Raw genomic sequence first — 72,089 nt, 5'->3', positions numbered from 1 at the left:
AACCAAATTCATGAAGTCTGAAGCTGCCAAAAGCAGTTTAGTGAAACATACATACATTTTTGTTTCTGCAGGCTGCACTCTGTCTGAGACTAAAGACACAGAGATCATCCAATACACAGGAGAATCTATAAATCTGTCCTGTTCCTGTACTGACCCAAAGACCAAACCTGATGGTATAAAATGGGAACGCTTTGGTTCAGACTGGACTGAAGTATTTACTGTGACTGATGAATACAGAGGCAGAGTTCAACAAGTTAAGGAAAACTCTCAAGCAAAATCCTCCATACGCATATCAAATCTGACTGAAACAGACCAGGGAGACTACAGGTGTAAACTCAGTAATCAATCCAGAACATTTATACTTACAGTGAAAGGTAAATCCTCCTTCTCTGTGGCCGTGTCACGTGCACAAGATAATAATAATGATAATAATAATAATAATAATAATAATAATAATAATAATAATAATAATAATAACAATATGGTATATCATACTGATATGTCTCGTTAAGAAGGTTTTATTTAACAGAACAATAATGATGAAGATGATCACACAGATATGATAAGTATGGTGATATGAGTGGTAAAATTGCAGTTCAGTGAAAGTTTATCTTTGAAAAGAAGAGCGTGTAACTTGACTGTGTAAACATTTTAAAACAGGAAACTCCTCTCCCATCCTGAACATTTATACCCTCATCCTCATTCCCATTCATCTGTTACTGGTAGTTGGAGGAGGAATTACTGTCGCCTACTTTGAATATACAGGTACAGACTTATGTTACTAGTCATCAGACTACTCATTATACACACAAACACACATACACACACATACACAGACACACACAAACACATAATTAATTAACCAAGTAATAACTTATTAGACCATGTAACTCAGTGACTAACAGCTGTTGCCTGTTCTCTTATCTCTCAGAATGGGCAAGCAGAAGGAAGAAGAACACTGAGAGACACACAGATCCTGACTGACAAAATGGAGTGTAAATGTTTAACGGTCATAATATTAGTGTGTGTGGGTCTTTTCATGTACAGCCATGTGTGAACTAATGTACTGTTCACTCTCTTTTGGTCAGTGCCTCTCTGTGTACTGTTATTACTGTAGTGGTACATAGAAACAGCACCAGAGACAAACACAAGCCATTTTGTAATTTTACAGTCTAAATACAGCTGTGATGCTTTACTATTCAAAACATAACATTTAATTCTTTTTGTTGTCATTAATGCAAAACTCTTGACTTAGTCCACACCAGCCCCTGCTCATTTCTGAGCACCTGTCCTTTATTTTAATCAAAATTTGATAGTATAATGTATCTTTTTAATTTTTTTTCATTTGTTTTGTAAGCGAAGATGTGCTGAAATAAAAGCTCAATTGTTTTATTGCATCAGAAACCTCTCAAAAGTGTATTTTTAAATAAATTGTTTTAGGATAATTGTACCTAAAATACTGTTTTATGATTGTGTCATTTTGTATTTTGCAGTCGATGTTGCTTTAGAATAATAAAACGTTTCCAAGTCCTGCTCCTGTTCGCCCATAGTTAAAGAAATTTCAGACCTATCCCTGCTCTGACACGCATTATTCTGGCTTATCAAGCGGTGTAGACGAACTTGTGAGTCGAATCAGGTGAGTTAGAGGAGGGATAGATAGTGGGTTCCCCAAGAGCAGATTTGGAAACAGCGGACTAATATCTCATTCAACGTCGTTAAATTAGCGGGTGTTCAGATACAGAGGAATAGTGCCACCTCGTGGAACATTGGTTACTGGATACTGTCTACGACTCTACGTATTCAGATTGTTTACTTTGCAGCTTGGCTTGATTACTTTCAATTTATTTAACACTGGGGCAGTACAAAAAAACATTTAAAGAGCATTGAGAGATTACGGCGATTCAGCACACCATTTCAACCTCTTTTGTTGTGTTTAAAAATAAATAAATAAATACATCTGTAAAATGGAAAATATTACTCAGTGCAATTTCTTAAAATTGATGCGGGTTCAAACACAGTAAGTTGTTACGAAAATTGTTCGAAATTGTGCACAAACCGCCTTGGCCGACTGTGTTTTGTAGCAGAGGTCAGTGGGGCAGATGGTGACCTGACCATGAGTGTAACACATACGGCTACCAGTTACCATGCCCTAATCTAACCCCAGAATGTTTGGGGTTAGGTCAGTTTCACCTAAACCCAGACATTAACAAAAACGTGTTGCGGCAACGCCTACGCTTAGGGTGACTGCGTTATGTCCCTTGTCCAGTCTAAAGTAATCTTACCAACTGATGGTCTCTGCAATTAATGTCCTCCACTGTTACCTGCCTGAGTCATCTTTCGAGATTGGGCCACCAAAAAATGGGTACCTGTTGAAAAACAGGCTCTTTATCTGGTTCTCAGGGGAAAGACAGAGGAAATCATCATCACTAATTGCCTGAAGGGACCAAACATCATCCTGTGTTTCCAAATTGTTCTTAAAATGTGTTTTGGTTTGTTTTGTTTGATAAGATTAATTGGTAAATAATTCTAAATAATTCTATGTAAATCTCAGTTCTTATATTTATTTGACCTTAGTCTTATATTTATACATTAGTTGTGTTCTATTGTTTGCTAGCCCCTCTGTCTGTTGTTTGGTTCTGGCCACCAAACTATATGTATGTGTGTGGGAGCTCCCTGTCTTTGTCGTTCTGTCTGTGTCTCTGTCTGATTGTCCAAGTGCCAGTGAACTATATGTATGTGTGCTGGAGCGTCTATTTTGCCAAGAAGGGCAAAGTTGTTTCTGCTGTTTTTAGACCTCTGTGCTGACAGAGGTCAGAGCGGAGTTTGCTTATCTTTATTTGAATAGAATTATTTTGTTTCATTTCTTTGGTTTCACTTTCAGTTTGCCATGGTTTACTGGAATTCTTCTTTCAGTTACGTGATAATTCCTTTAAATAAACACCACAATTCTGCACTTCCACTTCTGTCTCTGTGCCTTTCCCTTTTCCCCTCCTTTACAGTGTATGTATGTTTGTGTGTGTGTGTGTGTATTTAATGCGGCTCAGGTTCAACTCATCACAGTTGAGTAGATGTAAAGGGCGGGCCAAGAGAAGGGCACAGAAACAGGAGTGGCAGTGCAGAATTTTCCAGTTTATTGGCTGACGCCTCCGTTCATTGTGGGGAAAAAAAAATTAAACTTTGCAAATCGAAAGTGAAACAAAATAAAGTCAAAACAAAATGATTCTTATACAACTAAAAAAAGTCTGCTCTGGCCTCCCGTGATGGAGGTCTACACCTCAAGGCCTAAAGAGGGTTCAGGACTTGGCTCCTCCTCAGAGCTCACAACAGTATGATGAAATTTCTCTTGCCTTTTCAGCCTCTTAGACTTACGTGTCTTTCCTGCACCATACTCCACCTCTGCCTCAAAGAAAGGCAAAGCACTAAGAAGCTGCACATCATCCTCACCTTTCTTTTCCATGGCACATGTAACAGCCATATTACAAACATTACTGGGTGGCAAAAGATCAACCAACACAGGCAAATCTTGACCTAAAATCATGGGGTAGGGCAACTCTTTAGATAAGCCAACCTTTAACAAGTATAACTGTCCATGCACCTTCACATACACATCTGCAGTAGAGTAGTGCTTCTCATCACCATGAACACATCTAATTGCCATTGGGGAAGCATAATTCCAAAGGTGGACTGGAACACGCTCTGCTTGAACCAAAGACTGCATGCTCCCAGTGTCTACAAGTGCTTTAACCTCATGGCCATTTAGAATGACTAAAGCGTAATGAAGGGGAACTTTATCATTACTTCCAGAAGGAACAGGTCTCGGTGCACTATACATGTTTGAATGGGTAGAGGGGTTGTTAGGACACTTCAACTTAGTATGGCCCTCCTGTCCACACTGATAACAAATAAAAGTCTTGGCACTATTAGGTTTGAAACTGCGGCTTATACTGGCAGGACCATCCTGTGCACCCACAGACTTGCCCCCAGGTGTGGTGGTCTTCAAAAGAGGGGTCGCTGTCTTGCTTGGCCTCCTAGGCTCTTTGGCCCCTTTCCACCCAATGTATGTCCACGGCTGAGTCCTACGTCGAGTGGCCACAAAGGTTTCAGCGAGAGTAGCAGCCTCTGCAGCAGAGTGCGGGTTATGCTCTCTGACCCAGATTTGAAGCTCTAGAGAAAGCATACGGAGGTACTGTTCCAGGATGATAACCTCTCCAACCTCATCTTTGGTCCTGTTCTGAGGTTGCACCCACTTGTGGTACAGCTCCTTTAGACGGACATACACCTCCTTTGGGGTTTCCTCTGGTCCCACATCAATGGACCGGAACCGCTGACGATATGTTTCAGGACTAATCATACTTTCTTAAAATTGCAACCTTTACCTTATCATAGATTAGTGATTCATTTAAGTCCATATGCACGTAAGCACTTCTTGCTTTTCCTGTTAACAGGGGAACTAATCTGACTGCCCAGTTGGTTGTAGGCCACCGACACGCCATAGCGATTCTCTCAAATGTAGTGAGAAAGTGTTCTATATCATCAGCATCAGTTAGTTGCTGCAGGCATGGCTCCAGAATAGCCCTTAGCTGTGTACCACCCTGCCCATCTTGGTTAAAAGAAGGAACTTGTTGACCAGCTAAATGGGAAGAAACATCTTCAGTTGTACTGTCACCATGCCTGTGGTCTACCACTGGGGTGGTCCTGATGTGGACTTCATGTTGGAGAAGACTGAATTGGTGCTGAAGAGCCTTCCACCGTGTCTCCTGTCGGGCTGCTTCCTGTTCCAGATGGCTGTCCCGGGCTTGCTGCATTGTCAGATGTGCTCTGAACATCTCCTTCAGCTCCTGGAGAGATACCTCCTCTGGAATACTTCTCTCTTCTATTTCCTCTCCTCCAATGGCTCCAACTCCTGCTCCCTCTTCTGGTCTCTCAGACCTCACCCTCTTGGGTCCCATCGTGACTGGCGATAACAGAAAGGGGAAAACCCAAAACTCCAGGAGCGAACAAAACAAAAAAAAGAAAAATCTGCTACTGCTCACTGATGCCCCCTACTGGCCATCCCACCGCTGCCACCAATTGTACAATTTACAATTTAGTTATTTGGCAGACGCTTTTTACCAAAGCGACTTACAGTCAGTGCATCAGTCGGATTTCTAATACCTTGTGAGCAGAGATCACAATAAGACTTGAGCGTCAAATTGCCCCTTCGCATTGCGCCTCTGGAATACTTAGACAAACACAGATACAAGACTTTTTCCCCTAGGAAAGGGAGGTTAGGCATTGGGGGACAGGTGGGTTTTCAGTTTCCTGCGGAAGATGGTTCCGCAGTCTTGACTGCATGGGGGAGGTCGTTCCACCACCTCGGGGCAATGGCGGAGAAGAGGCGTGGTCGGGAGGAGCGGCTGCCGGGTTCCCGGAGTGAGGGGACCGTCAGTTGTCCAGAGGTCGTAGAGCGGAGGGTCCTAGTTGGGGTGTATGGAGTTATAAGAGACTGAAGGTATGATGGGGCGGAGCTTCTTGTGGCCTGGTAGGCCAGCACCAGTGTCTTGAACTGGATGCGGGCTGCTACCGGAAGTCAGTGGAGCGCAGTAAGCAGTGGAGTGACATGAGAGTGCTTAGGGAGATTGAATACCAGGCGTGCAGCGGTGTTCTGCATGAGCTGGAGCAGCCTGATGGCGCAGGCAGGCAAGCCAGCCAGTAGAATGTTGCAGTAGTCCAGGCGGGAGATGACAAGTGCTTGGACCAGGAGCTGGGTCGCCTGTTGTGTGAGGAATGGGCGGATTCTCCTGATGTTCTATAGGGAGAATCTGCAGGATAGAGTGACTGCCGCGATGTGACTGGAGTAGGTCAGCTGGTTGTCGAGGGTTACACCAAGGTTTTTGGCTGCTGTGGTGGGGAACACCACAGATCTCTCGATGGTGACTGCAGTGTCGATCGCTGGGGAGTTCTTAGCAGGAAAAAACAGGAGCTCTGTTTTCTCCGGGTTGAGTTTGAGATGGTTAGCAGACATCCAGGAGGCAATGTCAGCTAGGCAGGCTGCGATGCGAGGTTGAACCTGGGAGTCAGAGAGGGGGAAGGAGAAGAACAGCAGTGTGTCATCAGCGTAGCAGTGCTAAGAGAGGCCGTGGGTGGAGATAACTTGACCGAGTGATCTGGTGTAGAGAGAAAAGAGGAGCGGACCAAGTACAGAACCTTGTGGGACTCCCGTGTGTAAAGGGCGGGTGGAGGAGACCGATTCCCTCCAGGAGACCTGGTAGGAACGGTCAGACAGATAGGACTTGAACCATGCGAGTGCAGAACCCACGAAGCCCAGCCCAGCAAGGGATGAGAGGAGGATCTGGTGGTTGACTGTGTCGAATGCTGCTGAGAGGTCAAGGAGTATGAGGACAGAGCTGAGAGACATCGCTCTGGCCAAGTGGAGCTCCTCCATGACAGCAAGGAGGGCCGTCTCGGTGGAGTGGCCGGCTTTGAATCCAGATTGATTCTGATCCAGGAGATTGTACTGCAGAAGATATGATAAGAGTTGGTTATATACTGCACGTTCCAGGGTTTTAGAGAGAAACGGTATGAGAGAGACTGGACGGTAGCTACTGACATCGGCAGGGTCTAGAGTGGGCTTCTTGAGCAGTGGCTTGACCCGTGCTCTCTTCAGGGCAGAAGGAACCGTGCCAGTAGATAGGGAGCTGTTGATCAAGGACGAGATGAAGGGCAGAATGTCGTCCGAGATGGCCTGAAAGAGAGGGGAGGGGATGGGATCTAGAGGACAAGTAGTGGGACGATGGGATTCTATAAGTAGGAGAGCTTCAGCGTCAGATAGAGGGGAAAAGGAGGATAACATAGTAGGGGGGGGGAGGGGGGATGGTCCGAGGTAGGAGGGGAAGGGGCGAAGGAGTTGCAGATGTCACTGATCTTCTTCTCGAAGAAGGAGACAAAGTCATCAGCAGATAGGGATGAGGGAGGAGGAGGAGGAGGAGAGAGGAGGGAGGAGAAGGTGGAGAAGAGTTTGCGGGTGTTGGAGGAGGCAGAGTTGATCCTAGAGCGGAAGAAGGCAGATTTGGCAGCGGACAGGGTAGAGGAGAAAGAAGAAAGAAGAGAGTGGTAGTGGGATAGGTCGTTGGAGGATCTCGATTTCCGCCATCTCCGTTCAGCCGCGCGAAGTTTGGTTCTGTCAGCCCGAATACTATCAGTCAACCAGGGACTGGGAGCGGAGAGGCAAGCCGGTTTGGTGAATGGGGGGCAGAGGGTGTCCAGGGAGGAGGCCAGAGCAGAGAGGACCGTAGAGGATTTCTCTTCCACGGGGAGAAGTGAGAAGGCTCCTACAATTGGGAGAGAGGAGCAGACCATGGAAGAGAAGGCACTAGAGGAGAGAGTGCGAAGGTTACGTCTAGCTGCGACTGACAGCTTGGGAGATGAGGATTTCTGGGAGGGAGAGATCGAGAGAGAGAAAGATATGAAGAAGTGATCTAAGGTGTGGAGCAGTGTCACCGTGAGGTCAGGAACTTGGCAGCCTCTCGTGAAGACCAGGTCCAGTTGATTGCCTCCCTTGTGTGTTGCAGGGGACTCCACGAGGTTAAAGTCAAAGGACTGAAGGAGGGAGAGTAGGCTGTCAGACTGAGTAGAATTCAGAAGGTTGAAGTCTCCTAGCAGCAGGATGGGAGTGCCGTCTTCAGGGAAGGAGCTGAGGAGGATGTCCAGTTCATCTAGGAATGACTGCAGAGGGCCTGGGGGGCGGTAGAGAACAGTCATATGTAGTTTATAAGGGGAATAAACAGAAACAGCATGAAATTCAAAAGATGTTGGGGAGAAAGAAGGGAGAGAGGTTGCTTGGAAGCTCCATGAGGGGGAGATCAGGAAGCCAGTTCCCCCACCCCTTGTAAAGGGCGGGCCAAGAGAAGGGCACAGAGACAGGAGTGGCAGTGCAGAATTTTCCAGTTTATTGGATGACGCCTCTGTTCATTGTGGAAAAAAACAAAATTAAACTTTGCAAATCGAAAGTGAAACAAAATAAAGTCAAAACAAAATGATTCTTATACAACTAAAAAAAGTCTGCTCTGGCCTCCTGTGATGGAGGTCTACAACCAGCAGAAATCAGTTTAGACTCAAAGGAAAAAAAATGAATAAGTCATGCTCGGGTACACTGGGACAAAAGACAGGACCAAGAGACTGGGACAAAAGACAGCTAAACACAGGGAGCTCCCACACATATATATAGTTTGGTGACCCGCACCAAAGAACAGACAGAGGGGGTGACAAACAGACCATGGCTAATATATAAATATCTAAGGTTATAATTAAACTAATGCATTCAAATGAAATTTACATAACCGTACATCGGTTATTTTACCAATAATCTTATTAAAGAAAACAAAACAAACACATTAAGAACATTCAGGAAACACTGGTTGATGTCTGGTCCCCTCAGATAATTAATGATGGTATGACCCTCCAACTTGCCTCTGGGAACCCAATAAATAGCTCGTGTTTCCACACGTACCCCTTTCCATGACGGACCAATCTGGAGAGATGACTAGGCAGGTAACAATGAATAATGGTGAATAACAGAATCTTTCAGCAGCCACTGTATAAAAGGGCCATCAGTTGGGAACCTCTGCCTCAGAAGACAGTGCTTAAATGGTTGTCCAAGGAAAGTATAACACAGATTTACATACACTTACATAATTTCATAAAGTAATCATTTAACATCACCATCTATATGCAGTCAGTTAACCCTCTCAGTATTTTTCATATTTAAACACAAGTCCTTTCAGTCAGTTAAATATTTCACACTACCAATTTCAACATGTTAGATAACCAATGCACTGTGCAAGTTCTGTGTTTTTCCATCAGGCTGGCAGAGCTCCCCCTCCCCCCGATGCACCCCAAAGTCAACAAGTTGCACGTACACCAAAGACCGCACCCATAAACTTCTCGTCCAGGTCAGGATTAGCCAGCTGACCTGTCCATCCAGGCTGCCCTCTGACCTTACGACCAATAGGGTTAAGGATACAGGTCAGCATATATAAGACTCGCATCCCCCCCGATCGTCAGATCAACCCCCACTCCGGAGAGAAGAAGCCAAAACCTGGACAGTTAACGTTTATGCGGTGTGCGTCAGTGACGATTGTAAGTGCTAAACATTGTTGGGCTAAGGGTGCATCTTTCGTAATAAGGGGAAGATTTGTAATTAACTGTATATAGTTTGTTATATATGTATATATGTCTTTATTGTATACATTTTCATTAGTAACGGTTGCATGTACAATCACTGTAATTTCCCTGCCGTCTGCCGTCACTAAGACACGTATTTGTATATGTATGCTAGTCCTTACCAATAATAGCCACATAGCCGTATCGAACATAGCATAAACGATACAATGCTTGTATACCTGTACAGTGACGTGCATGACCTTAGTGTAACCCCTCCTCTGTTGCCATAGTGCCGGTCCACGATCAGAGTTCCACTAGCACACATGCGCAGTGTAGCGCCCCAATATTGCGGCGCCCTGTGAATTATTTTCTTAGCATAGCCACTTAGCATGCTGACGTTAGCTATGTAGCATGCTGTAGCTAAGAGACCAATGTGGTTATTGTACACTAGCGCTACTAGTGGGCTCATGAACGCGGACCGGCAACAAGTTATTACAGTTTATCTAGTCATGCAATCAAATATGCCCTGTAAATAGTGTTGTTTATGTGTATGTATATGTATTTATGTTTGTGTACATCCATCTTTAACTGCTTATTCATTATGTTTTATATGTTTATTTCCAGCAACCACACACATCCACATACCTATACCCAAACCAGACCATATCAACCAAACCCCCTTTTTGTAATTCAAGTGTGCTCATGTCGTGCTGTGCGTTTTAATAAATATAAAAAACCTAAATTGGATACTTGGATTGTGTTCTGACTGACACCCCACGGTGACAGCAAGGTCCCTGAAACAGCGCAAAGGCACAGTGACACAGGGAGCAGCACACCTAACACTGCACTCTCAGTCACCCTCCTTTTCAACCACGTTTGTGCACTTAACCCAGAAACTGAAAGCAAATAAAAGGTTGTGGAGGACAAATTATAGTTTGTGTTGTTATCTACTGCAGATTTCATGTGTATGTGATAAGTGAGGTGGAAACGAAACTGATGCAGTGGCCTATATGTGCGGCCATCACACACAGCCGTCACAGTAGATCACACTAGAACAATGTCTGAAGTATGGATGATGTCTCTCTCTGTACTTTGGTTAAACTGGTCGTTTGAAGAAATACCACCAAAGACAAACACAAGCCACTCGGTGCCTTCTGCCTGAGCAGCAAAAACTACAGGCTGCTGACAAAGTCATACATTTAAACTAAACATAGTTTATGCTGTCCATTACTCAGTGCATCATGTATTTTAAGCAATATGAAAATGTAACATGTGTGATATTTGCATACATACTTACTGCAGAGCTAAAGCAGTACAACTGTGAAAAGGAGATGAGAAAAATGACAACAACGACAACTTTTCACATCTTCAGTTGTCGGTGGTTAACGTCCACTGAACAGCGACAATTCTGCTGGATTAAAATAAAGTCAGATTAGATGGATGTAAACTGTTTGTGCGTGTGTTTATAAGATATAGGCATATCTTATAATAAGCTATAGGCATATCTAATAAGAAGAGAACTAATAAGTAACAGTATATAGCAACACTTCCTGGCTGTCAAATCAAGCTTAGTTTTCCCTGCATCTCTGAACTGCAGACAGCAACATATGCTTCTCCCTCAATGAACAATCACGTGTTCTTTGGTAGCATTATCCATGTGCGCACTTCTCCTCAAGGCCATTAACAACATAAACATTAATTGGTTGAGGAGAAGGTTTGTGTTTGTTGTTTTTATGGCAGGGTGACGGTCTTCAGCTCCAGCAACTGTAATTTATCTTTGTTACAGATACACACACAAGCATGTGAATGTGCCATGGTTTCAGTCTGCATGTGTGTGTGTGTGTGTGTGTGTGCTTGTTCTTGTACGTGTGTGTATGCACTTGATGGACATTTTGTTCAGTTCATTACAGCTGAAATGGGTTTTTTCAAAATATTTCTCAAAATAGCTTTATCTTCATGACAAAAGCATGAAGAAACTTCAAATTTAAATCAACACTTATTTACTTCATCCTTCTCATCCTGAATGACATATATACACATGTATACACAACACAACATAACAGCTTGTCTGTCACCACTGCAGACGAACATAAGTCACTCAAACAAATGCTACATAATGACATGACTGTTTCAGTTGCTGTTGTTTTGTGTTGAAATTACAGTTCAGATTAAAATGATTCATAGAGTGTCTGGAGCAAGTCTGGTAAATTGTCACATTTGGCTTTATTCTCCACTATGTCCGGATGCCTGGGAGTCTCTGTTTGCAGGACAACAAAACAAGCTCAGGAGAGTTTTCATTAGTGTACACATACTCTGTTAGAGGTTCAACAGCAACATCACACCCTCTGTCTCACTGACAGTTTCATTTGACACTGTCGACACAGGGAGAGTATTCACCATGATTTAAAAAAAAAAAAAAAAGTCGCACCCGTCTATTTTAAAAAGGAGAACATGCATACAGAAAAGAGCAGAAAACACACCAGTAAAGCTATGTGTCTGAGGAATGTTGGAAAGACCAGAGAAGATGTAAATGTCTATGTGTCTGTTCTGTGCTCCACCTTACAACAGGTGAGTCCATAGTTTAAGTGGACTGAGTTGAGAAATGGGAGCATTTATGTTTTTGTGTCTGATGGCTGCTCTTGTGTAAGTGTGATTAGAGGTGCACAATAGCTGTATGTTTTTGCAGCTTTGCGTGTAATAACCTTATCACTGACCAGGGCAGACACACAGACAAAGACACTCACACACAAAGTCATACCTAGGGTCAATTTAGTGCCTCCAGGTTTCCTAACCTGCATGTCTTTGGGAGGAAACCCACACAGACAGGGGGAGAACATGCAAACTCCACATAGAAAGGAACCTTGCCACCCAGCCAGGAAGCGAACCCGAGACTTTCTGTCTGTGAGGCAACATCACTACCCACTGCACCAGCGTGCCACCCACAGCTCCGATGTGATCAGGAAAAATATTATTATTATTCATTATATTGTCCAAACTTTGACAGTAGAAATTTGATGTGAAACATACTCATAGTTTTATTTGAATTTACTGACACAGCTATTTATGATTTTACATAGATTGAGGATGTATCAAATTAATCACCTATTTGAATATGTTAGAATGTATTCATGGTTTTACTTTTGGCATGGTCAAATGTGTTGATCTCACAGACAAGAGTGTATTCAGAAAACTATAATGGATTTTATCTTTGCCATGTTCTGCTTAGCCACAGTCTTCAAATCTGTTGCATGTTTTGTGGTTTGAGTGAAGATATAAGGGTATTAGTGGAGAATTAAAATTGGTTCATGTATCAAAGGAGAGAAGATGGATAAAGTATGCTTAGAAATCTCCTGAACCTTTTGTGCTTCTGTGATGAAACAATGACAAACACACAACAAAACAAAAACCACAGACCATACCGGTCCAGCACCACAGACCATATCGGTCCAGAACCACAAACCATACCAGTCCAGAACTACTAACCATGCCAGTCCAGAACTACAAACCATACCAGTCCAGAACTACAAACCAGAACCACAAACAAATAGGATCCTACTTCTGACCCTCAGCTTGTTATAAATTCACTCTTTTGTGTCCATAAATGCATAGGATCAGTCTAGAAATCAATGAAAACATTTTGTTTCTGTAAGCATTCTGGGGAAAGAGAAAAAAGGAAAACACCCAAAATAACTGCATGTCAACATTTCTAGAATGTTAAAAGCAAACATTAAGACAGAAGGCAGAACTAGTTTTTAAGATGTGTTATTTAACCACAGTGAGAACATTCATCACACCCACCCTTTTCTCAGGGAGGACGTCTTACAAACAGAGAAGAGAGCAAAACACACCAGTAAAGCGAGTCTTGATGTTAGACTGACCAGTGTTGTTCTGTGTGTGTTAGAAATATCAGTGAAGATGTGGATCTCTGTTTATTTGTTCTGTTCTGCGCTTCACCTCACAACAGGTGAGTTCATAGTTTATCTGGACTGAGTGGACACATGTGTTTGTGTTTATTCTTTCATATGTAATGGTTATTCTTGTATAAGTGTGATTAGGAATGCGCAATAAGTGTATATTTGACTGTCTATCCTTATGTGTCATACCCTGAATATGAAAAGACAGTCTTCCTGTTTCTTCTGATGAACGAACACACATCTGTAGCAATAATACCACTTCTGTCTCAGTCCTCATATGCTGTCTATTCATTGCTATGGCCCTAAGTGTAAATCTTACACTGACTTCTCCAACATGGTTTATGTTTCCATGATGAATATTGCAGATGAACTAGTGAATTGTTTTACAGAATTACTTGGGTGTTTTCTCTACTTATCTTTTCAAATAAGCGTATAAGAGAGAAGGAGCATTTAGAGTCCTGTCTGTACCATGAGTACTCTAATAGTGAAATAGTCTGGTTTACTGGTTTATTCATGACTGGACACAGGTTTTGACAGTTTTTGTCTCTCAGATTTCAGGTGATGGTTTGCAGTAACTATCTTTTCAATCATTTATGACTTGTGTCATCCAAAGATGCCAGGAAACTACAATTCCTGTTGTCTGCTCATAGTGGTTTCTTGAGTGGTTGATGGAGTATAATAATAACATCAGAAATCGCAGAATGACCATAACACACCCAAATAAGGACACAGAACAATACACATTTTTAAAATTAGACTTGCATACCATGGCAGCATAATTCTGTTTAACTATACAACTTGGAACAGTAATACAACAAATATGCAATATTCGCTTTTTTTCTTTTTTACAGATAAAAACATACATATTGTTTATCTCTGTCTATGTGTGTGTGCATGTGTGTGTGTGTGTGTATTCAATGAGGTCCTGTGTTAGTCCAAAATAGTGATTGGCTAAAACACTATCTGTTTTATTTCCATCCATTTTATTTTTCTAAAAGTATTTCTAAAGTATTTCTCAAAACAAAACTTGAGGATGTTTGAGGATGTGCTGGGTGACCAGAGTGAGAAAATTCGTCACATTCATTCAGTTCTCAGAGAGGAAGCAAAGGAAAGAGAAGAGCATTCTGCGTGTATATCTGTTTTGTTAGACAGACCAGTGTTCCCCTTGTGTGTTAAACACATCAGTGAAGATGTGGGCCTCTCTCTATCAACTCTTTTCTGTGTTTCACCTCGAACCATTTAGGCTCCCATGTGTTTTATGGTGTAAAGACAGCACCATAATCTGTGATGTAGTCTTCAGAAAAGCAGAACTGAGAAAATTCAACCCACTAGACACATTAGTGTACGGCTGTTTACTCTCAAGTAAAGTCTGTTATTTGGGTTAAGCGTAACAGTGGCCCTAGTTTGCAAGATTTTGAAATGACTCTGCAGGAAAAGTAATTTTCGGATGGAATGCAGACTGTGTGAGGTGAAATGTATAATTAGAGGGGCAAGCATACGAATGATGGAGAGATGAGTGACTGTGTGTGTGTGTGTTCTTGCAGGCTGTGAACTGAAAACAGGAAAGCAGAACAGAGAAAATTCAATCCACTAGACACATTAGTGTAAGGCTGTTTACTGTCAAGCAAAGTCTGTTATTTGGATTAAGCGTAACAGTGGCCCTAGTTTGCAAGATTTTGAAATGACTCTGCAGGAAAAGTAATTTTCGAACAGAGTGCAGACTGTGTGAGGTGAAATGTATAATTAGAGGGGCAAGTAAATGAATGATGGAGAGATGAGTGACTGTGTGAGTGTGTTCTTGCAGGATGTGAACTGAAAACAGGGGCACATGTTGAAAAGTCTCCAGGAGAGTCAGTGCTGCTGTCCTGCTCCTGTATAAACCCACAGGACAGACCTGGGACAGTCACATGGGGCTACTCTGAGACAGATTCACTCAGCCCTACATACACAGTGTTTCCACTGGGATCCAGAGAGAGTGAGCGCTACAAAGGCAGAGTTCAGATGTTTAATGAGAATTCTCCAGGAAATCTCTCTCTACTCATATCAGACCTGACTGAAGAGGATGAGGGGCGATACTGGTGTGGAATCAGTGGGCAAGATCCAAAATATGTTGACCTCATGGTTAGAGGTAAACCTTTCAGCCTCTAATTCTTCACTTGTAGATTATTCACGCAATATTCCTAAAAAACCATCACAGCACATTATCTCCTCATCAAAACACTGTAGTTTACATCTCATCACAACAGTGTCATTAGATTCATATTATACTCTATGGAAGTTGCAATTATTATTATTATTATTATTATTATTATTATTATTATTATTATTAGCTTTTTATTGTTGTTGTTGCTGCTGTTGTTGTTGTTTGTAATTAAGAAACATAAGAGAAACGCAAGAATCTTAACAAAAGACTTATCAGTATAATGTTTCAAAAAGTCAGAGATACAAACAGTGGTAAACATGAAGAGTACATCATTAGTTGTTATTGTTGTGTGTGTGTGTGTGTGTGTGTGTGTGTGTGTGTGTGTGTGTGTGTGTGTGCAGGCTGCTCTCTGAATGAGAATAAACAGACAGAGGAGATCAGTAGATACTCAGGAGAGTCTGTACTCCTGTCCTGCTCCTGTAAATACACACCAGATAAACCTGTGACAGTCCAGTGGAGAACACCACACAACAAAGTCATGTCCCCCTCTGAACTGAAGGAACACCACAGAGGAAGAGTTCAGACCTTCGATCAGCATTTAAACACAAATCTCTCTCTGCTCATATCAAACCTGACTGAAGACGACCAGGGACTGTATTCATGTTGGATCAACCAGAATCAACACAGAAACTTCAGTCTCACAGTTAAAGGTACAGCTCTCTGCTCCTACTGTATGATTTCCATCTCTCTCACACAGCAACAAGACAAACAAACACAACAGAGCAAAACCTTAAAGAACATCATGTTGTAGAAAAGAAGTCATGATGAGAAATGAAGGGTTAAGTAGATCACTGATTGTCACATTAAATAACCAATGCCAGTGTTTGGACAGACTTGTCTGCAGGCTCTATTTCCCTACTTCACGTTTAAATAGTGTATAATACATCACAGGCAGTCATAAATCTGACTTCTGTTTCTATGGTATTGGGACTATATTATAAAAAATTACTGAGACTGTTTTATAAGAGAAATGTTATAAGAGCTACAGCAGGCTTGGTTCTGAAGTGGTTAACAGAATGAATTAGACCATAAATCTGCCAAACAGTTTCGATAATAGCATGACTTTAAAAGGCTAATATTTAATATCTCATATTTGTTGTCTTCTGAAGAGGAGAAACCCATTTTGTGATGTGTATTCTTGTTACAATTTCAATTCAAAATTGAACTGTTTCTCCTCTGACTGACAGCCAGTGAAGTGATGCTGACAATGGCATTGTTGATTCCTGTATTTACAGACACTCTTTTTCAGAGTAACTCACACTAAGTGTGCGTATAGGTAGTTTAGCTAGTATAGTGAAGCACATAGAGCTGTTATATCCATGACATGTGCACACATTCATTCCGTGGAGCTAGTGAGCACCTCTTGGTTTGAGAGGTTTACATACAAACAATACTTTATACGATGGTCAGATAGTCCTTCCCTGTCATTTCTGTTATCAAATTCACACCAGTAGCTATTACTGCATTCATTATTTGTTGGCGTTACTGACATTATTTAATTTTTTTTATTATCCAGTGAATTTGGATCATGTTAGTGGTTGCAATGAGAACAGGTTACACAACATCTCTAAATTCCAGCTCCATGTTTTTTGTAAATAAATGATAGACAAGGTCAGAGGTCAGGAGGATAAAGATATGGGTTTCAGGTGAGCTCATATTTAGACCCCCGTCTCTGCCTCTCGCCTGATAAGTGCACTCAAACAGACATTCATAAGAAATTATGTCAGCTTTGATTAGTCATTGTTATACAAATGTAAATGAACTTAAGTGTTTATAGTATTTATAATAGGTTTTCTCTTTGTTATGATTCATGACTTTGATTCTCTGGTCAGTTTTTACATTCAGTTTTTACTACACAATGAATATGTTTAGCCAATCACAGAACAATCTTATGAGACCAGTTAGCATGACAATAATCAGCTCAACAAAGTCGGGCGACTCATCACTGTCCATATTACCTTTTGCCAAACCGGTGTCAACACCTGCCCTTCCTAATTAAGCCAACATTAAACAATGTGTACTAAAGAGCAGTTATGGGCATTTATGACAGGCAAAACTGGTCAAGTAGTGTCACATGTTTTTAATAGTCTAATAACCAGGAGAGTTATCAGCTGCTAATGTTACTTTATCCACTTAAAGAGGATACATCATAAAAGGCAAATAATCTACATGCAGTTCCATTACATGTCAATGAGGAATTATCTGGCTGTGAAAACATGATCCTGGGGGTATTCACACTGGAATATGTCAGCTTGCTCAGAGGAGGACATTTATGCCAACATATGAGAGGACTTAAAACATTGTAAGCAATAATAAAATGGTATAGGAAGGAATGGTGATGAGACATGTTTGAGCAGAAAGGCACGAACAGTGTGATGCTGCTGTGAAATGCAGTTTTCAAACAAAGACACAGCAAGCCGTCTGCAACTTTTAAGACACTCCCTTAAGTTGTAGTGAAAAGGCAACTCATTTGCCTCTCAGAACTGCAAAAACATCTCTCAAGTTTTAAAGAATGAAGCGCAAAGTAAAGAGAAACCAGTTGATGAAGACATGTGAAAATAATCACCACTGAATGTAATTATTGTAGTGGGAAGCATCTACCCTTGGTTTACTTATGTACATTTACCCACAGAGTAATCAGTAAATCAGTGCTGAATGATACAGTCGTCTGTTCTGTATTTCTACAGGCTGCAATCTGTCAGAGACCAATTATTACACAGAGATCTTCAAATACCCAAGAGAATCTGTACTTCTGTCTTGTTCCTGTACTGACCCAAAGACCAAACCTGATGGCATAAAATGGGAACGCGTTGGTTCAGACCGGACTGACGTATTTACTGTGAGTGATGAATACAGAGGCAGAGTTGAGCAAGTTAAGGAGAATTCTCCAGAAAAGTCCTCCATACGCATATCAAACCTGACTGAAACAGACCAGGGACACTACAGGTGTAGACTCAATAACAATCAATCCAGAACATTTAAACTAACAATGAAAGGTAATTTCTCCTTCTCTCTGCTCATGCCATATGCGTAGGATATCACTTGTCAATCCATATTTTATTTTATCACTGTCATTATCAGGAATGCGTTGTAGCTGTCTCATATGGTGCTATACAGTTCAGTCACAATGCTTTGAGGTCAAATCAACAGAGCTCAAATCCTAATCTTTTTGTGGTTCTCAGCCAGAGCAACTAACATTGTTTTCCATGTCAAGTACAATACCTCTGAAAAATCCTTGGTATTACGTTCTTGCTAAAGAGCACATTGATAGGGATTCACCTAGCCTGAGATCTGAATCCATTTCTCTCCTTCTTTTAGCCATTTTGAGTAGCACTCAGTCACTACCACCTCAAACCAAAGTCATGAAGTCTAAAGCTGCCAAAACCAGTTTAGTGAAACATACATACATTCTTGTTTCTGCAGGCTGCACTCTGTCAGAGACTAAAGACACAGAGATCATCCAATACACAGGAGAATCTGTAAATCTGTCCTGTTCCTGTACTGACCCAAAGAACAAACCTGATGGTATAAAATGGGAACGCCTTGGTTCAGACTGGACTGAAGTATTCACTGTGACTGATGAATACAGAGGCAGAGTTGAGCAGGTTAAGGAGAACTCTCCAGAAAAATCCTCCATACGCATATCGAACCTGACTGAAACAGACCAGGGACACTACAGGTGTAGACTCAGTAATCAGTCCAGAGCATTTATACTTACAGTGAAAGGTAAATCCACCTTCTCTGTGGCTGTGTCATGTGCACAGGATAATAATAATGATAATAATAATAATAATAATATGGTATATCATACTGATATGTCTCGTTAAGAGGGTATTGCTTAACAGAACAATAATGATGAAGATTATCACACAGATATGATAGGTATGGTGATATGCTGGGTAAAATTTCAGTTCAGTGAAAGTTTATCTTTAAAAGAAGAGCGTGTAACTTGACTGTGTAAACATTTTAAAACAGGAAACTCCTCTCCCATCCTGAACGTTTATACCCTCATCCTCATTCCCATTCATCTGTTACTGGTATTTGGAGGAGGAATTACTGTCGCCTACTTTGAATATACAGGTACAGACTTATGTTACAACTACTCATCAGACTACTCCTTATACACACAAACGCACATGCACACGCACACGCACGCGCGCACACACACACACACACACACACACACACACACACACAAACACATTATTAATTAACCATGTAATAACTTATTAGAGCATGTAACTCAGTGACTAACAGCTGTTGCCTGTTCTCTTATCTCTCAGATTGGGCAAGCAGAAGGAAGAAGAACACTGAGAGACACACAGATCCTGACTGACAAAATGGAGTATAAATATATAACGGTCATGATATTAGTGTGTGTGGGTCTTTTCATGTACAGACATGTGTGAACTAATGTACTGTTCACTCTCTTTCGGTCAGTGCCTCTCTGTGTACTGTTATTACTGTAGTGGTACATAGAAACAGCACCAGAGACAAACACAAGCCATTTTGTAATTTTACAGTCTAAATACAGCTGTGATGCTTTACCATCCAAAACAGAACATTTAATTCTTTTTGTTGTCATTAATGCAAAACTCTTGACTTAGTCCACACCAGCCCCTGCTCATTTCTGAGCCCCTGTCCTTTATTTTAATCAAATTTTGATAGTATAATGTATCTTTTTAATTTTTTTTCATTTGTTTTGTAAATGAAGATGTGCTGAAATAAAAGCTCAATTGTTTTATTGCATCAGAAACCTCCGGAAAGTGTATTTTTAAATAAACTGTTTTAGGATAATTGTACCTAAAATACTGTTTTATGATTGTGTCATCTTGTATTTTGCAGTCGATGTTGCTATAGAATAATAAAACGCTTCCAAGTCCTGCTCCTGTTCGCCCATAGTTAAATAAATTTCAGACCTATCCCTGCTCTGACACGCATTATTTTGGCTTATCAAGCGCTGTAGACGAACTTGTGAGTCGAAATCAGGTGAGTTAGAGGAGGGATAGATAGTGGGTTCCCCAAGAGCAGATTTGGCAACAGCGGACTAATATCTCATTCAACGTCATTATATTAGCGAGTGTTCAAATACAGAAGAATAGCGCTACCTCGTGGAACATTGGTCACTGGTTACTGTCTACGACTCTACGTATTCAGATTGTTTACTTTGCAGCTTGGGTTGATTACTTTCAATTTATTTAACACAGGTCACAGTATAAACAAAAAAGATTTAAAGAGCATTGAGAGATTACGGCGATTCAGCACACCATTTCAACCTCTTTTGTTGTGTTTAAAAATAAATAAATACATCTGTAAAATGGAAAATATTACTCAGTGCAATTTCTTAAAATTGATGCGGGTTCAAACACAGTAAGTCGTTATGAAAATTGTTCACAAACCGCCTTGGTCGACTGTGTTTTGTAGCAGAGGTCAGTGGAGCAGATAGTGACCTGACCATGAGTGTAACACATACGGCTACCGGTTACCACGCCCTAATCTAACCCCAGAATGTTTGGGGTTACGTCAATTTCACCTAACCCCAGACATTAACAAAAACGTTTTGCGGTAACGTCTCCGTTTAAGGTGACTGCGTTATGTCCCTTGTCACGTCTAAAGTCACCAGAGGATATTTGTAACAGTTTCCATGAGATTCTCTTCAAACTGGATGAAACTTAGTTTGCATTAAGACCCAGCGGAACGGCGCGATTCTCAGCTCATGCGCGGTCTCGGTCGGGCGCTCACCTGCTGAGATCGCGCAGAGAAAGAATACCGGGAAAGCACAGGAGGAGAGGGGTTGTGACGCGCTCCGCTCTGCGTCCATGCTGCCCGGCTACAACGTAGCGCGCCCCAATGACAGCAAAAGCACTACATAATCCAGCATCTATTTCTAGTTTTGTTTCTGTTTTTTTACGCAACTACTTTATTCTGTTGTTATCATTTTTTTGTTTGCTTGGTTTTGCACATAGGCCATTACACCAGTCTAGTTTCCACCCCATGTATCACATTGCATATAAATATGCAATATGTAAAAACACAAACCACCATTTGTCTTCCATAACCTTTTATTTTCTTTCAGTTGCTAAATTAAGCGCACAGTCTTACCAACTGATGGCCTCTGCAATTAATGTCCTCCACTGTTACCGGCCTGAGTCATCTTTCAAGATTGAACCACCAAATAAATGGGTACCTGTTGAAAAACAGGCTCTTTATCTGGTTCTTAGGGGAAAGATAGGAAATCATCATCACTAATTGCCTGAGGGGACCAAACATCATCCTGTGTTTCCTAATTGTTCTTAAAATGTGTTTTGGTTTGTTTTGTTTGATAAGATTAATTGGTAAATAATTCTAAATATGTGTATGTAAATCTCAGTTCTTATATTCATTTGACTGTAGTCTTATATGTATACATTAGTTGTGTTCTATTGTTTGCTAGCCCCTCTGTCTGTTGTTTGGTTCTGGCCACCAAACTATATGTATGTGTGCTGGATCGTCTATTTTGCCAACAGGGGTAAAGCTGTTTCTGCTGTTTTTAGACCTCTGTGCTGACAAAGGTCAGAGCGGAGTTTGCTTACCTTGATTTGAATAGAATTATTTTGTTTCATTTCTTTGGTTTCACTTTCAGTTTCCCATGGTTTACTGGAATTCTTCTTTCAGTTAAGTGATGCTTCCTTTAATAAACACCACAATTCTGCACTGTCACTTCCGTCTCTGTGCCTTTCCCTTTCCCCTCCTTTACAGTGTGTGTGTGTGTGTGTGTGTGTGTGTGTATTTATTGCGGCTCAGGTTCAACTCATCACAGTTGAGTAGATCACACTAGAACAGTGTCTGCAGTATGGATGATGTCTCTCTCTATACTTTTGTTAAACTGGTCATTTGAAGAAATACCACCAAAGACAAACACAAGCCACTCTGTGCCTTCTGCCTGAGCAGCAAAAACTACAGGCTGCTGGCAAAGTCATACATTTAAACTAAACATAGTTTATGCTGTCCATTACCCTGTGAATCATGTATTTTAACCAATATGAAAATGTAACATGTGTGATATTTGCATGCATACTTACTGCAGAGCTACAGCAGTACAACTGTGAAAAGGAAATGACAACAATGACAACTTTTCACATCTTCAGTTGTCGGTGGTTAACGTCCACTGAACAGCGACAATCCTGCTGGATTAAACTAAAGTCAGATTAGATGGGTGTAAACTGTTTGTGTGTGTGTTTATAACCTATAGGCAGATCTTATAATAAGCTATAGGCATATCTAATAAAGAGAACTAGTAAGTAACAGTATATAGCAACAAGATGAAAACTTCCTGGCTGTCAAATCAAGCTTAGTTTTCCCTGCATCTCTGAACTGCAGACAGCAACATATGCTTCTCCCTCAATGAACAACCACGTGTTCTTTGGTAACATTAACCATCTTAGAGCACAGAGTATATTTTAGCAGGTATTTAATGAATTCTTTTCCTCCAAGAAATCCAAAAAGACTGAATCACGGTGATGGTATCAGTGGGCAAAGACAGAGGCAGAGGTCAAAAACAGGCAGAGAAGGTCAGGCACAAAGAGACAGGAAAAAACAGGCAGAAGTTCCAGAAACACAAGACAAAAAACAATGTCCAAAAAACAGGCAAAGGTCAAAAAGGCAACAGGCAAAAACACTTACCCAAAAAACAGGCAAAGGTCAAAGAGGCAAAAACACTTACCCAAAAAACAAGCAAAAAAGAATGAAGCAAACAAACCAACACAGGAAACATGAAAAATGGCTAGATAATCCGACAAACTAGTGGGGAAACAGACAGGGCTTAAATGCAGTGGCTGATGAGGAAAATGGCAGCAGGTGAGTGGAAATCAGACAGGAAACAATGTAAAACATAGATTGGAGCAACCTGGAACAGACAGACAAGACATACATGACAGGACACAAGGAAAACATGGACTAGGATCTGGAAGAGCAAGGCTGGACCGTGACACACACAAGCATGTGAATGTGCCATGGTTTCAGTCTGCGTGTGTGTGTGTGTGTGTGTGTGTGTGTGTGTGTGTGTGTGTGTGTGTGTGTGTGTGTGTGTGTGTGTGCTTGTTCTTGTACCTGTGTGTATGCACTTGATGGACATTTTGTTCAGTTCATTACAGCTGAAATGGGGTTTTTCAAAATATTTCTCAAAATAGCTTTATCTTCATGACAAAAGCATGAAGAAACTTAAAATTGAAATCAACACTTAAAGCACGTACTTCATCCTTCTCATCCTGAATGACATATATATACACATGTATACACAACACAACATAACAGTATGTCTTTCTTTTATATAGAGAGTGATGTGGATGAATACACCACACTTTCTCTAGAGGACGGTGTGTCTCTGTGGACTTTGGTTGCTCTGGTAGTTTAAAGAAACACCACTGCAGACGAACATAAGTCACTCTGTAAGCTTAAATTTCTCATACAGTTATGGTGCATTAACATTTCTACCTCAGTAAGTCTGCTTCACAGAAAATATAGCATTACATATAATATAGCAAATATAACATTGCCAAACAAAAACTGTATAATTATGACATGTTAGATTTTCTTTCTTTTGTGGACATGAATGCATCACAGGTATCTTGATCTAAACCAGTTTGTATTCGTTTAGGATTTTTTTTACAGTGAAAATGCTACATAATGACATGACTGTTTCAGCTGCCGTTGTTTTGTGTTGAAATGACAGTTCAAATTAAAATGATTCATAAAGTGTCTGGAGCAAGTCTGGTAAATTGTCACATTTGGCTTTATTCTCCACCATGTCCGGATGCTTGTGAGTCTCTGTTTGCAGGACAACAAAACCAGCTCAGGAGAGTTTTCATTAGCATACACATACTCTGTTAGAGGTTCAACAGCAACATCACACCCTCTGTCTCACTGACAGTCTCATTTGACACTGTCGACACAGGGAAAGTATTCATCATGAATTAAAAAAAAAAAGTCACACCCTTCCATTTTAAAAAGGAGAACTTGCATACAGAAAAGAGTAGAAAACACACCAGTAAAGCTGTGTGTCTGAGGAATGTTGGAAAGACCAGAGAAGATGTGAATGCCTGTTTATCTGTTCTGTGCTCCACCTTTGGATAGTACAGAGTTGAGAGATGGGAGCATTTATGTTTTTGTGTCTGATGGCTGCTCTTGTGTAAGTGTGATTAGAGGTGCACAGTATCTGTATGTTTTTGCAGCTTTGCATGTAATAACCTTATCATTGACCAGGCCAGACACACACACAGCCATACCTAGGGGCAATTAAGTGTCTCCAACTTGCCTAACCTGCATGTCTTTGGGAGGAAACCGGAGCTCCCAGAGAAAACCCACACAGACAGGGGGAGAACATGCAAACTCCGCCCAGCCAGGAAGCGAACCCAAGACCTTCTTTCTGTGAGGCGACATCGCTACCCACTGCACCACCGTGCCGCCCACAGCTCCTATCTGATCAGGAAAAATATTATTATTATTCATTATATTGTTCAAACTTTGATAGCAGAAATTTGATGTGAAACATACTGATAGTTTTATTTGAATTTACTGACACAGCTATTTATGATTCTACGTAGATTGAGGATGTATCAAATTAATCACCGATTTGAATATGTTAGTATGCATTCATGGCTTTACTTTTGGCATGGTCAAATGTGTTGATCTCATAGACAAGAGTGTATTCAGAAAACTATAATGGATTTTATCTTTGTCATGTTCTGCTTCACCACAGTCTTCAAATCTGTTGCATGTTTTGTGGTTTGAGTGAAAATATAAGGGTATTAATGGAGATTTAAAATTGGTTCATGTATCAAAGGAGAGAGGATGCATAAAGTAGACTTAGAAATCTCCTGAATCTTTTGTGTTTCTGTGATGAAACAATGACAAACAACAAAAAACAACAAAACGAGAACGAAACAACAAAACGAGAACCACAGACCATACCGGTCCAGAACTACAAACCATACCAGTCCAGAACTACAAACCATACCAGTCCAGAACCACAAACAAATAGGATCTTACTTCTGACCCTCAGCTTGTTATAAATTCACTCTTTTGTGTGCATAAATGCATAGGATCTGTCTAGAAATCAATGAAAACATTTTGTTTCTGTAAACATTCTGGGGAAAGAGAAAAAAGGAAAACGCCCCAAATAACTGCATGTCAACATTTCTAGAACGTTAAAAGCAAACATTAAGACAGAAAGCAGAACTAGTTTTTAAAATGTGTTATTTAATGTCATAGCCTGCACCTCCATTTTGGACTTTTAGTTTGATATGTCTTTGTGCTCCCGTTCTGTGTCTGTCTCCACCCCCCCACCTGTTCGCGTTTGTCTCATTATTAACCTTGTTAGTTTTATCCAATCCTGCTTAGTTTCCCTCTGTATTTAAGTCCTAGTGTTTTGCCTTGTCCATTGTCTATCATTGTTTGTGTTTTAGAGCGCACTGTTACGCTGCACCTTTTTGTTACCAGTTTTTGTTCCTGTTCTGCACATGTATTTTGATCTTCGGTTCCAGTAAAGTCCTCCGTTTTTTTCACTTCAATCATCTGTCTTTGCACTTGGGTCTTGCGCCACACCACCAGCGTGACATTTAACCACAGTGAGAACATTCATCACACCCACCCTTTTCTCAGAGAGGACATCTTACAGAGAAGAGAGCAAAACACACCAGTAAAGCGAGTCTTGATGTTAGACTGACCAGTGTTGTTCTGTGTGTGTTAGAAATATCAGTGAAGATGTGGATCTCTGTTTATTTGTTCTGTTCTGCGCTTCTGTTCTGAGTGGACAAATGTGTTTGTGTTTATTCTTTCATATGTAATGGTTATTCTTGTATAAGTGTGATTAGGAATGCGCAATAGGTGTATATTTGACTATCTATGCTTATGTATCATACCTTGAATATGAAAAGACAGTCTTCCTGTTTCTTCTGATGAACGAACACACATCTGTTGCAATAATACCACTTCTGTCTCAGTCCTCATATGCTGTCTATTCATTGCTATGGCCCTCAGTGTAAATTTTACACTGAGTTCTCCAACGTGGTTTATGTTCCATGATGAATATTGCAGATGAACTAGTGAATTGTTTTACAGAATTACTTGGGTGTTTTCTCTACTATATCTTTTCAAATAAGCGTATAAGTGAGGGAGCATTTAGAGTCCTGTCTGTACCATGAATAATAGTGAAATAGTCTGGTTTACTGGTTTATTCATGACTGGACACAGGTTTTGACAGTTTTTGTCTCAGATTTCAGGTGATGGTTTGCAGTAACTATCTTTTCAATCATTTATGACTTGTCATCCATAGATGCCAGAAAACCACAATTCCTGTCATCTGCTCATAGTGGTTTCTTGAGTGGTTGATGGAGTATAATAACATCAGAAATTGCAGAATGACCATAATACACCCAAATAAGGACACAGAACAAAACACATTTTTAAAATTAGACTTGCATACCATGGCAGCATAATTCTGTTTAACTATACAACTCGGGACATATTGTTTATCTCTGTCTGTGTGTGTGTGTGTGTGTGTGTGCGTGTGTGTGTATTCAATGAGGTCCTGTGTTAGTCCAAAATAGTGATTGGCTAAAACACTGTCTGCAATTGTTAATCCATTTTATTTTTCTAAAAGTATTTCTGAAATATTTCTCAAAACAAAACTTGAGGATGTGCTGGGTGACCAGAGTGAGAAAATTCGTCACATTCTTTCAGATCTCAGAGAGGAAGCAAAGGAAAGAGAAGAGCATTCTGCGTGTGTATCTGTTTTGTTAGATAGACCAGTGTTCCCCGTGTGTGTTAAACACATCAGTGAAGATGTGGGCTTCTCTCTATCAACTCTTTTCTGTGTTTCACCTCGAACCATTTAGGCTCCCATGTGTTTTATGTTGTAAAGACAGCACTTTAATCTGTGATGTAGTCTTCAGAAAAGCAGAACAGAGAAAATTCAATCCACTAGACACATTAGTGTAAGGCTGTTTACTCTCAAGTAAAGTCTGTTATTTGGGTTATGCGTAACAGTGGCCCTAGTTTGCAAGATTTTGAAATGACTCTGCAGGAAAAGTAATTTTCGAATGGAGTGCAGACTGTGTGAGGTGAAATGTATAATTAGAGGGGCAAGTAAATGAATGATGGAGAGATGAGTGACTGTGAGTGTGTGTTCTTGCAGGATGTGAACTGAAAACAGGGGCACATTTTGAAAAATCTCCAGGAGAGTCAGTGCTGCTGTCCTGCTCCTGTAAAAACCCACAGGACAGACCTGGGACAGTCACATGGGGCTACTCTGATACATATTCATTCAGCCCTACATACACAGTGTTTCCATTGGGATCCAGAGAGAGTGAGCGCTACAAAGGCAGAGTTCAGATGTTTAATGAGAATTCTCCAGGAAATCTCTCTCTACTCATATCAGACTTGACTGAGGAGGATGGGGGCGATACTGGTGTGGAATCAGTGGGCAATATCCAAAATATGTTTACCTCGCAGTTAGAGGTAAACCTTTCAGCTTCTAATTCTTCACTTGTAGATTATTCACGCAATATTCCTAAAAAAACATCACAGCACATTATCTCCTCATTAAAACACTGTAGTTTACATTTCATCACAACAGTGTCATTAGATTCATATTATACTCTATGGAAGTTGCAATTATTATTATTATTATTATTATTATTAGCTTTTTATTGTTGTTGTTGTTGTTGTTGTTGTTGCTGCTGTTGTTGTTGTTTGTAATTAAGAAACATAAGACAAACGCAAGAATCTTAACAAAAGACTTATCAGTATAATGTTTCAAAAAGTCAGAGATACAAACAGTGGTAAACATGAAGAGTACATCATTAGTTGTTATTGTTGTGTGTGTGTGTGTGTGTGCAGGCTGCTCTCTGAATGAGAATAAACAGACAGAGGAGATCAGTAGATACTCAGGAGAGTCTGTACTCCTGTCCTGCTCCTGTAAATACACACCAGATAAACCTGTGTCAGTCCAGTGGAGAACACCACACAACAAAGCCATGTCCCCCTCTGAACTGAAGGAACACCACAGAGGAAGAGTTCAGATCTTCGATCAGCGTTTAAACACAAATCTCTCTCTGCTCATATCAAACCTGACTGAAGACGACCAGGGACTGTATTCATGTTGGATCAATCAGAATCAACACAGAAACTTCAGTCTCACAGTCAAAGGTACAGCTCTCTGCTCCTACTGTATGATTTCCATCTCTCTCAAACAGAAACAAGACAAACAAACACAACAGAACAAAACCTTAAAGAACATCATGTTGTACAAAAGAAGTCATGATGAGAAATTAAGGGTTAAGTAGATCACTGATTGTCACATTAAATAACCAATGCCAGTGTTTGGACAGACTTGTCTGCAGGCTCTATTTCCCTTCCTCACATTGAAATAGTGTATAATACATCACAGGCAGTCATAAATCTGACTTCTGTTTCTATGGTATTGGGACTATATTATAAAAAATTAGAAAGTTACTGAGACTGTTTTATAAAAGAAATGTTATAAGAGCTACAGCAGGCTTGGTTCTGAAGTGGTTAACAGAATGAATTAGACCATTATTCTGCCATACAGTTTTGATAATAGCATGAAAAAGCTAATATTTAATATCTCATTTTTGTTGTCTTCTGAAGAGGAGAAACCCATTTTGTGATGTGTATTCTTGTTACAATTTCAATTCAAAATTGAACTGTTTCTCCTCTGACTGACAACCAGTGAAGTGATGCTGACAACGGCATTGTTGATTCCCGTATTTACAGACACTCTTATTCAGAGTAACTCACACTAAGTGTGCGTATAGGTAGTTTAGCTAGTATAGTGAAGCACATAGAGCTGTTATATCCATGACATGTGTACACATTCATTCCGTGGAGCTAGTGAGCACCTCTTGGTTTGAGAGGTTTACATACAAACAATACTTTATACGATGGTCAGATAGTCCTTCCCTGTCATTTCTGTTATCAAATTCACACCAGTGGCTATTACTGCATTCATTATTTGTTGGCGTTACTGACATTATTTAATTTTTTTTATTATCCAGTGAATTTGGATCATGTTAGTGGTTGCAATGAGAATGGGTTACACGGCATCTCTAAATTCCAGCTCCATGTTTTTTGTAAATAAATGATAGGCAAGGTCAGAGGTCAGCAGGATAAAGATATGGGTTTCAGATGAGCTCATATTTAGACCCCCGTCTCTGCCTCTCACCTGATAAGTCCACTGAAACAGACATTCATAAGAAATTATGTCAGCTTTGATTAGCCATTGTTATACAAATGTAAATGAACTTAAGTGTTTATAGTATTTATAATAGGTTTTCTCTTTGTTATGATTCATGACTTTGATTCTCTGGTCAGTTTTTACATTCAGTTTTTACTACACAATGAATATGTTTAGCCAATCACAGAACAATCTTATGAGACCAGTTAGCATGACAATAATCAGCTCAACAAAGTCGGGCGACTCATCACTGTCCATATTACCTTTTGCCAAACCGGTGTCAACACCTGCCCTTCCTAATTAAGCCAACATTAAACAATGTGTACTAAAGAGCTGTTATGGGCATTTATGACAGGCAAAACTGGTCAAGCAGTGTCACATGTTTTTAATAGTCTAATAACCAGGAGACTTATCCACTGCTAATGTTACTTTATCCACTTAAAGAGGATACATCATAAAAGGCAAATAATCTACATGCAGTTCCATTACATGTCAATGAGGAATTATCTGGCTGTGAAAACATGATCCTGGGGGTATTCACACTGGAATATGTCAGCTTGCTCAGAGGAGGACATTTATGCCAACATATGAGAGGACTTAAAACATTGTAAGCAATAATAAAATGGTATAGGAAGGAATGGTGATGAGACATGTTTGAGCAGAAAGGCATGAACAGTGTGATGCTGCTGTGAAATGCAGTTTTAAAAAAGACACAGCAAGCCGTCTGCAACTTTTAAGACGCTCCCTTAAGTTGTAGTGAAAAGGAAACTCATTTGCCTCTCACAACTGCAAAAAGATCTCTCAAGTTTTAAAGAATAAAGCGCAAAGTAAAGAGAAACCAGTTGATGAAGACATGTGAAAATAATCACCACTGAATGTAATTATTGTAGTGGGAAGCATCTACCCTTGCTTTACTTATGTATATTTACCCACAGAGTAATCAGTAAATCAGAGTTGAATGATACAGTTGTCTGTTCTGTATTTCTACAGGCTGCACTCTGTGTGAGACTAAAGACACAGAGATCATCACATACCCAGGAGAATCTGTACTTCTGTCCTGTTCCTGTACTGACCCAAAGACCAAACCTGATGGCATAAAATGGGAACGCGTTGGTTCAGACTGGACTGACGTATTTACTGTGAGTGATGAATACAGAGGCAGAGTTGAGCAAGTTAAGGAGAATTCTCCAGAAAAGTCCTCCATACGCATATCAAACCTGACTGAAACAGACCAGGGACACTACAGGTGTAGACTCAATAACAATCAATCCAGAACATTTAAACTAACAATGAAAGGTAATTTCTCCTTCTCTCTGCTCATGCCATATGCGTAGGATATCACTTGTCAATCCATATTTTATTTTACCACTGTCATTATCAGGAATGCGTTGTAGCTGTCTCATATGGTGCTATACAGTTCAGTCACAATGCTTTGAGGTCAAATCAACAGAGCTCAAATCCTAATCTTTTTGTGGTTCTCAGCCAGAGCAACTAACATTGTTTTCCATGTCAAGTACAATACCTCTGAAAAATCCTTGGTATTACGTTCTTGCTAAAGAGCACATTGATAGCGAGTCATCAAGCCTGAGATCCGAATCCATTTCTCTCCTTCTCTTAGTCATTTTTGTTTCTGCAGGCTGCACTCTGTCAGAGACTAAAGACACAGAGATCATCCAATACACAGGAGAATCTGTAAATCTGTCCTGTTCCTGTACTGACCCAAAGACCAAACCTGATGGTATAAAATGGGAACGCTTCGGTTCAGACTGGACTGAAGTATTCACTGTGACTGATGAATACAGAGGCAGAGTTGAGCAAGTTAAGAAGAACTCTCCAGAAAAATCCTCTATACGCATATCAAACCTGACTGAAACAGACCAGGGAGACTACAGGTGTGGACTCAGTGATCAATCCAGAACAATTAAACTTACAGTGAAAGGTAAATCCTCCTTCTCTGTGGCCGTGTCACGTACACAGGATAATAATAATAATAATAATAATAATAATAATAATAATAATAATAATAATAATAATAATAATAATAATATGGTACATCATACTGATATGTCTCGTTAAGAGGGTATTGCTTAACAGAACAATAATGATGAAGATGATCACACAGATATGATAGGTATGGTGATATGCTGGGTAAAATTTCAGTTCAGTGAAAGTTTATCTTTGAAAAGAAGAGCGTGTAACTTGACTGTGCAAACATTTTAAAACAGGAAACTCCTCTCCCATCCTGAACATTTATACCCTCATCCTCATTCCCATTCATCTGTTACTGGTACTTGGAGGAGGAATTACTGTCGCCTACTTTGAATATACAGGTACAGACTTATGTTACAACTACTCATCAAACTACTCATTATACACACAAACGCACATGCACACGCACACGCACACACACACACACACACACACACACACAAACACATTATTAATTAACCATGTAATAACTTATTAGAGCATGTAACTCAGTGACTAACAGCTGTTGCCTGTTCTCTTATCTCTCAGAATGGGCAAGCAGAAGGAAGAAGAACACTGAGAGACACACAGATCCTGACTGACAAAATGGAGTATAAATATATAACGGTCATGATATTAGTGTGTGTGGGTCTTTTCATGTACAGACATGTGTGAACTAATGTACTGTTCACTCTCTTTCGGTCAGTGCCTCTCTGTGTACTGTTATTACTGTAGTGGTACATAGAAACAGCACCAGAGACAAACACAAGCCATTTTGTAATTTTACAGTCTAAATACAGCTGTGATGCTTTACTATCCAAAACAGAACATTTAATTCTTTTTGTTGTCATTAATGCAAAACTGTTAGTCCACTGTTAGATGAAGTCCACACCAGACCCTGTCCTTTGTATCTTTTTCATTTATTTTAATTTATTTTGTAAGTGAAGATGTGCTGAAATAAAAGCTCAATTGTTTTATTACATTAGAAACTTCCCAAGAGTGTATTTTTATACAATAAATTCTTTCAGGATAATTGTGCCTAAAATACTGATTGTGTCATCTTGTATTTTGCGGTCAATGTTGCTATAGAATAATAAAACGTTTCCAAGTCCTATTGTTAAAGAAATAGTTAATAGTTAAAGAAATTTCAGACCTATCCTTGCTCTGACACGCATTATTTGGCTTATCAAGCGGTGTAGACGAACTTGTGAGTCGAATCAGGTGAGTTAGAGGAGGGATAGATAGTGGGTTCCCCAAGAACAGAACTGGAAACAGCGGACTAATATCTCATTCAAAGGCATTATATTGTGAGTGTTCAAATATAGAAGAATAGCGCCACCTCGTGGAACATTGGTTACTGGTTACTGTCTACGTATTCAGATTGTTTACTTTGCAGTTTGGGTTGATTGGTTTCAATTTATTTAACACAGTGGCAGTATAAAAAAAAACATTTAAAGAGCATTGAGAGATTACGGCGATTCAGCACACCATTTCAACCTCTTTTGTTGTGTTTAAAAATAAATTAATACATCTGTAAAATGGAAAATATTACTCAGTGCAATGTATTAAAATTGTGGCGGGTTCAAACACAGTAAGTCGTTATGAAAATTGTTCACAAACCGCCTTGGTCGACTGTGTTTTGTAGCAGAGGTCAGTGGAGCAGATAGTGACCTGACCATGAGTGTAACACATACGGCTACCGGTTACCACGCCCTAACCTAACCCCAGAATGTTTGGGGTTAAGTCAGTTTCACCTAACCCCAGACATTAACAAAAACGTGTTGCGGTAACGCCTACCTTTAGGGTGACTGCGTTATGTCCCTTGTCCAGTCTAAAGTCACCACAGGATATTTGTAACAGATTCCCTGAGATTCTCTTCAAACTGGATGAAACTTAGTTTGCATTAAGACCCAGCGGAGCGGCGCGATTCTCAGCTCATGCGCGGTCTCGGTCGGGCGCTCACCTGCTGAGATCGCGCAGAGAAAGAATACCGGGAAAGCATAGGAGGAGAGGGGTTGTGACGCGCTCCGCTCTGCGTCCATGCTGCCCGGCTACAACGCGGCGCGCCCCAATGACAGCAAAAGCACTACATAATCCAGCATCTTTTTTGGAATAAACGATCATTCTTGGCTTCATGATAATAAGATTGCTTTTTCACCAAGACTACGCGAATCCAGGGCTCGGGCGGATGCTAGAGACACCGCATCAACAAGAAAAGAGCTGGCAGTCCGACAGGATGAGTGACGCTGTCAGCGAACGATCATTCATTTATTACTGAATCATCATTTTAGAGCCTAATTCCCCGTTCCTTTGGATTATTTTCTATCTCACTTGCCTGTTACATTCTACACGGAGAACATTTTACATGCTTCGTTCAAAAGACGAATTTTTGTGGTGACGCGTTTCTTTGGTCGATAATCCACTGGCGGACTGAGTCGCCGTGCCGTGCTGCTTTGTGCTGAATGTAAATTATGTCCCCCTACTGTACGCTTCACGGGAAACGGGGAGCACACGTCAGCACTGTACTATCCTAAAATGAATGTGAATGACTTGAAATTGTAGCCGTCGCAACAGGGACGGGAAATCGGGAAAATTGGTCCAGTCCGTTGTTGACCCAAGACCATTGTCGGTGCAGTGTCTCTACTGAGAAGAAAATGGCCCACAGTAGAAGCATTGAGTTGGAACATTTCGATGAACGGGATAAAGCGCACCGCACGTCTCGCACCTCCGGTACAGGCTCGCAGTCCGGGTCACGGGCGAATAGCCTGGTCCCAAGCCCCGCACATAGCGCTAACTGCAGCTTCTACCGAACTCGCACTCTCCAAGCTCTTAGCTCAGAGAAACGGGCTAAGAAGGTTCGATTCTATCGAAATGGAGACCGGTACTTCAAGGGGCTGGTGTATGCGGTGTCAAGTGACCGTTTCAGGTCCTTGGATGCTTTGCTTGTGGAACTGACTCGCTCGCTCGCGGATAACTTGCACCTGCCGCAAGGTGTGCGCAACATCTACACAGTGGACGGCACTAAGAAGGTCACGAATCTAGACGAGCTATTGGAGGGTAAGGGAATTTATCGTAGCAACAATTACAGCCCAGCACTGGTCCGAGAAATCGCTTAATTACCTGGGATTGCTGTCATCACTCAGAATAAGTTAGTCATGGAGTTCAGGCTATAGCCGTTTGGATCTCGTTGTCATGCGTGACGAAAATCAACATTTGCGTTTGTAAGGATGGGTGTTCTCTTCGACCAAGATATAAAGTGCCCACTGTGCGTGACCCCTGCGAAAATGTTGTGTCATCATAGGTTAATTGACAGAGAATCTGACATTACAGATCCACAAGCTTGAGCAGTGTGTGTGTGTGTGTGTGTGTGTGTGTGTGTGTGTATGTGTGTGTGTGCGCGCGCGCGTGCGCGTGTGTTCAGAAAAATCTTTAAATTTCAATCAGTCGTGTTAATTATTGTGATCTAGAATATAATGAAAGGGCCAGGTTCACGGGAGCTTCACTGGCAGTTTAGCATTCAGATAGTTACTGCTTAACCCTGAGTCTGACCTTGTACATGACATCAGTGTTCAGTCAGCTTGGTACGTACATGTGTATTAATATTAGTGCATGAAACCACTGAGCTGAGCAGTAATTGCAGAAAGACCTTCCCTGAACAGAGGTGATACTCCAGGGATAGTCAGAGGAGTTGGCGGCTTATGCAAACTCACCTGCACTATTATCTATGATATTATAAAAAAAATAACCTACATATTCAAATACCAGGACTGCCTGTCAAGCAAGTGTTGGATTTGAATAGTAAATGTGGAGTAATCTCATCTCTTTTCCTCTCACCAACTCTCTAAGTAAGAAGTTAAATAACAGCTAATCATTTTTACAATCAAAAACAGTTAAACATTACCAATAAATCTATTAGTAAATATTATCTGAATGAAAATATTTGCTGTTCTTATCTAAAGATATTAACACAGAGTACAGCAGGCTACTGTTCTACTATAACAAACTGTCTGCTTTAGGCAATTCTACATGCTGTGCTGCATTAATGACGTTATAGACTTGTAGTGCACTTTATGAAATTTTTAAAAAGATGAATACATAGATAATAGGTGACTGCACCGGTTTGGTTCAGTACCATGGACAGCACTCTGTTCATTAAAGAAAATAATTTTGGTTCTGAAATCTGAAACATGTACATTGAAAATTAACGCTTGCTTCAGTTAGTTAAACACATCCCTCACTGACCACTACCTCAGTATATACCATCTCCTCTTGAGTTAAATGACGGTTATAAATACAGAGCAGGCTGACGCATGTTTCATCTCTTCCAATGGTGTGAAAATTCATCGGACCATTCAAAAGTATACTGAGATTAGGCAGTGACTGATTTAGAATCAGTAAATGGAGATCTCTCTTTAAGCTTTTCAGTGTTTTTTGTTTTAAAAAGTCTGTATTAATCTGTTATCATTTTACTCAAAATCTGAACACTGAGAACCAGATTTGCTCCTCGTCGTGCAGGGGTAGATTGGAGAAATGAAGGCATCAGTTTTCACCGTGAGGTGAGCATGTTAAAAACACATGGTGTGTTAAAAACACATGAGTGGTGCTGTCCTAGTTATCTGCACATCATGATGCAGATATCAGTAGTATACTCCCCTGGAGTCCTTTTCATCAACAAGGTTTTCACCCCCCAGGTTTCAGTAGTATAATTTAGATCTTTTAATAGATAGGGGCGTGTCCCTGTTATGTGCTCCTATTGCAATCAGTATGTTTTTTTTTTCCCAAAATGCAAATGACTTCTACCGCATCATAGTAGTGCTCTCATTCTCAGTGAGAAGAAGTCTATACACAGTCTGTCTTCCAATAATGAGAGAGGATCAATGAGAAAACTCACATAAGCATTAAAGCATCATGGTGGAAAGTGTATGCTCATTGGAATGAAAACCAAAGGCTGGGAGATGTTTGAATGCTCTGTGTTCAGTCAGTATCATCAAGCTATTTAAACATCTGTCCAGTGAAATAGAGTCATCGCAGGCTAATGTAATTCCCAACATTTTTAGAGGATTTTGAGATGTGTAGGTTAGTCCTGATTTTGTTAACTGACAAACTGTATTTGATGTCATGGGAGATGCTTACAGTTTTACAGGTTAGGGTCGGCTCTCAACGTGAATGGTGTGCTTTACAATTCCCTCTGTGGAAATGAGCTAATGGTTCAGTTTTGACTCAGTCCTCTTGATGTGATATTCCTGATGCTAATGCTATTATCTAACTGAAAACATTGCTATTTTTACACAGAATTATTAAGTCTACATCAAATCACATGACTGTTTATTGAAGATACCAGAGTGACACTCTGGCTGTGAAGAGACCGAGTTTGTCCTGAAGTTTTTTTGTTTTGTTTTTTTTAGCAGAAGCTGAAAAATAAGACGTTGCTAAAATGCATTTAAATCAAACAAATGTTAATGCACATCACAGAAAACTTCAATAAAATGTAACAGTGCTAAGATTTAAGGTTCATTTTCAAGACTGCAGCATAAAAACATTAATAAGACTGACACTAAATAAAAGTCCAGTCAGGTTAGTAAATTTTTAAAAAATAGCCTGATGACATGTAGAATGAAGCTGTCTCTGCGTCCCTTGGTCTTGAACCTCAGGGTCATGTCACTCCAGTCAGAAAGTAAGAGTTGGAAGAAGTCCAGGGGGTGATGGGTCAAAATCTACTACACATTGTGTCACCTCTCTCCTGGAGCAAATGTCTTAATACTTCATGGAGTGGGAGAATGGCTGCCTGCTCAGACCCGTTACCTGCCCACACCAGTTACCTGCCCACACCAGTTACCTTCCCACATCAGTTAGCTTCCCACACCAGTTACCTTCCGACCCCAGTTACCTGCCCACACCAGTTACCTGCCCACACAAGTTACCTTCCCACCCCAGTTAGCTTCCCACCCCAGTTACCTTCTGACCCCAGTTACCTGCCCACACCAGTTACCTTCCGACCCTAGTTACCTGCCAACACCAGTTACCTGCCCACCCCAGTTATCTGCCCACACCAGTTACCTGTCCAACCCAGTTACCTGCCCACCCCAGTTACCTTCCGACCCCAGTTACCTTCCCACCCCAGTTACCTGCCCATACCAGTTACCTTCCCACCCCAGTTACCTGCCCACCCCAGTTACCTGTCCACACCAGTTACCTGCCCACTCCATTTACCTGCCCACACCAGTTACCTGCCCACTCCATTTACCTGCCCACACCAGTTACCTGCCCACACCAGTTACCTTCCCACCCCAGTTACCTTCACACACCAGTTACCTTCCCACCCCAGTTACCTTCCCACACCATTTACCTGCTCACCCCGGTTACCTGTCCACACCAGTTACAGCCCAGTTATCTGCTCAGCTCAGTTATAGCCCAGATACGACCCGGAGCCTCTGCTTCACAGCATTCTCACATGTGGGGTGTGTCCAGCGTGGCAGTGCTGTCTGCAGGCTTTAGTCTTAAGTCTCTGAGATTGCTTGTATAGATGGAAAGCAAGACAGGGGCGAGAGCTCTGGAAGGCACTGTTAGATGTAATACAGACATATCATTGGCCTTTACATGCTTAGCCATATTAATAGAAGGCCCAGAGTACACCAAACGAGAGTAAGTTTCACTGTCCATAAATTAGCTGTCCCAACAAACCCTTGTATTGCATGTGTATGAGGCTCCTCTCCTCCCCTCCCCTCCCAGGTGAGAGCTACGTGTGTGCATCCAACGAACCGTACCGCAAGGTAGACTACACCAAGAACGTCAACCCTAACTGGGGTTCGCGACAGGCTTCGGCCGGACGGTTGGCTTCGGGCCAGGGTACCCAGCGGCCCTCTGGAAGTTGGGAAGCGCGTGAGAGCAGGGACTACATCAAGCCCAAACTGGTCACGGTCATCCGTAGCGGGGTCAAACCGCGCAAGGCGGTCAGGATCCTGCTCAATAAGAAGACGGCCCACTCCTTTGACCAGGTGCTCGCCGACATCACTGAGGCCATCAAACTAGACTCTGGGGCCGTCAAGAGACTTTACACGATAGATGGCAAACAGGTACGTGTGTGTGTGAGAGAGAGAAAAAAAAAGAAAGAGAGAGAGAGATTCTTTTGCTTTAGTCATTAAATAAGTGGAGACCAACATTTCAGAAGAAAGCTCATTAAACAAATGAACTGTGATTTATGTGTAGTGTGTTATGGTGTAAATGCATTCAGCTGTGTGTGTGTGTGTGTGTGTGTGTGTGTGTGTGTGTGTGTGTGTGTGTGTGTGTGTGTGTGTGCGTGCATGTGTGTTTGTTTCTGAAGTACCCAGGATAATGAGGCTTTCTTTAGATAAGACCAAAGAAAAACAATATTTGTGGGAAGCTCACAGATTGTCCTCTTGGTTTAAACTTAAGTTTAACCCTGTCATTGGTTCTAAGTATGGTCATGACTTAAAATTTTCAAAATTTCAAATGCCCTCTCTTTGAATTGTTTTGCTCTCAGTGACTGCCTTTCTGTTTCTGCCCTGGTTGCACACGCCTGAGTCAGTCCTAGTTCTGATTCTTCAGAATGAAATTTAAGCTCTGAAATGAGTGGAATGTGGACATTCTAGAATTCACCTGACAGAATACTTCACTGTCTGTTCTCCCGACTGCTTCACTACAAACTCTGTGCATTCTGTGCACAAAAGAATGGTTTCTGAAACACACAGCAGTGCTGACGCACTATTCACTTTGTGTGTTTGTGTGTGTGTGTGTTAGCGTGTGTGGTCCAACTCTCCACATTCTTATTTCACTCTATCGCACAGTGACTCTCCCCCCAAACTGGTTGCCATGGCAACTCTCTCTCTCCTTCCCCTCTTGGGTGAACCCTATGAATGCTTCAGCAAGGAGCAGGACGCTGCACAATGTGTATGTGTGTGTGTGTGTGTGTGTTTAAGGAGAAGCCCCTGGTTCATTTGTATGCCGCACACTTTTTTCTGCAGAGACAGAGGGATATCCCAAAAAGGCCTATTTGTTCTTGACTAGACAGAAATGAATGTTTGTGTCTGAGTCCTGGCTCTGCAGAATGTGGACTGTCACAGCAACTGGACGCAATCTCTCAGTCCAATCCTCGCCCCTTTTTTTGTGGCGAATTAAATTTACATTTCTTTCTAATAGGCTTCCTCTCTGTTGAGTAGCACTGGGAGAAAGGCATGCTAAAATCCATATTAGAGATACATGTTTCACATTGTTAAATGACCTCCCTACTTGCTTATTTTCCTCTGTGGCCAAAGCACTAATGGAGTGGGGTAAAAGCAAAGGCAAGGTCAGTTCTGTGAGAGGCCACATTCACACTTTCCCAGCTGTGATATATCTGGTTAATCCAGTGAAATGTGAAAAAGTAATTATTAAAGTCCTCATATTGTGTGTATTTGTATATACATTTGAATTATTCTCTATATTTGACCCAAATATTATCTTTCCATATCTGCTTGCATTTGTGTGTGCATGTGAAAGAAAGATGAAGATTGCGTGTTTTTGTACGTGTGTGTGTGTATGTGTGTGTGAGAGAGAGAGAGAGAGAGAGAGAAAGATACATAATTGTCAGCCGTATAGCAATGCAGTAATAGTAGCAAGTGTGTTGCTGTGAGCGGTATTTAGTGTTTGCTCCGGCAGTCCATTAAATACATGCTTCCAAACAGGAAGAGGAAAAATTCTATCGTCATGGTGATAAACCCATTTTAGTTCAGTCATTTGCAGTCGTACCAGATACCTCCTGCAATTACTTCAAAACCACAACAATCCAACATGACTGCATGGCAATGTGAATGTTTCGTAGATATTACAAGCTTTTGTAGCCACTGACTGGGAAAAACAATATGTTTGATGATTTAAAAGCATTTGTATGATTACTTTTAGATTCACCTTCACTTTTCCATGTATGTACATGTGCTTAATATTCTTTTCTGTGTGAGTCTTCATTCAAATCTGCAGTAATGTTTTACTATATTGAAGCATATACACGCATTAACATGTAAGTGTATGTATATACGTGTATGTGTGTGTGACTCTGTGTGACGTTATCTTTAGATTACCAGTCTGCAGGATTTCTTCGGCGATGATGATGTGTTTATCGCGTGTGGGCTGGAGAAGTTCCGCTACGCTCAGGACGATGCTGCTCTCGGACACACCGGCAAAGCAGCTGCCTCCTTCGTCAGTGGTAAGCGCGCACACACACACACACACACACACACACACACACTGAGTGAGGAGGAAAAACATACTGCAAGCTGTTACTGCTTCAGGACTTAATAAAGCTCAGTACGTGTCATGTCCCCAGTGCTGATTTGATTTGAAGTTTTATCACTTCCCAGAAAAAAAAATAAAATAAAAAAAAACAAGTCTAGCTTTGCTTAGCTGGATATTACATTAGTTCAGTTTCTCAATCTCTCTTTTGTGTATCAGAGTGTAAGAAGAAATCTGCTCGCTCATCTGCTCCTGTCAAATCTATTCCACCCAGAAGCTCCTCCCTCCTCAGGACCAAGTCTCCTGTTTCAGGTACACAGGGTTTATCTGTTTTCATTCTTACTTCAGTTACAGAGGGTTGGTTTTGTTTCTTTACCTTACACCAGTTTAGACACATTTAATATGTTTCAGTGAAGGGTGCAGTTCTGTTGCGCCTACAGAACCGATTTCTGTGTATCTGAGGTACATAATGAAATGAATGTTACGTTGCTGATTGGTGTTGTTCTTTGCTCTTTTTTAGCCAGCGATGAGGCACTTGATATCCAACCCACCATTAGGTCGACAAAGTCCCCATCCAGCCCAGGAAGCCAACGCAGCCTTAAGGTGAGAGAAGGAGAGAGAGAGAGAGAAATAGAGAGAAAGAGACGGTGACATGGACAGATTGTTGTGTGTGTGTGTGTGTGTGTTTGTTATAGAAGTTTAATTTTTTGTTGACAGATCTCAGCTCGTCATCCTTCCCCATCACCTCCCCCCTCTGGCGACATGAACGGAGCAGACGATCTGAGCCTGGAGGGTAGGGCATGCATGTACACACACACCCACACACACACACACACACACACACTCCCTCTCTCTCTCTCTCTCTCTCTCTCTCTCTCATACATATACGCATAAACACACACACACAAACATTACACGCAGTTTTAATTTTGTAAAACCCACATATGCATTCATACACATTTAATACAAATTAAATACACACACCATCACTTACACACAGGTTAGATATGTACCATATGTGTGCGCTCACACACACATATTCTGTGCACGTGAAACCTACACACGTGTACTGACCCATCATTTCACAGGTTGGCACATATGGAAGCCTGCCATCCAGCTTCATCTCCACTCCATCTCCAAAGTGTGTGTGTGTGTGTGTATGAGTGTGTGCGTGTGTGTGTGTGTGTGTGTGTGTGTGTGTGTGTGTGTTTGCGTGCATACGTATGTGCCAAAGGCGAGAAGTTGTGGTTTTTAAACAGAACATTTTTAGGTATTCACTTGAACATATTTTGGTTGATTCTGAGGAAGTTCTGTTTAAAAAATCTCTTTGCAGATTTTTCTGCCTAGTTATCTGGCAGAGGATGTTTTTTTTTAAGTAAACAGTCTTGGTTCTCTGTCAACTTCCTTTCAACCTTTTCCTCACCTCTGCCAGGCATGTCCAGAAAGCTCAATTTTGGTCTCATTTGACTCTCATGTGACAGTTACAGCTGGCTCCAATCATATTCCAGCACATAGCTCATTATCTGTGTTCATTTTATATGGCCTTCTGGGTCTTTATACCATATGTATACACACACATGCTGTGTGAACACACGCAAACATATTGTATTCATATGTCTGACCCTCTCCATCTGTCCATACATCCGTTTCATCACCCCATACACACTTCCCTCTCTCCTTTTCCTAAATCATTCCTTTCTTCAGCAGTTAACGGGAACAAGTTCCAGTCTGCCTCCATCATTACAGACAAGTACAGGGTGGGGAAGGTCATTGGAGACGGAAACTTTGCTGTTGTTAAGGAGTGTGTGGAGAGGTGAGGGCAAGTGTGCAAGTGCGTACGCACATACACACACTGTGGCCATAGATTTGAATATCTAAGTGTTTTAAAGTTTTAAAAATTACTCCTTCAACATTCTCATTCTGTGTTTGTGTTTCTAGGTCTACAGGACAGGAATATGCTCTGAAAATCATCGATAAGGCAAAATGCAGTGGAAAGGTCAAACATAAGTATCAAATGTCATTCAGAATCATGGCTTTTTGACCTGAATTTACACGTATGTCTGATGAATTCATTTTCATCAGAGCACTATAATTGTAATTCAGAACACTAAGATTATTATTTCTCTGTATGAATAAGACAATGTTACAGTTGTGTTACAATACTGTAATTCAGACATGCCATTAATGCTTTTGTTTGATTGGTGGATTGCTGTGTGTAGGAACACCTGATAGCCAATGAGGTGGCGATACTGCGCAGGGTCCGGCATCCCAGCATCATTATGCTGATAGAGGAAGTGGACACACCCACAGAGCTTTACTTGGTCATGGAGCTTGTTAAGGTGCAGTTGTAATAATTAGGTTTTGATTTTTTTTAAATATAAAATACATTCAAATAAATATTTTATTAGAATTGCAACTAAGTGTGTCTGTATATGCGTTTAGGGTGGAGATCTGTTTGATGCTATCACCTCTTCTACTAAGTACACAGAGAGAGATGCCAGCGCTATGGTGTTTAACCTGACAGGAGCTCTCAAATACCTGCACAGAATGAGTATTGTCCACAGAGACATCAAACCCGAGAACCTACTGGTACACACATGCCATTTACACATTGTCCACAAATTTAATAAGCTATCTACACACACACACACAAACACAATGCCAACGTTGTCTATGTCAAACCTCAAAATTTGCTTGCGCTGACACATACACCCTATTCATGTATCATCACTATAACAGTAACACACAGAGAGAAAATGAATAGGTGGAGTGTTCCTCTAGAGCTTATCTGCCTCTCTCTCTATCTAGGTGTGTGAATACCCTGATGGTACCAAGTCTCTTAAACTAGGAGACTTTGGGCTGGCCACAGTGGTAGAGGGGCCACTCTATACCGTCTGTGGGACACCCACGTACGTCGCTCCTGAGATCATTGCTGAGACTGGGTAAGCTCCTCTCTGCATCTGTGTGTGTGTCGGTCATGTCTGTGATGGTATGGGATTAAAGTAGATGTCCGAGGGCTAATCTAGCTCCGTTTATTTCCTCTGACTTTTGTGTGCCTTACTTTGAAGGCGGATATCTTGGCCGGAGCTTAACTTGGTATAATCTCCACTGCGTGTATGTGTGTCTGCAATTAAAGACTTAAAGAGGGACATTAGGGCTTTGAGACTAACGTGTTCCTGTGTATTTATTTTGATGCCTGTGTCTGTGTGTGTGTGTGCATGTGTAGGTATGGGCTGAAAGTGGATATTTGGGCGGCAGGAGTAATCACATACATACTCCTGTGTGGTTTTCCTCCATTCCGGAGCGAGAGAAACCAGCAGGAGGAACTGTTTGAGCAGATCTTACTGGGAAGACTGGAATTTCCCTCCCCTTACTGGGACAACATCAGCGCTTCTGCTAAGGTCTGTAGCAGGCCATCTTCATGCTGGCAAACTACCACTGCTTACAGACTACAGCGTTTCTTAATAAAAGAATCACAGCACATTAACGATCTGTATCACATCATAGATGAATGGTCCTATTATGGCTAACAGGAGCATAGCACACTTTCCTAGCAAAATCAAAATATAAACAAGATGTTAATAATAGTTGGACAGCTGAGTTTCATCATTCAGGAAGCTAATTGGTCAAACAAGGCTACGTGTTGTACTCATTAAGCACTGGTTAAGTTCATTAAGTAATTGGTTAAATGGAGTCACTTGTGTTCTGTTTGCAGGATTTGATTAGTAAGATGCTGCAGGTGAATGTTGGAGCTCGTTACACGGCAGAAGAAGTCCTCTCTCACCCTTGGGTGCTGGTAAGGGCATCATTTCAGTGTAGTCAGTCAAGGACCATTTTGTGATGCTGGTTGCATAAATGTAGCATTAGGTGTATGAGCTGATTGGTTTTTATTAAGAAATGAACAAGTGGTTTTGTATAGTATGTATACAGTGTGTGTATATATGTTTTGCATATGTGAATGTATGTTTGTGTGAAGGATGATGCAGCAATGGAGAATAATTTGATTTGTGAGACGAGAGACGCGCTGGAAAAAGAACATTCACAAAGCAGCACTGCAGCAGAGGCACAGGTAACACACACACACACACACACACACACACACACACACCCACACACACACACACACACACACACACACACAAAGCAGAATACAGGTAACTTTTAACAGGACTTCCATGCAAAACAGCAGCAGCACTCAAGTTTAAGATACAGTTTGCAGAGAAAGGAAAGAGACTTTTATTTTGGTGTAACTCTTTCCTTTGTCAATCCAGTGAGCTGTGACCTGGAGTGCTCTGTCCTTTGCGTTTCTTAGATAGATCTTTTTAAAGGTCACCTTCACACTGCATATGTTCATATACAATAGTTGCCTTTGCCATTAAACATTTTTTTCCTCTATTAGACAGCTAAGCTGAAACATATTTGGTATGAACATTTTGCGTAAAACAGAAAGCAGTACAATTTAAAATCCGTTTTTTTTTCTACCTTCCTCCCTCTGTGTGCCCTACCTCAGTCTGACCAGGATCATGACAGCGGTAAGACTTTTACAGCCTGTTTGCTCAAATTATCAACAGCTGGATGATTTTTTTTAGTTATTTTAATCTTTAATTTGGCTTCTGAATGAATCTAGAATGACTTCAGAGACCTTCCTGAGAACCAGGTTGGATGAGTGTAGATAGTAACGTGTGGTGTTAGTTAAGGAGCTGACCAGTCTAATGAGGATTATAGGACTGCTTATGTATGATCTTGTACAGGATACATGTTTGTGTCTCTAATACAGTTTTTTTGTATGTAACCTGTGGGTTTGTCCTTCTGCAGAACTGAGCTGAAAATCCTCAGAGAGTGCACCTGATGAAAGAGCAGAACAAGGGCCCAGCTAGCTGAGCTAACGCTATTCAAGGCATACCAGGCAACACCAAGCTATGCCCAGTTCCAACAGGCCAAACTCCACCCCAAATACTCTACAACAGACCTACCTGTACTTCCTCTGCTCTCTTCTACTACTTCCTCTCTGTCTCTCTTCTTCTTCCCCCTGCTCTTTTTTCCTAAAACTTTCCGTCTTCTCCCGGTCTCTCTTGGTCTGTATTCTGCATGCAGAGGTTCCAACTTAACCAGCGACCTCAGCTCCTTCTGCACTGTGCCCTTAGATACACCTCTCTCTTTCTCTCTCTCTCCCTCTCTCTCTTCTGTAAATACAATGTTTGTGTCAATGTGAAAACTTTGGTGTCCCAGAAGTGTCTGATGAAACAGTAGATCACCTCCATCAATCATTCCATTTTTTAGAGTGATTGATTTTAAAATAGCCTGTCTTAAATTAGAAAATGTCAAGCGTTATGCCTAAATGCATTGGAATCTGTTTGTGTGTGTATGTGTGTGTGTTTGTGTGTGTGCATGTGTGTGTGTGTGTGTGTGTGTGTGCATGTGTGTAAGAGCGAGATGTGAATATGAGCGCCCTGGTGTCTGTGATCTACAGATAGAGAAACTTGTAAGAGTCAACACAGTGAGGTTGATATGTTTACTAGTGAACTTTTTTTTAATTTATTTTCAGTGAGGCCGTGCTTGTTTGAGAACCCTAGTAGTCTTAACATTTGCTTTACACCAAAATAAGTTCAGCCTTCAACAGGAGGAACAGGAGAGGAGAACGCTGGAAATGTGTGTGCGTGTGTATGTGTGTACGTTTTCTCATTTGTTTCATTTCCCTGTAGATAACCTGTTCATTTGTACCGGGGAAGGAACATTTGAATGGCATGGAATGTTGGTTTGTTTTGAAACTGTCATGGTATTAACTTTTGTACTGTGAGTATTTTGGGCCAAAAGCTTTGTCCCTCAATATTGTAATCATGGTGTTCTTTTCTTTTTTTTTCCCTTTCATTTTGTATTGTAACAATACATCCGAAGTACCTGAATAAACCCAGAGAACATTCTCTGCGTCCGCACCTTAGGCCTGTCTTTGGGTTGTCATAATAACACAGACACAACTACTCATGCCTGATTGGAGAACAATTAAGTTAAACAAATCATTAAGAGGAAGCAAAAGCTGTGCAGGAGAGAACTACTCCACCCTCAGCACATAACATCCAGAGGAACATCTCAGAGTTTACTGTATCATTACAATTGTACTTTGGCTCAAAACCATGGGGGGGGGACTTCATCTAAACTGGCCTGAGTGAAATAACAGTGTTAAACAGTAAAACAGAGCCCAACCAGGAGTGATAATCATACAGGGACACATTATTACATTTCCTGTAGTGAATTGGCAGCACCTGCAGTCCTGCTTCCAAATATCATGTGAGTGGTGGGGAACAGCCTGATATGAGAGAGTTTTCTTAAAAAGTGGGTCAGTCAGATCTCCAGTCCGCCACATGTGTCATCTGACAGCCCTGCACCTGGTGCTACGGACAAGGCCAAGGAGGACGAGAAGCAAAAAGAATGGGACCAATGGGATGAGTGAGTGGAATGAAAGCTTTACCCGCAGTTAGAGTTGGAAAAAAAAAATGATAAAACGCTGTTGTCAGGGTGACTGACAAGGGTCTATTGAAACAGTCGGTTTGAAAAAAAAAAGGACATGACATTGTTCAAAAGGGGCCAGCTCCCAGCCCATTGGTGGTGTTGAAGCGATTATTGACAGTAATGTCAAATCCTGGAAAGTGTATGGTAGAGATTGGCAAATGGGTGTGAGAAAAACACAGCGTTTCCCTTTGTGTTGTCTCAGAGCTCACTGAGGCAATTCAGCTTTCAGCTGTAGGTCACAGTCAGTAGTTTTTAAACAGTGCAGTCGAGACCTGATTTTCCCACGCTCAGTTTTTTTTTCTTTCCTTGCTTTTCTTATCACTGTGAGAAGCAAACTTAGTTTACTGTGAGTATTAACAATGAACTATTATCAACATTGAAATCATAGCAAAAATTTCCTTTTGGGCTCTCTGGCGCTTCCTGCTGCTGAGTCTGAGAGCCTGCCCTTGGCTAATACTCTCTCTGAGTTGTGTTATACTGCACAATATACTGGGTAAGTACATGAAGGTTTATTTTGTGAATATCTGTTTAGTTTATTTTAAAGATTATGCATATACCATTTCAAAAGAGCAGAGATGCTCTCCGAGAAAATTTGCTGGCACATATTGAAAATACTGAATCTGTTTTATTTGGATTAAAAAGTACCTGTAATTACAAGTTTCAAATGGTAATGGAAATGTATAAATCTGACAGACACATAGCTAACTGACTCTAAACACTAAACACTGAGTTTATTACACACAACCTGTTATTGGTCACATTTCAGATGCACACAGAGCACCCAATGCTTTCCTCACACACTGTAAACATCACAACCAGTCGTTTCACAGCTAGGTTTTTCGGCTCAGGGGTCTTGGAGCACTTGGACATAACTTTTAGGAACTAGTCCTCGTTTTCCGCCAAATACACCACAGAACCACTCGTCATTCACCTCCTCCAGAGCACACACTATATCTCCCACCTAAACAAACAAACAAAGAAAAGTAACACACACATACACTCATAAATGTACCAATTAACCACAAACTGGTTTCACTACAGTTCCCATTAGCCAATCAGAAAACAGTCTGGCATTCTGAGGCCTGGCACACATACCTTTAAAAGCAGTTCATCGTCACTCTCAGGAGAGAAGTCAAACAGAGCTCTGGCCTGTTTCCCCACACTGCCTGGAGACTCTGCAGGGAGGAGGGTTACGCTGTGTTAGGGGCAGACGGCTAACAAAAATGCACACATTCTCCTTCACCCCACACACTGTGAGTGTGTCAGGGTACATTCATCGCAGAGCACAAGATGTCAGGGAGAAGAGTCACTAGCGTATGTGTATTTGAACCAAACATACACACAGTAATTGTGAGCATAAACAAACCTGTATGGCTTCGAGCTACTGGTGTCGTCTCTCCCTCTCATGTACTAGTTCTAAGTTAAGTCATTTAGCGATCTGTGCATACTTTTCAGATGTAGTCATGGTTACAAAACTGATAAGATCACACATTCCTTTAATTCTTAAGTTGTACATACCTGAGGATTCCAGAGGTTCCCCAGGCAAAGGTGGGAGGTCCTCAACTATCTGTACAAAGTTCAAAGGGAATATTCCAGAATGTCCATTCAGGCTGCCCCGCCCCCACTCCTCATTGACATATTCAGTGAGCATTATGACATCGCCCTCACTGAATGACAATTCCTCCTCCTCTCCCTCAAACTTAAAACGAGCTACACACCTGGAGAGACGGAAACACAGAGAGACAGAGAGAAAGAGAAAAAGAGAAAGAAAAAGCGAGAGAGAGAGAGAGAGAGAGAGAGAGAGAGTAAATGCATAAAACTGTGAGAGGTTGAAATGAGAGACTGGAAAAAATAAGCAAATTACATCATGTCTGATTCTGATAGCGTCATATTTACACTGTAAAGCTGAACTTCCATTAATCACTCACTTGCCAGTCTTCTGTTCTTTCTCTTTCTGTTCCTTATCAGCAGCCAAGTCTGACTTCAACTGATGAAAAATAAAACAAGGAGAAGATTCATAGTTTGAGATTATTGTGAGATAACTGGCAAACTAGTGTGAACTGATATTGTGCAGTTTGACCACAGTAAGCATGTGTTACCTGGTTTGTAGGTTCACTGAGGTCATCAGGCTCAGGGGTCATGACCTTGACAGGTGACACTTGAGACTGACCACTCAGCTTCTCTGATGGGCTCTGAGAACTCTGTATATCAGTCTGAGCAGGTTTATGAGTCTGTATGTCCTCTAAAAGAAGTATGTCCTTCTCCTGTGGAGAAAGATTTTTAGTATAGCATGACATGATCCTGCACCTTAGTTAGTGTGTATACCTATGTATGGGTTTGTCTGTGTGTGTTGGTGAGTGTGTTTATGTGTCTTTTTGTGTTTGTGTGTATGAGTGAATACGTGTGTGTGTATTTTTCCACTCACCTGAAGGGAGCATACTTTTGACTCTTTGCTCATTTGAGTTTGTTTTCTCGTCTCTTTTGGTCCGTGTATGACTTCGATCTGGAATACGCACACACGCACGCACACACACATGCGCACACACACACACAAGCACACGCAGCCACAAATAAGCAGAGTATAAAAGTTAATTTTAACACTAATAATATCTGTATGTCTCTAACTGATCGTTTCCACATGTAAGATACATGGAAACGCACTCATATGCAAAGTGTATTAGGACATGTCAAACAAGCACTGTTCTTCCTTTAGCGATGGTAACAGAAACTTAGCAACTGTAAATAATCTACTCATTACAGGGTAGATCTTGAAGCAGGGGTGTCCAGGTTTGGGCCGTGGTGGCAAAGGTGGTCCTTTTTTTGGTGTCCTCTGACTCGGGACCTGACTGGCTACAGCAGAGGTGGGCAAAGAGCCTGCTGGTTTGGTGAGTTTGATGGGAGGTGGACGGAGAGGAAGGAATCTTCCATCACTAGGTCTGAGAGAGAGAGAGAGAGAGAGGGAGAGAGAGAGAGAAAGAGAGAGAGGGAGAGGAAGAGACAGAGAGAGAAAGAGATGGAGACAGAGAGAGAGAGATGGAGAGAGACTGTCTCTGGTATTTGTATATTGAGCATAGCTAATAGAAGGAAGGCTGAAATTTGACCTACCTAGCTGGGAGTGAAGGCAACGGAGAGTTCCCTCTGCCAGCAGGAAACTGTGTAAAACCAGACACAGCGCAGCACTGAACCATCTACCCATACTCACACACATGAAGACAACACGACAACACCCAAAGGCGAAAAACACCCATTCACACTGTAGCAGCCATTAAAACAAAACTAAAACATAAACCTTTCATCCGTCAAGAGCAGAAGAGTTTATATTAACTGAAAGGAATTGTGAGTCATACTAATCATGCAGAGATATGGGAGCCATATCAGATTTAGCTGTGACCAACAGACGTGATAACAACACCACATCAAACGTTAGGCCTCCCTGTTTTGACTGCAAACAGGACACATCTAAACATCCCAGTTTCAGGAGTAATGCCATCATTACTATTGAAACACAGCGGTAGATGAGATGTCTCGCCACACAAGCACTCTGAACGTGTTCTGTAATTACCTGTGGAGAGGCTCTGGAGAGGGGTGGGGTTTTCTTCTGGTTTGCTGGTAATGGTGGTGGGGGTGTCAGTCTGGACAGGCCAGGTGAGCCTAAGAGAGACCATAGTGCACATCTTCACTGGGTTTCTCAATGGATTATAAATATTATGTTAAACCTCAATCCCAATCAAAACCGCCTGTGGACGCAGCTTCACAAAATACAAGAGAATACAATACAAATCCACTAAGGACAGAAATTAGTAATCTGTTGTGTCAAAAGAAATCAGTCAAAAATCAGTTATAATCCAGGAATCAATACAGTGGCATACTGATGTTTAAGATAAAGCGTCCAATTATAATATCCCAACTTTTGTTTACTGAAATCTTTTCTTGAGTAAATGACAAAATAAATATGAACAAACAAGTACTCCATCCACACAAATACATACATATGAATGAAGACACACATATACAAAAATATGCCACAGTTCAATAATTCCTCTAATTGTTGTATTGTAACAAATTACTTCTCAGTGGCATTTTGCGGCTTAATGCGGCTTAAGTGATTGGAAAATTCACACTCTCAGTCCAATTAAAGTAAACAGTCAAACACACTTAGACTAAGAGTCATCTAACTCTCTTTCTCTCTCGGACGCAAACACACACACTCACGTTTTCCACTATCACTGGGAGCTGATGTCACTGGTGTTGGCTTCACAGAAGCTGCCAGAGGTTTGACAGTCCCAGACTGGCCATCTGATTTTCTCCTTCCTGGACTGCTCTCTCTGAAGTGGGCCAGCTTACTGGTCCCAGTCTGCAGTAAAGCATCAGAGCTGCTATTCCCAATAGGGCTGGATTTGCTCATGTCTGTGGAATGTCTCACAGGCAGTGCTGCTGTTTGCTGGCCAGGAACAGAGTCCCGAGTCTGGGGAGAGAGACAGCCTAGACGTGCCGCTGGCGGAGGTCTGGATGGACGAGGGAGCGGAGTGGTTTCCATTTGCCTCCCCTCTGGAACATTCTGAGGGCTCGCAATGGATTTTCTGGGGGGAGGGGGCCGGGGTGCTGGAACAGGACCTTTCATTGTCTCTCCAGCAGGACTCAATTCCTGATTTAGTCCTGTTGTTAACTTTCCAATCTCCTTCATGGAGGGTTTTGGAGCAAGAACTGGTTTGGGCTGCAGGGTTCTAGGCTGTGCTACTGGTTCGCTACATAATTCTTTGGATTCAGTTTCAGTGCTCTCACTGTTTGGCAAAACCGCAGGCTGGAAGGACATATCCTCCGCCTCTTCCTCATCGTCTTGCTCCTCTTCCTCACTTGTCTCCATTTGGTTGCCTCTGCCACCCTGGTCACCTTGGTAACACTGGTCATCTGAGCCAAAGACCTCAAGCAGATCCTGTAAATATTTATTGGGTGAAACATCTGAATTGTCACTGAAGCCAGCAAACAAGTTCTCTGTGCCGTCATCTTTCAGACGCACCAAAGTCTGAACTTTCACCTCCCTCGGGATTGGATGATCTGAGTTCTGTGCACTTTGCTCTCTGGTGATCGGCTGCAAGTTGGCTTTGGAGCGGGGGCGCGGTTTGGGACGTTTGGGCACCTCCTCTACAGCACAGGGAGATGGAGAACTATGGGAGGCGAGTGCAGAGTCAATGAGTGTGGGATTATTGGGCGGGGAGTTAATACTGTCACCACTCCAGGGGTCCATCTGAGCTCCACACGGCTCAGATAGCGGGCTAGTCAAGATGTCACAGTTCAGCTCTGACTGGAGTGTGTTTGTCTGAGTGTGTGTGCCGATGGGAAGCCGTGGCTCGTCGAGTTCGATAAGGGATTGAGTGTCTGCGGCCTCGGCTGGAGCGCGTGTCAGAGGGAGAGAGGGTCTAGGGGGTTTCGATGGCCTACGAGCTGGGGAAAAAGACAAACAAAGAAGGAAAATTCCAGTCAGTTCTCCTCAGTTCTTCATTCATCTACATTCTCTTCTTTCAATCACAAATCTACACACCTTTTCATTACTGAGAAGCTCTTTGTAGCTCTTAGATCACAGCCCAATTTCAGGTCCAAGTTAAGCAAATGTGAAATGGAGAAAATGACCAGCATCATTTCAAACATAAAGTTACAACAGGCTAACAGGGGCCTGAAGATAGAAAGAGAGTCAGCTCTTACCCATAGATCCTCCAGTGGGGCCTTGGCCAGTGGATTTTGGCCCTGCGGAGTGAGTATCCGTCTGGGTGGCGATGGTGGAGATGGAGCGTTGAGATGCGAGGGATGGGACAGAAGAGTGGAGGTCCTGCTCACGACTCTTCTCTCTCAGAACCTGCTCATAAGAGGGTGGAGGGAGCTGGGGTGGGGGGTGGGGCAAGGGGAGACAATTAAATAATTTTTTTTACTGATGGACAGAAGAACAGACATTGAAAAGACAGCAGGACCAATATATAAATAACAGATCAACAGTTCCACAAGTAGACAGAGAAATAAGTCAAAATACTGGGCTACAGAGTGGTGTTTTTATTCATAAAAATAGTCAGGATTAGAGTATTATGTTCTGAACTGCCTTAATTGGACAGGGCTCTGAACCCAGCTCTGGTATTTTAGAGAGGGGTGTGGCAAATGGGTGCTCTACCTGTATGGTTGGTGGCATGCCAGCTGACCAGGATGGAGGGGCAGGTGGTGGAGGTGGGGGAAATCCCCCAGAAGCTCCAGGAAACCAGGAGTTGGGCACCAGAGGCTCAGCAGAGAGGACAGTTATCTCTGGACGCCTGCAGCAAAACACTGACCGTGAGACAAAACTAAAAGTACCCAACAACGGTATCAGTTGAGTGCCCAGTTACCCAGTGTATTATCTTAGACAGCATCTTTTCTCAAGCACCAATTTAGCAGTTTTGCTGACTGAAAAATATTCACCGCTTCTCCATAGAGATTTTTACCAAATAGTATGATTTTTCTGCAATGGCCTCATCTTGTGGTACTAAGTTATATTTCAGGCTTCCAACTCTTTTTTTTTTTTTTTGAACACAAATCACTGTGGTCATTTGCATCTCTTGGAAATTGTTGATTGATTGCAGATGTTGCCAGGAAACACATAAACACTGCAGGGATGTCTGGGGGTGGTGTTATGAAGGATGGGTTAATGATTATAAGAGCTGTACTCAGTATGAGTTACTGTCTACACCTCTCTAGAGAATTTCACCCATCATATATTCATGATCAGTTATGTTAATGATTTGTGTTTTATGGGCACTCTTTATGTCCTGAATGCTGATAGGTCATGGAGCGTTCCAGGTTTTCATGTCTCCTTCCAAATAACTTTCTTTCCACCTTCATATCATGAGTATTGAGGGTGTGTGTATGTGTGTGTCTGTGCATGTGTGTGTGTGTGTGTGTGTGTGTGTGTGTTACACTGGGCCAAAACAAAAGACCCACCTTCGATCTCGCTGATCACTATGGACGCCTGTTCTTACTGATGCTGTGAGATTTTTAAAATAACAAATAATTTAAAATAATCAAATGACACAAACACTTATTATAAAATGTGAACATCGAATACATATCATTACTTATCCAAAAAGGAAAAAAATGCTCACTTCTCTTAATAGCAGCTCTAATGGAAGAAAGTGCTCCTTGCCTGAAACAGCACAAAGAGAGAGAAAGAGAGAGAGTGTGAGAGAGTGTGAGAGACAGAGAGAGAGAGAGAAAGAGAGAGAGAGCAAGAGAGAGGTAGGGTTACTCATGACTCAATGTTGTTTTTCCATCTTTGCTGCATATTTGGGCCCATGAGTGCATGATTCAGATTAGAAGGTTTTTTTCTTCAGGAACTCAAAATCCCAGTCTGAACTCTATGTGTTGGTCCTTTCTGAAAACTATGTGGATTAGTAAAATTTTTTAATAACTCTTGACAACATTCTAGTCAAATATGACCATTACTGTGATGAACACTTTTTGAGTAAACAAAGCACATGAAATATCTCTATAATTCTAGCACATGAAATCAGATCTCTAAAGTTTAGCCAAACTCATTGAATAAACAGATGGGAGAAATTACTATAATTCAGTTCAACAAATTCCTGGGAAAAAATGAGAGAAAAGGGAGGAGAAAGAAAGAAAGAAAGAAAGAAAGAAAGAAAGAAAGAAAGAAAGAAAGAAAAGCTTACATCTTGAACACAAAGGGTTTGCACTATGTACAACATTCACATGCAGGTCTTTTCTCAAAACACACTACAAAAAAAGGAAACACCAAAATCTATGGTTTTACTAGGGCTCTGTGCTGCTTTAGTTTTAGTTCAGAATCTAAACAGCTTTAGTGTGTTCTTATACATTCTACACAGGCTGGTCGTTTTGCCGTTGGCAGATGAAAACGCTGTCACTAACACCACTCTACAATGTCTCATAAGTATTACCTGGGTTGAAATGTGGTGACTGAGATGAGCATGTCTAATGGTGCAGCCTTCGTGGCTTTAATGTCCATCTCACTATCTAGTGTCCACTCATGTCTTGTGGATGGACACCATGATGACATTGGGAGTGATCTTATCTAGGTTGACAAGATGACCATACAAAGGAGCTTGACATGTTTTGGTGTTTACCCTGCCTTCTACAGAACTGTGCAGACCTAAACCACACTCTAAAACACACTCCACATTACCCCAAGTTGGAAATTCAGCCATCCACACTACAAATGTCTTTCCTAGCGCACTGAACATCACTCATCCATTTAACCTGCTGAAAACAGGACTAAGAATGGCTCATCTGACCATATAAACTCATTATTTACATCAACTCGGTCTCAAACATACATTTTCAGCCAAAATAAAGGGTTTATGCACTGCAATCCCATCATAGTGTCCCTCTCTGTGAAAATCCTGAAAGACGGTCCCTCATTAAACCATCTGCTTGCGTCCTAGACTCACACTGACAGTCATCTGATTAAGGATTATTTGTCTTTTTTGGCCTTTCAGTTCAAACCAATACATGAATGTCACAGTCAAGGAGTATGCGCTGACTCTAGTTGATGATCTCCATACCAACATCATCAATCACCACCAACAGGATGATTTTTGCTTAATCAGTCCCAAAAAACCACACCTGCTTTCAATATACTTTGCTCCCTCATTTACAAATGTGCTTCTTTGACAGTTTTGACAGTTACTTATATGTCTTAGTCAAACAAGCTTAAAGAAACTGCAAGCAATGTAAACCTAAAGGAAACAGGCATTGTCAAGACTAAATACTCAGTATGTTTAAAGTACATCTATTACTGCCTGTGTAAGAAATGTCAACAAGATAAACACAGAACTGTTTTAAACAGCAAACCTGTTTTTCTATCGTTCCCTCTCTAGCTTCTCTAGCTTCCCTAGATGCTTTATCTCACTTCCTTCCCAACCTTCCTAAAAGCTTATTTTAAAGAGTGGAATTTTGCTCTTACCCAGACTGGCGTTGCTCCGGCTTGTTCCTCTCAGGTCGTTCTGTAAACATGAACAGACAAACCAAGATATCAGAATCTTCATTCACTCTCTGCCTCAGTCCAAAATAACACACTGAACTACAAGTTTCATCACACACAGACACACACACACACACACACACATCACCAACAGGCACTCCCCTGTTTCTAAAATTTACCTCACTAGATGTAATGTGGAAATAATGACCAGTCTCTGCCCTCAGAAAAAAAAAAACCCACACACACACCCACACACACACCCCTCCTAGAGGCCTAACTCTCTTCACTTTGAGTTCAGGGCTGAATATACTGTTACTGACACTAGTTCTTAGTTACCCACACTATACTGTTTTTGGACTGCTCCATAAGTACAAAGACTAAATATTTAGAAACACCATTCATTCAGCAATAGATATTATTGTATTATTACATTGTAGATCCTGAATAGATTCCCTTCATGACCTACAAACTTGACTGAAAACTCTTGTTTCCTCAGACAAATCAGGAAAAATCAGTGACTGTTACTGATGTGACTGGAACATTCTTTTAGCTAGATACTGGGATCAGACCCAAATCCTCAGAAAAGGGTGTGTGTCAGAAAGAGAGAGAGAGAGGGAGAGAGAGAGAGAGAGAGAGAGAGAGAGAGAGAGAGAGAGAGGGAGAGAGAGAAGCCATGAGGCTCTCTATCACTAAGCTTTTGTTTGGGAACCAAAGCAGTAATTTACCACCTCACACACACTGTGTGTGGGAGAGAGAGAGAAATAGAATGAAAGAGAGAGAGAGAGCACAAGAGAGACTGGAAGAGATAGGGAGCGGGGAAAACCAGTAGAATAACTGGCAACATCATCAGTATTATATAGATCATTATTTATACCAGAATAACAATTACATACACATCTAACGTCGTGATGGTTCAGACAATAAAACATTTTAAATGACCAGCAGCTGTCAGCAGGGGATTTCAGAAGAATCCCTGTGCCATGTGGAGCACTCCTCTTTGTGGGAGAACATTTTTAACAACAAATCTTGCAGCCTGTCGCTCAGTGCCTATAAATCAGTGGGAGTATGTTAAGAATGTGGTGGGAATTAAACAACGAGGATCTATTTTGGCCCGAGCTAAAACACAGGTTTGGGTTCTGCTCTCTGTGGTTAAGATTACTTCACAGAAAATAAAGACTAATCCCTGCTCATATGCTGAGGGCCACAACTCTCTCTTAGTGACTGTGAATTGGACATGTTAATTTTTGTTTCTTTGTTTATACTTGGTCTCTTGCAGATCTCAGTGTCCATCAGTTGAAATCAGCTGAATCAACCGAGGAGGTTAACAGTGCAGTTAAAAGATTCAAATGAATTTTATTATGAATGGAAAAATAGCTGTATGCTTGAATGCAAACACGGGTTTTTAATAAAACATTCAAAAGGACATAAATTGCAAATAGCTCCAGTTTACACTAAAGAGTGACCTCAGAAAATAAGTAACTTATGAAAAAAATCTTGAGGTCTGGTTTAGTTTTTAGCTAACTAAACTGTGGAGTCTGAGTCCTGTTTAAAGATGGACATTTAAATTTAGAATGAGTATGATGATATTATAATAACAATTTGCCTTGGAATTGCAAAGGTATTATACCATGGGCATAACACAAAGTTGTAATACTTGAAGGATATTGTCACAATAGACTCAGAACTACTGTGTACAGTCACAGAACTTTTTTCAGTTTAGTCACCCACAGAACTTCAATCACAATAGCCTAGAATTAGTCTTGAACTTCAGTCCCAACAGTCTAGAACTAGTCTTGAACTTCAAATACAATAGTTCTAGATCTAGTCTTGAACTTCAGTCACAATAGTCTAGAACTAGTCATAGATGTCAATGTCACAAAGGTCAATATATTAAATAATAAAAGTCAAAGAACTAAAGTCATACTAGTACGTCACAGAACTAATTATGAGACCTCTCCGAACTAACCTCACAGTCGTCAGAGACTATAAATAAAAAAACGAGTTAAAAATTCATTGTCGTAGCCTAATAGTCCAAAAACAAAATAATAGTTATAGTAGGCTAGTCGAAGTTACATTAGAAAATCTCACAACTATAATCACGACAAATCTCAGAAGGACTGAGTGGCACTGAGGAGATGGGGTGTATTGTACCAAGAGAAAAAGAAATATTCAAAAGATCCTGAGAATGTGTGCGTGGTAGCGGCAGGGAGAGAATTTCTGAATCGGCCATTTAACGAACACATAAGCTCAAGTCTATGTCAGACTACACGGTGGGATTTTCAATTAGTCCCCGGGGCTCAATATCAGGTTGATCATCTTCTATTTACCTCCCTTTATGTTCAGTGATATGATTGGGCTGAAATACACGCTTCTTTTCGCGTCCAAATTATTGTGGAGGTAAATATACAAAGTTTGGAGAGCGTTTTGCTTTTCCCATTCCACACACTCTTGGGAAATCCTTAGGGAAATCAGTTCTGACCCCCACCCCGAAGTTTCATCACGTTCAAATCGCGTTAGATTTATGCAGTCGGAAAGAAAATATAAGCAATAAACTACATATTACTAATAGCCTGAATATTTTTACATTACTAACTGACTGTCAAGTCACACAGATAAGACTAGACATTTGTTAAAAAAATAATGAAAGATAAAGTTCGATCACCTAAATATTGCGAGTTCTACCTGTAGCATAAATGTACACGTGTAAGAATTCAAAATCATGAGTTTCTATTATACCTCACAACAGACAAAGAAGACGCAAGCACACGACTCAGGTAAAGCTCGAATATACCAAAACAGTCTACCTGCGGATGCGTTTTGCCGGGGATGCCGTCTCACTCTGGGATCCCTCGAAGCCCCCAGAACCTCCTCTTCGTCCTCGATTCTCGCCTCAGCCATTCTAAGAGAACTTGAAAAGGATTTTTCACCTTTTTGAAATCAAAATAACAGCCAAAGCTAGCATGTCTTCCCGTCTCCCATTCCGTTGGAATTCGTCCGTGAACCAAAAGTTTTCCAACTTTGTGAAAGTTCAGCTTCGCATAACTACGGATGTATGTAGTGACTAACCAAACAACTGTACGTAGTTGTTAGAAAACAAGCTCTGTCATCAAAATGCAAACTCTGTCCACAACAGACTAAATTGTTTTGGGGTCGTTTTTGTTTCTTTAAGCTACAAAAGGGTCAAGTAACTGTTGAAACGTTTCGATTCGGTCCCACGTTCTTACGTCAACAGGAAGTTAGTTTCTATGGATAACACAAGAGGGAGGTGCCAAAGCACATCTATCGCTGACGTTTGCCAGTTGTCAAAATATTTTGGCAAAATTTAATCGTATAAACTGTTTTAGATTATGCATGAGAGAAAGACTAGACGTGATAAGTTTAATCATGAGTTGTGTTCGCACTTACTGCGGCAGACTTTATTCAGGGTCTTCCTTTCTTCAATTGGTTTGATATATTTTATTTCTGCTTATGATTCCACATGAGTCAACTGGAATGAGGGCATGTCTAATCTTGTTTTGGAGCAAATAATATTCAGCACATCCAATGGAAAATTCTTGAGTGTGGAATTATGAAAGTACATCTAAAGTGATATGTAAACCTATTTATTTAGTCCAGAAATGTATGGCTGACAGTGACACAAAGATCTCTGTTCTATTTCCTTTAATTTTGTCATTTTGTAGTTGGTCCAGACTGAGAAAACAATCAGTTTTTTTTTTTGTTTATTGTTTGTTAGTTTGAGGTTTGTTTGTTTTGCGAAGTATTGTTGTACTTTGTATTTTTGTTATCCTGTTTTCAATAAAAAAAAAAAAAAAAAAAGAGAACAATCAGTTGCGCGAGCTGTGTCGCAACCTAATGTTTAGAAAATGACAGTCAACCCAAACCATTGAGTGTCAGTCATGTATGTTGGAAAATATTAGTTAGGTAACCCAGACAGCAACTGTGTAACATTTCTGGTTTCGAGGTTGGCTTTAATCGTTGCCAATAGCTGTCGCTGTTGATCACGTTTAACTGAAAACAATAAACGCAAGTCCTCTTGCTCACACAACTAGAGACCGTATACCGATCTTGTAGTGTAATGACTGAGTATCCATTTAATATAAGGTTTATAGTACATATTTGGCAAATGCTACTAGTTGAGATTTGCGTTCTTCAGTTGCGGTAGAGTTGAACAGCCTATCACTTTTCCTCTTAGAAGTGTGTTGTGTGGATTTAATTTTTAGAGAAATAGCCTAGGCCCTACTCTTGAAAATTTATAGATATGAAGATGTGAAAAAAGTAAAATGAAGTCGGTAGCCTACGTTCTTGTGGTTATTAAAACGTTGTAATTTTCAGATTTAATACCGTTTAATCATACGCCCAAAGACTGCGTGATCTTGAACTAGAACTTCACTGAAATACTGTAGTAATTATAATGCTTGCCGTTTAACGCAGCAGTAGTATTTGAAGCACCCCTACTTCCCCCGCCGAGCCTGTAAGTGTAAAGGACACATGAAGTCTGCACAAAGCCCCTATCAGACTGGACTTGCCGGTTGGTCACTCGGCAATGTGTCTGTTATGTTCCAGGGAAGGCGGGGCTGAATCGGATTCTAAGCGCACCTTGTGTGACCGGGCGTTGCGCCGCGGATTACCCCGCAGCTGCCGACATATAAACACCAGCGTTTGGGCAAAGGACTTCCATTTTATTTTGTGCATATTTACCGATAGTTTATACTACAAATGGATTTAACTGAACTGTCGAAAACTTCATCTTTGGAAGGGAATGTCATTTTTCTCCAAAAAAAAAAATATCCTGTTATCCTCTTCTACCACCTTGTCTCCGTTATTAAGCCTACAGGTAAGATCTGTAATACATTATTCTCAAACCGTTTCTTGTAAACTGTGCGGTACGCTCTGTAGGCCCACAATGTGGTTAAAGTTTCTAAATGAACTTGCCTGTATTGAGTTGATAAGGCTGAAGTCTAAATTGAATTGTTTTTAATTTCAACTCGATCAGCACTGTGCTGTTTATGCCCTAGTTGCACTCTCATACCAGGACAGAAAACATTGTTAGATTCTTTGAAAACTTCAAAATTATTTTAGGAAGTAACTAGGGTATTAGTTTACATACTTGAACACTTTAAAGCCATTGTCATTTGTAGGATGACGTCATATGCGAGGGCTAATTAAACACATGAGATACACTTTGGTCGGCTTTATAAGCCTAGTTTTCTGGCTATTTGAGGTGGTTTCAGCTTCTGCCTTGTGGGCCTATTACATTTGCACTGTCCACTCTTTATCATTACGATTATACAGAGATGGACAACAATTAGAGAGAGAGAGACAGAGACTAGTTCATTTACACCTTTAACCTTCTGCGTCACTGAGCCGATTACCTCACTACCGGTCCATCATGTTGAAATGTTGAAACGGAAATACGCACATCCATTTAAAGAATTCCATTTTTAGAAATATGTTTATTTATGTCTACTACCTCGTATGTAGACCGACATAGTTATCTAACAATGGTGGTGGGGGGGCGTTGAAGGTCTAGAGGTGCCAATGAAGTTGCAGGAAATATCGAACAATTACACTACACTGAGAGTCGTAAGGGTTTTAAATAATGTTTTTCAGATGATTGAAAATGGACAATATGAAGGCTAAAACATTTTGGTGGTCATTGAATATTGCTGGTGTTTTCAAGATAGACTGTTCATCAGGAAGCTCTGTATGCTCAAATCTCACTGTTCACTTTTCTTTTCATGAAGAAGCTTGGCCTGTGAGTTTGCTCTCTTTCTCTCTCTCACACACACTCTCTCTCCCTCCTGTCTCTCTCCCCCTGTGTCTGCAGAGCTTTGTTTCATTCTCTGGCTCTTTTATGAGTGAAATGAAAAAACGATCTTCTTTAATCTAGGAAATGAAAACAAGGGTTGAAGACATGGTGCTAAGCGGGTATTATGGGCTGGGCATGTCTGTCTCTGTTGCTCCTTCTTTCCTCTCTTGCTTTTGCTCCCTCCCTCTCTACCTCATTCCCTCTTTCACTCTCTTGGTTTTGCTCTCTCTGTCTTTGGAGGGAACAGACATGCCTTTGCTGTCTGTACTAATTCTGTGTAGGCACAAAGACACACACGTACACACACACGCGCACCAAGAGACAGATTAGTGTAGCCACAGATGGTGCAGTGGATTTATGAGCTGATTGTGTAGGGTCTTCTGTCTTTGATGTAAAACTATACTCTGATATTAACTACAATGAATGATTGTATGAAAGGATAAATTAATTAATAAACAAATTTTTAAAAAAAATCAGTGCTGCAAAAGGCACAACAGACAAGTTAGACAAAAAAAGCACAAAGCCAAATATGACTTTTATGGACCATCACTATAAATATGCTATAAATCAGTGTCATTACCACGGAGTTTCTGTGGTTGACCAGCATCTTCTCCAAAGGCAATTTATGAACAGTGCAGCGGCCTGTCATTACCACAATCCAATATCATTACTACTGACTAACATCAAAACTTAAGACTCAAAACATATCCATCATCTGTCTGACTGCCTGTGTCATGCTTGTACACCCATAATGTTTGAGATGTGAGAACACTCAGAATACTTTGTTATGTTGTATTTTTCATCTCTCTTTTTCTTGCTCGCTCGCTCTCTCTCTCTCTCTCCCTCTCTCATTTTCCTCGCTCATTTTCCCCTCTCTCTCTCTCTCTCTCTCTCTCTCTCTCTCTCTCCTTTAGTCCCAGACACTCTAATGAAGCCCCACCTGCTACTGCCATGCTTCTTTTGAGGTAAGAATTCCCGGGAATCCTTTGGAATGTCAGGAATGTTAGATGCGGAGGTCCGCACCCTGAAGTGTGTTCCTGGAGGGTGGTGCTGAGATTTAGACCAGATGAATAAACAGGAACTGAGTCCATTTCTGCCTGGTCAGCTCTGAAATCTGGAGCAGGAATCCGTCAAGACTTGAACCTGAAAACAACAAAAGTTTTGTACTTCAACACGATTTAGTACAGTTTCCCTCAGCAGCCTCTGCAGGTACACTCACGGGAGTCAGCGGTCATCTCTGCTTTGATTCTCTGAAGTTGTAGTACTAGTCAAAACTTGAACCAGTGCACTCAAGTGATCAGAAGAGTTTGTGTAAGAAATGCTCCTGTAATGTGTTCATCTCACTTTGCGTTGTTTTAATTTAAGGTGACAGGAATCTGTTTCCAAGAGGAAATGTTTCAAAGCCTCAGAATAGTATTACAGTAAGTATTTATGAACAATTGCAAAAAAAAGCCAACATGACCCACAAGCTGCAAATACGCTTTCAGGAATGAGACCAACAATCAAATTACACATCAAAGCTCTTAGACTTAGTTTTAGGAAGGTTATGTAGATTTAATCTTTAATAAATCATCATCTAGAACTTTTTCAGTTCAAAATAACCACAAGGTGGTTACATGGATGGTAGGTTTACAACTGAGTCTAATAGAACCAAGGTTAATGAAGGTTAATTGAGGCTTGTGCGCAAACGAATAAAACCTCAGAAATCCAGTAATTTATGTCATGAAGGCTCGTTAACTCGTTATATTGTTTAATTGACAATATATCACATGTGGATTGCAATCAATGTTCTGTCAGCATTAAGGGAGTCTTATCTTAAGTTTCAATCAAATGTCCACACACACTGAGCCTTAGATCAAAATAGTTGAATAAAGAACTGTAATCCTGGATTAGCTGTTGGCTAAAAACAGTTGGTTTCCAAATTTTGAGAGAAAACTGAACATTCTGTATGTTCCAAAGTCTCTCAACAAGAGTTTTTTTTTAACTTGGAAATGATTACATATGCCAAAGTATATGTGAACAATGAAACCGTTATAGAAAAAATATTGCTGTGTTGCTCCTCATAACCAACTTATGTTGACCATAGTAAATGTTTGCCACCTCTTAGTGAAGAACGTCAGACATGTTTGTTGAATTCGCATTGGTAGTTTTGCAAGCACCTGAGAGAAAGTATACTTGTCTCCTTAGAAACCTGGTGTTTACTCTGGCTTCAGTCTTTTGGTTGCTGTGATATTGAAGAACCTCAGAAACATCCTGCATTATGGTCTAGTCCTCCCCCCACAAAGCTGGCAAGATGATGGCCTCCGTGGTCTCCAATGGCAACAAGGGTCGGGTCGTGAACCTCAAAGGAGTGGACCCTGAGACCTGTATGATCGTCTTCAAAAACCACTGGGCTCAGGTAATCATTCAGTCAAGCGGCATGTCAGCTGACACATCAACTCATCCATCTATCCATCCATCCATCCACCCATAAGCTAACGAACCAAACATTTTTTTTTATTCTTTCCATCCCAGGTGCTGAGGATCCTAGACAAACACGACCCAGTGCGTAATGGGGGTTTAGGATTTGGGGGTGGAGGAGGCATCCTGCGCTTTGGGCCCATCCCAGGTGATGAGGCCAGTGCGGTGCAGAACTATGTGGAGCACATGCTCTTCCTCCTCATGGCAGAGGAGAGTGAGCATGGTGGTGCTATGGGCCCTATACTGGAATTTGTGGTGGTGGAGAACGTGATGGAGAAACTGTTCCTCTGGAGCTTACGTCGCGAGTTCACTGATGACATGAAGCTGGAGCAACTGCGTATGTATGAAATGCTGGTGAGCCAAGCACGTCAACCTTTACTACACCACAAGCCCATCCTGAAGCCCCTCATGATGCTGCTTTCTGCCTGCTCCAGCTCCGCGCTGGGGCCCTCCTCTGGACTGGGGCCTACTGGCAGCTCCATGCTGGGGCCCTCATCTACAGTAGTGGAGAAGGAGCTAGTGCGGTTGCTCCATCAGCTGTGCTGCATTCTAGCCAAAGATGCCTCGGTACTGGAACTCTTCTTCCACAGCAGTCAGGACCAGGGTGCTGCCAATTTCCTGCTCTTCTCTCTGCTCATTCCCTTCATCCACAGGGAGGGACCAGTGGGATCACAGGCCAGAGATGCCCTCACACTCATCATGGCCCTGTCAGAGCAGAACAGTGTGGTGGCCAAACATATCGCTGAGAACACTTACTTCTGTCCTGTGAGTCTATAATATGTGTGTGTGCATGTACACACCCTCACTTACACACACACACACACACATACAGACACACACACATAGACATAAACATATTGGTGCACATACACAAGCTGTAGACCTGCAGTACTGGAAACAGAGCTGATTAGGAATTATGTAACAGACTTTAATATGATTACACATGCAAGAAGGAAACAAAGGCACGAGGGGCTGCGCAGAAAGCAAGGCTCTCGACATCTCTATGGGGCTTTTCATTCACAACCTCATTCGTATCCAAATGGAGAGAGAGAGAGAGAGAGAGAGAGAGAGCAAAGGCACTGGAGCAGCAGATCCCGTGGGACTATAGTTATACTGTTGTGGTGGCCATTTGGAGTCATTCTGAGGTCAGGGGGAATGCACTGTAAAAGAATGGAGATATTGTGATGTCATAGCTGTTGTGATTTGCACATTCAACAGTTTTGCTGGTCCATTAGTTCACCTCATATATATATATATTGAGTTATTTTAAATTGTAGCAAAAAGAGAGGGGATGTTAAATTTTGACAATTATATATTTTTGTTTATGTTTAATGATTATGTGGTTGAGATTGATTTGATTACAAAGAACTCATTTCATGATAAGAAACTTTTTGGATTTTGTGTAATGAGGACAAGTCAGCTTGTAATTATGAATATGCAGTGCATGTGCACCAGGAAGGGAGAATTATCTGAAGTGTTATTGTTGTTATTCCTATTGTTGTCATTTTTAGTTGCCCAACCCCCACCACACACCCATTCATAATCTCTGTGCATGTGTGTGTGTGTGTGTTTTATGAGGCCTCTATGGGTTGTGTGTAGTCGCCTTGCTGTTCATGGCACATAATTGGTCCTAAGCCATGGGTTGTAGTAAAGGAATGCCATATTCTGTCTCTCACTCTCTCTCTCTCTCTCTCTCTCTGTCTATCCGTCCCCCACTTCTCTCTCTGTGCATGGGACATTTTAATCTGCTTCAGACTTTTAATCTCTGTCACGGGATTTTTCCATCAGGAAATTGAGTGATCTTGCCTGCTGTGCCACCCCTTTAAAAGCCTGACCCTGATAAACCCACGTGCAGACTAGAACGCGTGTGTAGGAGAAAACAAAGAGTTTAGATGTGTGCTTGTGCGTGCGTGCGTGCGTGCATGCGTGCATGCGTACGTGTGTGTGTGTGCGTGTTTGTGTGTAGAAGGGGAGGGTGTTATAATACAAAAAGCATTTTTGTCTCTATACATGGAAGCTTTTTAGTTTTGCACTTTTATTAAAAAATGAAGCACATGTAGTCATTCTCCCTCTCTCTCTCTCTCTCTTTCTCTCTCTCTCTCACTCTCTCTCGCTCTCTCTCTCTCTCTCTTTTTGTGTGTTTGCATATAAAATATAAAAATACAGTATGTATTTTACAGTATTGCTCTGTTTTTAAATGCAAATTATATGTGTGTCTGTGTGTACGTTTTGTGCATGTGCGTGCGTATGTATTACTGTGTGTAAAATATAAAATGCACATGTGTGTCCGTGTCTGCGGTTTATGTGTGTGTGTGTGTATATATGTACATTCAGGTGTTGGCCACAGGCCTGAGTGGCCTGTACTCCTGGTTGCCTGCTCGGTTAGAGGTGTACAGTGAGAACTGGCACTGTCTAGAGAAGGCTGACTGGATACAGGTCCCTGCCCTTGTCCAGTTCCTCAACTCACTGCACTTCTGCAGTACAGTCTGCAAGGTAAGACACACACACACACACACGCAAATACAAATACCAAAGCATTTCAAATTCACTTCATACCATGGTTATTATATTACACATGCACACAGTGTGAACAGTAAATTTTTTAAGATGTGTGAGAACTAATTGTTAATGTTTTTCAGGTGGCTCATTCCTCCATTAGAACCCAACTGCTTGGTTACATCTATAATGGATTTCTTGTGCCTGTCATGGCCCCTGCTCTACATAAGGTGTGTGTGTGTGCATGTTTATTGTTAGATCAATATGATTTATTGTCTGTCCAGTGTAATTTAGCTTGATTGGTTAATAGACTGCTCCAGTTCTCTGACTGCTTTTTTTATGTCTTGCTCTTTGATTGGTTAGTCAACACTGGAGGAAGTGATGACAACCACCGCATATTTGGAGCTCTTTCTCCGCAGCATCTCTGACCCCGCCCTCCTTCAGACCTTTCTCATTTTCATCCTCCGCCATCGGCATGACAACGTACACATTCTGGACACATTAGTCAGCAGAGTTAACACACCCTTCCAGGTGTGTACGTGTGTGAGAGTGCTAGCTCGGCTGGGTAATACAGAAGCAAACTTACATAAGTCAGGTTTCTCTGTCAGCATGTGTGTGTGTGTGTGTAATTCTCTCTTCTCTCTTTATACTGTAGTTAGGCACTGTGTCTCTGGCACTATTCCGCACTCTGATTGGTCTGTACTGTGAGGACGTCATGTTGCAGCTTATCCTTAGGTAACTGTTCCCTCTTCCTGTCTGACCAAAGATCGTAGAATATGTGACAGGTTCATGTTTAAGCCTTAGTGCAAAGCAGTCCTACAAAAATCATTTTTTGGGCTTTATCTCATTTATAGTCCTTGATTATGTACATGTATATATTTTACCATCTAATTCAAGCATTGTTGTAGTAAGAAGAATATCAAGCAGTAATGAAGTAAGTAATATGAAAAAAAAAATGTATATAGATCTATCTAGCACTTATTGAATAGTCTGATCTTGACTTGGATGCACCTAAAGGATTGTGCCCAGTGCTGCACTGTGTGTTTAAGGTGTAGAAAATGTTCTCTTCTCCCACAGGTACCTGATCCCCTGTACTCACCTGATGTGTAGCAAGCGTCGCAGATTGAGAGAGAGAGATTGTTACTCTTCCACTGCTGCTGCACTCCTCTCTCTCACTCCCTCGTTCTTTTGCGCTAAATCTTGCCCTTCCCCCACACACGCCAGTCAGCCGGATTACATTCTGTGGTCAAAGGTTACAGAGGGACTGCTGCAGAAAAATCTGGGTAACATAGTAATTCTTTAAAACCAGAGTGACACCACTCTGGCTTTGTGGTTTTTGTCATCGCTATTTGTATTATTTTATTGTTGCTCTGTGATAAAGTTATTATCAGTAGAGTTACATACCACATCTCTGAAATGGATGCTCCCCCAATTTATAGTTTATATTCAGTTTATATCCCTTGCTTACTGTGCTCAGTTTTTACAGAAACACTTCTGTAGCTAAACAGTGGTTGCTTGCTCATTTTTAGAATTGGGTCTCACTCACTTGTACTACTTCCCCAGGTTTAGACAACTTCCTCTCGGGTGGGCACACTGTGGGATACTCCCGGGTTGGATCAGATACCCTGATGGACAGGAACTACCTTCACTACCTCTGTGATGCTCGTAACATGATTAACACCAGCGTACAGGCATGTCGTGTATGGTCAGCTCCCTATGACGGTCTAAACCCCTCCCCTGAGGAGTACCAGGATGAAGGAGAGGTGCGAGAGAGAGAGGAAGAGAAAGAAGATGAAGAAAGTCTCCCTCTCTCCTGTCCATCAACACAGCCCCCCACACCTTGCCCGCCTTCAGAAACTAGTTCAAGCAGCGACCGTGAAAGAGTTGGCACGCAGCTAGAGCTGGAGTGGGATGACACTTTTGATGCTACCCCCGAGGGGGAGGGGCCTCAGGTGAGTGACAGCGCAGCCCTACCAACCCCTGTGACCGAGGAGCCCCCAAAGCACATTCAGGAGATGCGCAAGAATGCCATTATGTTGGTCAAGGGCTCATACATTGAGGAGTCGGATTTCCAGGACGACGTGTTGGTGTACAGCCTCATTGCACAAAAAGACACACGCGACGACTGCACAAAGAATTCTCACCTCAGTCACAGCGGCACACAGAACCACACACACAATCACACACACAACACCACAGTCAACCACATAAATGGCATCACAAACATTCACACTCACAGCTCAGCCCAAAATCATGCACACAAACCCGCATCTGAATGTCCAGGAGAACATGCAAATGAGACCAATCACAATTCAAAACGGAAAATTCTGGTCCCAAATGAGCCCTACAGTAATGGACTTGACTCTGAAGCGCAGATGAATGGCGCAGTGGTTCATTTGGATCAGAACTGTAACCTGAAAGAGCTGAGCTCAGATCAGCAGGATGAACAGTTCATTAAAGACCTACAGCCTGAGGCTGATTTTATCACTCAGTGTGTGGAGCTGATTCGTTCTCTGGGAGGAGAGGAGGAGAGCGTCGTGGCAGATGAAGTCCATTTCCACAGGATAAAGTGCCTCCTGACCAGGGAGGAGGAGGAGGAAGTGGATTTCTGCTCATATTGCACATACACTCCTGATGTGGAGACCTGTCCAGAACCAGAGCTGGACGATGTGAAGAATAAGAAAAACCACATCCCATTCACAGGTCAGTCCGGTTTCTCCTTACGTTACACACATAACTAATGTATACCCCTGAAATAAAAGAACATCTCTGGGGTGATATTAGGAAAGTTTGAATGAAAAAAAAACTTTTTTTTTTGTCAAATTTTAACTTTAGAATGATTAGACAAGCTGATGTAGCAGTAGTATATGAAAAATCGATAACAGTGAACTGAGATTCAGTCATTTGTGTGCTCTGTAGCATCCAAACAGAAGTCATAAAACTGTTCCAGACTGTGCCAAATGTTTTGTTCACATGTTTCTGTGCGTGACATGCATTTTAATGGAGTATGGTAGTCTAAAGAATCAGTGGAATCTATGAAATACGTGTCAGCACATCCAAGTAACATGTTGAAGTTCTTTTGTTCATCTGTTTTTTTTATTCTCTGTGTTTCCGTGGTCCTGCAGGCCCGTTTATCAGCGTGCTGTTGTCTCGTTTGGAGAACATGCTGGAGAACTCTATTGAAGTGAACCTGCTGGTCACAGGGATACTGGCCCAGTTGGCTGCTTACCCTCAACCTCTGCTCCGGACCTTCCTGCTTAGTACGGACTCAGTGTTCCAGCCCAGTGTCCGTTCCCTCTACCAGGTACCTCCCCTCTCTTTCTCTCTCTCTACCAGGTACCCTCTCTCTCTCTACTAGGTACCCTCTCTCTCTCTCTCTCTCTCTCTCTCTCTACCAGTAACCCTCCCTCAGTTTCTCTCTCTCTACCAGATACCCTCTCTCTGTCTCTCTCTCTCTCTCTCTCTACCAGGAACCCTCCCTCAGTTTCTCTCTCTCTACCAGATACCCTCTCTCTCTCTCTCTACCAGGAACCCTCCCTCAGTTTCTCTCTCTACCAGATACCCTCTCTCTGTCTCTCTCTCTCTCTCTCTCTACCAGGAACCCTCCCTCAGTTTCTCTCTCTCTACCAGATACCCTCTCTCTCTCTCTCTACCAGTAACCCTCCCTCAGTTTCTCTCTCTCTACCAGATACCCTCTCTCTGTCTCTCTCTCTCTCTCTCTCTCTCTACCAGGAACCCTCCCTCAGTTTCTCTCTCTCTACCAGATACCCTCTCTCTCTCTCTCTCTACCAGGAACCCTCCCTCAGTTTCTCTCTCTCTACCAGGAACACTCCCTCAGTTTCTCTCTCTATCTGATGGAAGGCTTCTCTGGCCTGCTCTTTTTTTTTCTGTGATGCTGTTGTTTTGTGTTTGTGCCACAAATTGGGACCCCGGTCTTTGGTTGTGGTAAAGGAATGGCATTCTCTGCTTGAATAGTTCTATTGTGTCATGTTTAGGTGGTATTTAGATGGTATGTTGTAATATTTCTGTGATGGAAATGGTCCAACCAGACTGTGTACTGGGTTGGTCTTTAATACTGTTGTTTTCTGTGTTTCCCAGGTGCTAGTGTCAATCCGATCACAGATCGAGCAGTACACGGCATCACGGCCTGAGTTCTGTGAGGTGGTCCAGGAGGCTGCCCAGTACCTGCTTGCCCGAGACCAGGCTCTGAAAGACCGAGGTGAGTTCTGGACAGCCCACATGCAAAACACACACTAACGCTGCTCCTCTCACAGGCAACCATGTTGTATGGTCATCCATTCGCTATCTCTTCTCAGCTAGTGAATTACAACTAAATGTTGACTTAGACTTTTAGCAGAATCAGTTACAACCTGAGTTATAGGGGGAATTAGCGTGTGGAAATGTGAAAGGGACAGTAAACTAGTGTATATATGTATATGTCTGTTAGGATATAGGAGTCACTGTGTGATAGAACAGTTCATTTAAAATGTCCTTTTCTTTTTTCAAATGAGAGAAATCTCAAAGTGACTTCTATCAAAATGTTTCTCTTTCTCACCCTCTCCTAAATTTTCACCTCCACCTCACACAGAAAGAGACCCCCACGCCCGAGAAAACGGGGAAAGCTGGTTTTTAAATGGTCACATACCAGGATGGATCTTAAAGACGCTTCCGCCCTGCCCCAAAATCCCTCCGCAGTCTCGGAACAGGGTGTTTGCCACTTTTCTGTTTGCTGAATTCCTAAAGGAGCTGGCAGCCATTTCACAGGAGCATTCTATATTACCTGACCTGCCGACGGAGGAGTAACACCTCCCCTCCACCTCCTCCAGCCCCATGTGTGACATTCACACAGCCTTTTCTGGAACCTTCCATTGGACCTCTCAATAGTAGTGTCCCAGTACAACACTATCAATGCAACCTTCAAATACTAGTGTCTGTAAATATCTACAGTGTCCTCTCAGCCCGGTCCCTCTTGTCAAAGAAGAGACCAGCTCTGTTACGTTTCCTCCATGTGAAGGTAAACATTTATTTAACTTTGGTGTAAATGTTTGATTTCACTGTTGTTTTGTGATTTTTTTTTTTTGCCTCTGGTTTTATGAAGTATACGGGATGTATAAGCCATACATTAAGATTTTTATATTGTTATTGTTCGTAGTGATCTC

The 72,089-nt window shown here is 41.5% G+C and overlaps 3 protein-coding genes across 3 annotated transcripts; 2 read left to right on the top strand and 1 right to left on the bottom strand.

The window, feature by feature from the left end:
- Positions 1-34,113: 34,113 nt before the first annotated feature.
- LOC115812449 (serine/threonine-protein kinase DCLK2) lies at positions 34,114-45,505 on the top strand. The gene is made up of 15 exons (XM_030774929.1): positions 34,114-34,516; positions 38,189-38,532; positions 40,529-40,658; positions 40,904-40,996; positions 41,205-41,287; positions 41,402-41,477; positions 42,392-42,497; positions 42,623-42,680; positions 42,904-43,023; positions 43,127-43,273; positions 43,493-43,626; positions 43,911-44,085; positions 44,400-44,480; positions 44,661-44,753; positions 45,500-45,505. Exons 1-15 carry the CDS (start codon positions 34,114-34,116, stop codon positions 45,503-45,505), a joined length of 2,049 nt encoding a protein of 682 aa, XP_030630789.1.
- A 2,358-nt stretch (positions 45,506-47,863) lies between these two features.
- Positions 47,864-59,194, bottom strand: LOC115812448 (SH3 domain-containing protein 19). Its single transcript, XM_030774928.1, has 16 exons — positions 58,970-59,194; positions 56,148-56,187; positions 54,310-54,350; positions 54,149-54,191; positions 53,349-53,484; positions 52,892-53,066; positions 51,404-52,633; positions 50,754-50,842; positions 50,297-50,379; positions 49,950-50,127; positions 49,617-49,694; positions 49,291-49,455; positions 49,120-49,178; positions 48,710-48,909; positions 48,287-48,366; positions 47,864-48,152 (listed from the first exon to the last, which is right to left on the bottom strand). Exons 1-16 carry the CDS (start codon positions 59,061-59,063, stop codon positions 48,036-48,038), a joined length of 2,808 nt encoding a protein of 935 aa, XP_030630788.1. The 5' UTR covers positions 59,064-59,194; the 3' UTR covers positions 47,864-48,035.
- A 5,073-nt stretch (positions 59,195-64,267) lies between these two features.
- On the top strand, positions 64,268-71,733 carry fhip1ab (FHF complex subunit HOOK interacting protein 1Ab). The gene is made up of 11 exons (XM_030775619.1): positions 64,268-64,372; positions 64,489-65,199; positions 66,769-66,927; positions 67,074-67,160; positions 67,294-67,461; positions 67,586-67,665; positions 68,008-68,213; positions 68,494-69,633; positions 70,056-70,234; positions 71,029-71,149; positions 71,519-71,733. Exons 1-11 carry the CDS (start codon positions 64,268-64,270, stop codon positions 71,731-71,733), a joined length of 3,171 nt encoding a protein of 1,056 aa, XP_030631479.1.
- Positions 71,734-72,089: the final 356 nt, after the last annotated feature.

This window comes from Chanos chanos, chromosome 5 (genome assembly GCF_902362185.1).
Source record: "Chanos chanos chromosome 5, fChaCha1.1, whole genome shotgun sequence".
NCBI lineage: Eukaryota > Metazoa > Chordata > Actinopteri > Gonorynchiformes > Chanidae > Chanos > Chanos chanos.
The sequence above is the reverse complement of the archived record's forward strand: the minus strand, read 5'-3'. Positions and strand labels throughout refer to the sequence as shown.

What these genes read in the sequence shown, in the direction of transcription:
- LOC115812449 (XM_030774929.1), top strand. Translation starts at nt 34,114, where the DNA reads ATGGCCCACAGTAGAAGCATTGAGTTGGAACATTTCGATGAACGGGAT. An exon ending in AGGCAAAATGCAGTGGAAAG is followed by an intron (nt 42,681 to 42,903) that starts GTCAAACATAAG and finishes TGCTGTGTGTAG; the next exon opens with GAACACCTGATAGCCAATGA. An exon ending in GAGATCATTGCTGAGACTGG is followed by an intron (nt 43,627 to 43,910) that starts GTAAGCTCCTCT and finishes GTGCATGTGTAG; the next exon opens with GTATGGGCTGAAAGTGGATA.
- LOC115812448 (XM_030774928.1), bottom strand. Translation starts at nt 59,063, where the DNA reads ATGGCTGAGGCGAGAATCGAGGACGAAGAGGAGGTTCTGGGGGCTTCG. An exon ending in GCATGCCACCAACCATACAG is followed by an intron (nt 53,067 to 53,348) that starts GTAGAGCACCCA and finishes CCCCCACCCCAG; the next exon opens with CTCCCTCCACCCTCTTATGA. An exon ending in TCTCCAGAGCCTCTCCACAG is followed by an intron (nt 50,380 to 50,753) that starts GTAATTACAGAA and finishes GAGTATGGGTAG; the next exon opens with ATGGTTCAGTGCTGCGCTGT.
- fhip1ab (XM_030775619.1), top strand. Translation starts at nt 64,268, where the DNA reads ATGATGGCCTCCGTGGTCTCCAATGGCAACAAGGGTCGGGTCGTGAAC. An exon ending in TGGCCCCTGCTCTACATAAG is followed by an intron (nt 67,161 to 67,293) that starts GTGTGTGTGTGT and finishes TTGATTGGTTAG; the next exon opens with TCAACACTGGAGGAAGTGAT. An exon ending in AAACCACATCCCATTCACAG is followed by an intron (nt 69,634 to 70,055) that starts GTCAGTCCGGTT and finishes GTGGTCCTGCAG; the next exon opens with GCCCGTTTATCAGCGTGCTG.